This window comes from Cervus canadensis, chromosome 7 (genome assembly GCF_019320065.1).
Source record: "Cervus canadensis isolate Bull #8, Minnesota chromosome 7, ASM1932006v1, whole genome shotgun sequence".
Lineage (NCBI taxonomy): Eukaryota > Metazoa > Chordata > Mammalia > Artiodactyla > Cervidae > Cervus > Cervus canadensis.
The window spans coordinates 87,740,519-87,812,607 of NC_057392.1; the positions used below are offsets into that span (position 1 = coordinate 87,740,519).

Consider the following 72,089-nt stretch of genomic DNA (forward strand, 5'->3'; position numbering starts at 1 on the left):
ACTGTAGCCTACCAGGTTCCTTCATCCATGGGATTTCCCAGCAAGAATACTGGAGGGGGTTGCCATTTCCTTCTCCAGGAGGATCTTCCCAACCCAGGGACTGAACCCCGGTCTCCCGCATTGTAGGCAGACGCTTTACCGTCTGAGCCACCAGGGAAGCCACAATGTTTAGGGAAGAATTAAATATGATGCTTAGTACAATGTCTTTCACATTGTATAAATGCCAAATATAGCATTGAGGAGGAGGACAGTGGTGACAACCATCCAGTGGTGACAAACCATCATGTGTTTATGAGGGCCAGGAAAAGAGAAGAGAAAAGAGGGAAAGAGATTTTGATTCAACATAGAGATGACATTTTAAAAGACTAAGTTGTCTAGATGGAGAGGTGAACTGTAGGAAGGGTAAATTTCCCATCATCAGAAGGAAGGATTAGATGCTCATTTGGTGGCAAGCTGAAAATGAAGTTTCAAGCATGAGATATAAGTTGACATTCTAGATCTATGACTTTATTATAGCTCTATATTCTGTGAGAGATCAAATTGCCAACATCCATTGGATCATTGAAAAAGCAAGAGAGTTCCAGAAAAACATCTACTTCTGCTTTTTTGACTATGCCAAAGCCTGACTGTGTGGATCACAACAAACTGTGGAAAATTCTGAAAGAGATGGGAATACCAGACCACCTGACCTGCCTCTTGAGAAATCTGTGTGCAGGTCAGGAAGCAACAGTTATAACTGGACATGGAACAACAGACTGGTTCCAAACAGGAAAAGGACTATATCAAGGCTGTATACTGTCACCCTGCTTATTTAACTTATATGCAGAGTACATCATGAGAAACTCTGGGCTGGAAAAAGCACAAGCTGGAATCAAGATTGCTGGGAGAAATATCAAAAACCTCAAATACGCAGATGGCACCACCCTTATGGCAGAAAGCAAAGGACTAAAGAGCTTCTTGATGAAAATGAAAGAGGAGAGTGAAAAAGTTGGCTTAAAGCTCAACATTCAGAAAACTAAGATCGTGGCATCTGGTCCCATCACTTCGTGGCAAATAGATGGGGAAACAATGGAAACAGTGAGAGACTATTTTTTTGGGCTCCAAAATCACTGCAGGTGGTGACTGCAGTCATGAAATTAAGAGATGCTTGCTCCTTGGTAGAAAAGCTATGACCATCCTAAACAGCGTATTAAAAAGCAGAGACATTCTTTGCTGACAAAGGTCCATCACAGTCATTGCTATGGTCTTTCCAGTAGTCATGTATGGATGTGAGAGTTGGGCCATAAAGAAAGCTGAGCGCTGAAGAATTGATGCTTTTGAACTGTGGTGTTAAGAGAAGACTCTTTGAGAGTCCCATGGACAGCAAGGAAATCCAACCAGTCCATCCTAAAGGAAATCATTCTTGAATAATCATTGGAAGGACTGATGCTGAAGTTGAAACTCCAATACTTTGGCCACCTTATGTGAAGAATTGACTCATTGGAAAAGACCCTGATGCTGGGAAAGATTGAGAACAGGAGGAAAAGGGGACGACAGAGGATGAGATGGTTAGATGGCATTACCAACTCAATGGACATGAGTTTGAGCAAGTTCCGGGAGTTGGTGATGGACAGGGAAGCCTGGTATGCTGCAGTCCGTGGGGTCACAAAGAGTTGGACACGACTGAGTGACTGAAATGAACTGAGACTCTGTTTGCTCTATGATTATATCGGTTCCAAAGGAATAGGACATGTAGTGAGCATAATTTGGGGGGAGAGGGGGAAACAGGCAACTTTCTTATCAGATTAATAGAAAATCAAATGATCCCCAACTGGATAATGACGATTTTGTTGTCAAATGCAGACTGGAAACTATTACAATTGACCCTTGAACAATGCATGGGTTAAGGGCACCGGAACTGCCCAGTGGTAAATCCTAGGGTAACTTACAGTTGGCTTTCTATATCCATGGTTGCTCTGTATCCAAGGCTCCAAATTTACAGATTCAAGCAACTATGAATCATGTAGCACTGCAGTGTTTACTCTTGAAAAAATCCATATATAAGTGGATCTGTGTGTGTGTGTGTTGTGTGTGTGTGTGTGTGTGAAAGTCGCTCAGTTGTGTCGACTCTTTGTAACCCCATGGACTGTGGCAAGAATTCTGGAGTGGGTAGCCTATCCTTTATCCAGGGGATCTTCCCAACCCAGGGATCAAACCCAGGTCTCCCACATTGCAGGCAGATTCTTTACCATCTGAGCCACAAGGAAAGCCCCATAAGTGGATCTACACAGTTCAAGCCCAGTGTTGTTCACGGGTCAACTGTGTACTCAAACACATCCTTATGCCACTTCTGCCCACACATTGAGTTTAACTAATAGCAGCCTCATTTCCTTCACTGTAATGTCAAAACTTTAGGAAAAATAAAAAGAATTTTATCTTCAAAAAATGTTGGGACCCCAGATTTGTGGAAATAACAGTTTGTATTTTCCTAAAAATAAAACCCTAGATTTTGAAAACAGGCTCTTTGGTGGGTGATTAGTAGCATTACCAAAGATTTATTCAATTAAGAAAATCATTACTTAGAGAAATCTTTTAAGTGGCAACTCTCCAAAAGCATTTCGCTTTACTCTAAATGTGTAAAGTCCACATAGGATGAAATGCTTATTAATGTAGCCATTTCTGAAGACTGTGTTCTTTTCGTTGTTTTTAGAGTATGGTCATGAGTGATGGAGCCCTCCCCAGTTGTTCTTGTGATGGTTCATATTTAACTCTCGAGATGACTGACTAGGACTACAGCTGTAAATTCTAGCTCGAAGCCTAAATGACAGTCACAGTCCTGGACTCACTCTCACAAGCTCAAACAAAGAACTCAGGGACTCTAAACATTGGGATAAGATTTAACATGACATTATTCTTCTGAGGAAAGTATTTCAGATAAATCTTCCTAGTCTCTAGATGACAGAGAGTATAGGCTGCTTTGTGCAATAATCCCTCAGAGGAGAAACTTTGAAGGAGTCCTATTTTTCTTATGGCATATGGAATCTGAACATGTGAATTGTTCTTACATACAATCAGCTCTAAATTCTCCAGGGTAAGAGTTCTTTCTGGTCTTAAACATACTAAAGAGACCTGTTCTGGATCTGATTCTCTCCCAGGCTAGCCGACTTAGATATAAAGTGGATTTATAGTTCACTCGCATACATTGTATGGAGGACAACACTCCTCTGTTCTGAATAAGAAATAAAATCACCAGGATAGCTAGGGTCTTCTAGGGTTATCTCAATCACACCCTATATCTTGAGTCGTAATTATGAGAAATGCATCAAAGCAACTCCTCATTTGTGTATGGATGAAGAGGAGGAACAGGTCTCTTTATCCTTGAAGAGTAAATAAGGGGTATAGAGCAACATGTAAGCAGTCTGGCATTCTTGGATTTCACAGTCATGGTTCTACCTAGTCTTTTGTGATATTATTAGACCCTGGCTGGCAGTGTTTTATACTTCTCCTGAGGCATAAATGTCACTTGAACATGCAGCAAAGCCAGAAAGTTTGGATTAGCTAATGAGCAAATTGTTTGCTGTTGTTTAGTCATTAAGCCATGTCTTACTCTTTGCAACATCATAGACTATAGTCCACCAGTCTCCTCTCTCTATCCATGGGATTTCCCAGGCAAGAATCCTGGAATGAGTTGTCATTTTCTTCTCCAGGGCATCTTTCCGACCCAGAGATTGAACCCACGTCTTCTGCGTTGGCAGGCAGATTGTTTACCACTGAGCCAACAGTGAGCAAATGGATAAGTCCAACTGACTACTCAACATCCACATCTCAAGGCACCTTTGTCTTCTTCCTTCTGGGACGTATTTACAATAACTGGAATAAAGTTATTTTATAATAAACCTTTGTTACTTAGGAAATCTGGTCATGAAGTAGGAAAGGAGACAGTTGAACTTGAAACTGTGTATAATGCATGCTCACTGTAATGGAAGCATGATTGGATCACATTTTGAATTTTGTCCAAACTTTTTTCAGGCTTCCCTTTTGGCTTAGCTATAAAGAATCTACCTGCCATTTTTTTTTTTCATACCTATGAATTTAGGGGATTCCCAGGCCCACATTTTCAGAAATATCTTTCATGGAAGCAAGGAGTTAACTGTATTTATAAGAAAGATGTGAAACATATCAAGGCACATGGAAAGGCATTTGCAGATAAGAAATAAAATTTAATTTCTGCCTTCCAGGAAAAGGCTTCAAGGCAATGTCTCCTTTTTCCAATGTTTGATCTCTTATAAGATTTATTTGGAGGACATAAAAATTATCAAAAAATATTTTGTAGGATCATCTTAAATGTTGCCCTTGTTGTTGTTCAGTCACCAAGTCATGTCTGACTCTTTGCAACCCCATGGACTGTAGCACACCAGGCTTCCCTATCCCTCACCAACTCCAGGAGTTTGCCTAAGTTCATGTCCATTGAGTCAGTGATGCCATCCAACCATCTCATCCTCTGTCGTCCTCTTCTCCTCCTGCCTTCAGTCTTTCCCAGTGTCAATGTCTTTTCTAATGAATCGGTTCTTCACGTCAGGTGGCCAAAGTATATTGGAGCTTCAGCTTCAGCATCGGTCCTTCAAAAAAGTACCTTACAGAGAGAAAATATCTAAAACAATCCCCCATTTCAGTCAATAAGACTCAGTTAAATTTAGCAATATAAATTCATCCTGAAAATTCATTTCTAACAAAAATTTTAGTATAAAATACAGATATCATTTGACAAATAATTATTTTACCACTTCATAATATAGAAAATAAGATAAATTTTTCCTATGAAAGTACCTTCTGATTTGTTGTGAAATCCTTTGGTGGTTCCTCATTGCCTTCAAGATAAAGTCCGTATTCCTTCTCTTGATTCATAAGCCCCTTTATTGCCTACCAATGGAGCCTCACCTTGAACCACACACCCCAACTTATATTTCTCCAAGCACCAGTCACACTGAACTATTTGCACTTTGGACCTTTTGGGCCTTTGTTTATGATGGCTTCTCTGTCTGAAACTCTCTCCTCAGTCTTTTGACCTTCACAACTTGTTTCAGAAACATGTCTTCTAAAAGGCCCAAGAACCTCCCCAGTCTGCACTCACTGTCCATCAAACCCTTTCCCAAGGACTCCATGCTTCTGTGTATCATAGCAGTTTTGATACTACATCCTAATTGTCTACTTGTCAGTTTTTATCATTCATTCATTCAAGCATTGCACAAATACTGAATGAATATTAACCACGTGACAGTCACTCTTTGAGGCACTGAGGACAATGAACAGAAAAACTACCAGCTATCATGGAACTTGGCTTCTAGTGGGGACACAAAAAACAATAACACATAAACATACAATAAAATGCCAGGCAATCTTAAACGCTATGAAAAAATTAAAAACTCAACAGGGTAAGGTAAACAGGGAATAAGTTAGTTCTGGTGAGGACAGTGGTTGCTTTTACAAACAAAGTGGTTTATTTTTAGAAAGATTGTCCTGAGAGACCCTTTAATGAGATGGCAGGGTTTTGTTTTTTTTTTTAATTGTTTATTTTCTACATAGATTTGAAGTAAGCAAGAAAGCAAGCAATACTGGTGTTTAAATGAAGCTGTGTGCTAGGCAGAGGCAGAGGAAATTATACATGCAAAAGGTGTGAAACAAAAATATTCCTGGCACATTTGAGGGAATGGCAAGGAGGGCAGAATGGCTGTCGTACATACACTCTGTGAAGGAGAGGAGTAGAAGATGGCATTAGAGAAGTGTCCCATGGTCAAGCAGAACAATGGTTCTCAAGAAGGCTGCACATTAGAGGCAACTGGTGAACTTAAAAAAATGTAGGACAGCCCAGTCTCATCCCAAGAGAGTCTGAAATTAATAGCTTGGAGTAGAGCCCAGGCATTGATATTTGTTGTTGTTTGTTTCTCTATCATTCTTTTCAAGGTTTAATAAACTTTTCATTTTAGAATAGTTAGGGGGTAGATTTAAGGTCCACTTTTTAGAGGGAGTGGGCACAGATATTTTTAAATAGATCCTGTGATAATTCTCATGTGTAATTTATTTTGGGTATTTTAGGCCAGTGTAGGATTTTGACCAGCATTCTGACTAAGACGGGAAGGCATTGAAGAAGTGTGAACCACTGAGTAATATGATCTGACTTGTGATTTCAAAGAATTTCTCTAGCTTTATAGGGGACTATGAGGGAAAGGACAGGAGCAGTGAGATCAGTTGAGAGATTCTTACAGTAATTCAGGTGAAGAATCTGTGGATTTTGGGACCAGGGCTGGCTATGTGCTACCTGTATGGAAAAGGATCATGATTTCTTTATATCTTCAGGGTCTAGCACATGTAACAGATGCCCAATCAATATTGCCTGAGTGATTGTGAAACAGATGGTTTATGTACTGCTCTTTGGGAGACAGCACAGCTCAAAGGGTAAGAAGATAAGAAATCTGGGAAGGTTCTAGGCCATAACATGGCCTGGATCATTTACAACTGATTAAACAACTGAAAACTTACATTCATTATCTACAAAATGGGAATAACAGTCCTTCACGGGGTAGTTAGTGGACTAATAAAAAGAGTCAGATATAAGGAGTAAGTTTATACTGCTGGTAATCTGCCATAATTACTCAAAGCTTACGTACACCTTGTCATACAACAGTGATAAAGAGTGTGAGACCTGGGGTCCTAGAGACTTGGTTCTCATCCCAGCCTTAGTACTTATTGCTTTGGCCAAAGGATATCACCTCTGTAAGTCTCATTTCTTCCCCTTAGAAATGAAGACAATAGTTCCCATCTCATAACATTGCTGTGAACATCAAAAAATACCATATAAAAATACTTTGATTCCTAGCATATAATAAACTCTCAACATTCAAACTACTACTATTGCTATATCATCACTAGAGTATGTTCTCAGAACATTTTCTCATTTAATACCAGTGTGCTGGATACGCTCTGTTTGCCTGCCCAGATCCATTCTCCACTCTGCTCTGGGCCTGGGCAGCTGACCTTTATGGGCCATGTGAGGATAGTGCCCAGTTGAAAGGCAATCAGAGGACATCATAGGGTAAAAGGAGAATGATGGTAGAATATCAGTCCCCCTCAAAAACCTCCCCCTGCTATCGAGTTGATGTTGGCTGTGTTTCCTTGTGATAACCCTCAGCTCCGGGCCAGAAGGCCTCTCTCTCTACATTCTCCGCTTCCATTAATCATTGTCTTTTCTGCCCTTGAAGGCCATGAGGTGGCACCTAGCCAGGGCACTGTCCCTTTTTCTATATATGTACTCACCCTCTAGTAAATAGTCCCTTTATTGGAATCTTCAATTATTTAATTTGGGTGTATATCAGTTTCCTGTTGAAATCCTGACTAATACATCTGGAAATATGTGTCATTCCCATTTTGAAGGTGATGACACTGAACCTTTAAAATATAATACTAAAGATAGTGAGAAGAGATTTCAAATTAAACAGCCATGAGTTCAAATACTGTGGGAATTTGAGCAAATTTCTTGAACTCCTTTTTGCTGTGTAAATTATGGAAAATTACTTTTACCTGCGTGAGTTTGGACAAGTTATCTAAACTCTCCAAGGCTTAGTGTTTCCTACTACCACATAGGATTTCTGTATTGTAAATAATACTGCTTTTAAAATAATTATCAGAGTATCAACCAGAGTGGTTAATTCTTTAAAAACGTTAGTTTTATGTCCCAAGAAGTCCCTACAAGTCATAATCTTTGGCAACTCCTCTGTCCATGGCATTTTCCAGGCAAGAATACTGGAGTGGGTTGCCATTGCCTCCTCCAGGGGATTTTTCTGACCCAGGGATCGAACCCATGTCTCCTGCATTGGGAGGTAGATTCCTTACCTCTAGCATCACTTGTTGTTGTTCAGTCACTCAGACATGTCCAACTCTTTGGAACCCCATGGACTGCAGCACACCAGGTTTCCGTGTCCTTCACCATCTTCTAGAGCTTGCTCAAATTCATGTCCATTGAGTTGGCGAGGCCATCCAACCATCTCATCCTCTGCCGTCCCCTCCTCCTCCTGCCTTCAATCTTTCCCAGCATCACGGTCTTTTCTAATAAGTCAGCTCTCCACATCAGGTGGCCAAAGTATTGGAATTTCAGCTTTAGCATCCATCCTTCCAATGGATATTCAGGATTGATTTCCTTTTGGTTTGATTTCCATGCAGTCCAAGGGAGTCTCAAGAGTTTGCTCCAACACCACAGTTCAAAAGCATCAATTCTTTGGGTCCAACTCTCACATCCATACATGACTACTGGGAAAACCACAGCTTTGACTAGACAGACCTTTGTTGGCAAAGTAATATCTCTGCTTTTTAATATGCTATCTATGTTTGTCATAGCTCTTCTACTAAGGAGCAAGCGTCTTTTAATTTCATGACTGCAAGTACCATCTGCAGTGATTTTGAAGCTTTACTTGGGAAAACCATAAAATTTTTGATATAGTTTGGTAATTTCTGATTCAATATCAGTGGTTTTTTGAAGGCTAATTTTTCTCTTTGTATTATCTTGTAAGTACAGCTGTGGATGTAAAAAGTGTCTTGGCCTAGTGTAGAAAGTTTTCATCAAAATGACATTTACTAATGATAGCAATCATCAATAGCAAATCTCCCTTTTAGATATTAGCTTTTTCCTATTGGTGTATTTGATAGTTGCTTATCTTACACAGTGGGACAGATTTAATTCAAAGCTATTTCTGAAAGCTTTTCAGGAGATAGCAAACAACTTTTTTCAACAGCATTTGGCTTAGAATAACTGTTTCCACATTGGGGATTTTCAGTGATTATCAGAAATCATTTACAATCCGATTGGCAATGCAAGTGGCATTGAATGGCTTTATTGAATCTGGCGTTTTGTCCAACTAGTATGTTGACTGGAATATGTCAGCTCTAGGCATATTACCATTTTGTAACACAATGTAACTGTCACTTGGAAATTTCATTATAGAGTGGTGCTCTAGGCTTGATCCTACCAGGAAAAATATAAATTGCTTATTAAAGAAAATTAGACTCTCAGACTGCCAATTCAAAAAAAGAAGTCTTTTTATTTTAAAGAATTCATTCCCATGGATTTTAGAGGTGAAAAATAGGGCAGAAAGCAAGCTAATTGGCTATCCATGTGCACCAAATACTCTTCATAATTTATTTAAACATCCCAACATTTAAACATCTTGCAAAGCAGGAATTACCTCCAGTTCACTGAGGTTCAGACGGGTGTCTGACCATGAATAATCCATCTTGGAAGTGATGGATGTAGGTCTCAAGTGTAGGCTTTTCTGATTTCCACACTCAATCCACCCCATCTAATGACCTATGTTATAAGTGCAGAAATTTTTAGAAAATGGCTCTTTAAAAATGACTAAAAATCTCATTTTTCTTGATATTTAGGTAATTTTCTCAACTACTAACTAATCTCAAAGCTTCCTCTCCCGTTCTATTGCTCTATTCTCAAGTTAAGACCTCTTAACTGGATTGCTATAATATCATTTTAACTTATCTTCCTGAGTATTGTTTTGTCCACAGCAGTACATTATTTATATTAATATTTTAAGCACAGAGACCTGATTATCAATTCCTATTGATACCTTTCTATGACTCCTACCTGCAGTTCAGGAGACCTGGGTTCAATCCCTGGGCTGGAAAGATCCCCTGGAAGAGGGTATGGCAATCCACTCCAGTATTCTTGCCTGGAAAATCCTATGACAGAGGAGCCTGGTGGGCTACAGTCCATGGGGTCACAAAGAGTCAGACACGACTCTAAGCAACTAACACTTTCTTTCTTTTTTTTTTTTTTTTTTGCAACTAACACTTTCATAGCTCCTTATCACCAATGAGATAAAGTCAGGATTCCTCAGTTCCATGTTTGGCATTCCTGACTACGTATTCAGCAATCAGGGTAACTTCTCATACCCTTAGTTCCCAGAATATGGAATTTTCCTAAATCTACCACACTTTTCCATGCCTCCCAGCCTGGACATGTTTCCCTCAATACTCACCCCCAGCTTACCCAGAGAACGTTTATTTATCTTTCAAGAGCTTGGTAAAAATTCCCCTTTCAATGAAGTCTTCCCTGTCCTTTCCGAATGATTTTATGCCCATATTATTATTTCTCTTTGTAAGAACAACACTGTACTGAAGGCTTTTTGTTATGATTTGTTGTTTCCTTTTTGCCATTTTGTTTCCTCCTAGCAAATTTTGAGCTCTTTGCAAGCAGGGACTATGTCTAGATGTTCAATAATTATTTGTGAATTAACAAATCTGTTGAAACCTTTAGAGTTAGTTTCATGCTCTCAAGCAAATACCTTTCAAAATAGCAACTTCAGGGACCTAATTCGTTATATTGATGCTTCTGACAGAGTTCCAACAGACTTGACTTGAGATCTTCTAAATGGGCCCTGGGTATGCCTAGAAAGTGATAACTGCTCACACTATAAAAAGTTGGGAAGAGGGCTCAAGAAGAAAGAGAAAGAAAATATAAGAAGCAGAGAGCAAAAAAAGAAATTGCCCAGAGAAGAACCTGGATGTCACAGAGTTGAAAGAGCTGCATAAAAAGTACAATCTATAGAGTCAATGCAATCTCTATCAAGCTACCAATGGTATTTTTCAGGGAACTAGAGCAAATAATTTCACAATTTGTATGGGAATACAAAAAAACCTTAAGCAGCCAAAGCAATCTTGAGAAAGAAGAATGGAACTAGAGGAATCAACCTGCCTGACTTCAGACTCTACTACAAAGCCACAGTCATCAAGGCAGTATGGTACTGGCACAAAGACAGAAATCTAGATCAATGGAACAGAATAGAAAGCCCAGAGATAAATCCACGAACCTATGGACACCTTATCTTTGACAAAGGAGGCAAGAATACACAATGGAAAAAAGACAACCTCTTTAACAACTGGTGCTGGGAAAACTGGTCAACCACTTGTAAAAGAATGAAACTAGAACACTTTCTAACACCATACACAAAAATAAACTCAAATGGATTAAAGATCTAAATGTAAGACCAGAAACTATAAAACTCCTAGAGGAAAACATAGGCAAAACATTAGCTGACATAAATCACAGGAGAAGCCTCTATGACCCACCTCGCAGAGAAATGGAAATAAAAGCAAAAATAAACAAACGGGGCCTAATTAAACTTAAAAGCTTTTGCACAACAAAGGAAACCATAAACAAGGTGAAAAGACAGCTCTCAGAATGTGAGGAAAATAATAGCAAATGAAGCAACTGACAAAGAATTAATCTCAAAAATATACAAGCAGCTCCTGCAGCTCAATTCCAGAAAAATAAACAGCCCAATCAAAAAATGGGCCAAAGAATTAAACAGACATTTCTCCAAAAAAGATGGCTAATAAACACATGAAAAGAGGCTCAACATCACTCATTATCAGAGAAATGCAAATCAAAACCACAATGAGGTTTGATTTGACCACGCACCAGTCAGAATGGCTGCTATCCAAAAGTCTACAAGCAATAAATGCTGGAGAGGGTGTGGAGAAAAGGGAACCCTCTTACACTGTTGGTGGGAATGCAAACTAGTATAGCCACTATGGAGAACAGTGTGGAGATTCCTTAAAAAACTGGAACTAGAACTGCCATATGACCCAGCAATCCCACTGCTGGGCATACACACCGAGGAAACCAGATCTGAAAGAGACACGTGCACCCCAATGTTCATTGCAGCACTATTTACAATAGCCAGGACATGGAAGCAACCTAGATGCCCATCAGCAGATGAATGGATAAGGAAGCTGTGGTACATATACACTATGGAATATTACTCAGCCATTAAAAAGACTGCATTTGAATCCATTCTAATGAAGTGGATGAAACTGGAGCCTAATATACAGAGTGAAGTAAGTTAGGAAGAAAAAACACCAATACGGTATATTGACACATATATATGGGATTTAGAAAGATGGTAACGATGACCCTATATGCGAGACAGCAAAAGAGACACAGATGTAAAGAATAGACTTTTGGACTCTGTGGGAGAAGGTGAGGGTGGGATGATTTGAGAGAACAGCATTGAAACATGTATACTATCATATAAGAAATAGATCGCCAGTCCAGGTTTGATGCATGAGACAGGGTGCTCAGGGCTTGTGCACTGGGATGACCCTGAGGGATGGGATGCAGAGGGAGGTGGGAGGGGGGTTCAAGATGGGGAACACATGTACACCCCTGCCTGATTCATGTCAGTGTATGGCAAAAACCACCACAATATTGTAAAGTAATTAGCCTGCAATTAAAGTAAATAAATTATTATTATTTTTTTAAGTACAGATGTAGCTTCAGAGTAACTCAGATGGGTTGTGGCTTCCTGAGCATGGAGTAGTCAAGGAAGGGTTATGAAATAAGAAAGGGGGACAGTAGGCTGGGCTCCTCTGTCCTTGGGATTCTCCAGGCAGGAATACTGGAATGGGTTGCTATTTCCTCCTCCAGGGGATCTTCCTGACCCAGGGATGGAACCTGTGTCTAAGTCTCCTACATTGGCAAGCAAATTCTTTACCACTGAGCCACCTGGCAAGCCCCCATGGCATTTGGGACCCACACATGTCAAGTCTGACCTCATCTTAACTTGATTCCATTTGCAAAGTCTATCTCCAAAAAGGTCACAGTCAGGGGTATCTTGAGCTAGGACCTCAATCTCTCTTTTTTTGTGGGAAACAATTCAACCTGCAAGCTCCTTAAGTGATTCTAATGCACAGCCCAGTTTTAAAAACAATGGTTCTGAAACTTGAGCATACAACAGAATCACCTTGGGGCTCGAAAAATGAAAGGCTGCTGAATCCAAACTCAGATTCTGATTCTTGGGCCTAAGAATTTGCATTTTTTCACAAGTTTGAAAACCAGTGGTGTAGGGGAACAGAAAGTAAAATGAATGTACACTTTGACCCTTAAACAAAGCAGATTTGAACTGGGTCCACTTTATGACATTTTTTCAATAGTAAGTATTACCGTCCTATACAGCTTGTGGTTGGTTAAATCCACAGAATCACAGATGCAGAGGAATCTCATGAACAAAGGGCCGAGAATAAGTTATACACACAGATTTTTGACTGTGCAGAGGGTTGACACCTGCAACCCCTTTGCTGTTCAAGAATCAACTTTCTTTCTTTCCTACCATTGGAGGAACAATGTAGCTATCATCTGGGAGCTGAGGAGAAATGCAGAACTTTGAGCCCAGCCCAGATTTCTGAATCTAAGACTGTATTTTAACAAGATTCCCAAGTAATTTGCACATCCATTGAATTTTTAGACACATTATTGTATACTATTCAAAATAAAATTGATCTTAAATCACTGGTTGAGTTAGTTAGTAAAGGGATGGCTGGATAAAGAAATAAATGTGTGCTAAGCTGCTTCAGTCGTGTCTGACTCTTCGAGACCCTATGGGCTGCAGCTCCCAGGCTTCTCTTCCACGGGATTCTCTAGGCAAGAATACTGGAATGGGTGGTCATACCCTTTTCCAGGGGATCTTCCTGACCCAGAGTCAAATCCGCAGCTCTTATGTCTCCTGCATTGGCAGGCGGGTTCTTTAACATTAGGGCAACCTATGAATGAATAATAAAAAAGATTCCCTAACTGCCTTTCTCCCAGGAGACAGAAAAGTGGTCCTTCTAAGTCCATTGATCAAGTTGCCTTAGCAACTGTGAAGACAGTGGCTCATCATCACAGTGGCTCCAAGGCAATCTTGTCTGTTGGTTCTTCAGCAATGGAGTGTTCTTGCTTACTTGGCCTTTCTCAGGCTTCAACCAAGAAATTCCATACTTTCATTTCCCTGCTTCTTCCCAGATGACCTCATCTTAACATTTTGTGGCTTCTCTATCAGCAGTTTGTCATTTGTGCCAAAATCTGAAACAGGAGGCTGGCTGGAATACGCAGAAGTAGAGCACAGTGTAGATTTAGTGATGAACTGGCTTTGGGCCAGAAGGGTAGCAGGTAAGTTTCAGAGTTTCAGCTGAAGAAGAAAGAAAAGCTTTTAGAAAGCTTAGAGCCAAGTCAAAACATGCCTTATATGATTTTTTTTTTGGCAGATATACTGTAAAATAAGAGTAGACCAAATTCCCCAGGTAATAGTAATTGACCTATAAATGTCATTATTGATAGATTGTGTTTCTGGAAACATTGTTCTAGAGCTAAAGTACTCATGTGAATCTCAAAAAGGAATTTAGAGACAAGCTTTGAAAGTCTTTCTTTTTCTCTCTCCACTACTGATTTCCATTTTCCTCTTGGAGAGCTGCACTTTTTTTTTCCCCTCTTAAACAAGTCACACACCCAAGCTGTCACAAACAGTTGTCTTTTAGAAGGCCAATGTTTTCTTGGGGAAAAAAGTTGTTTTTCAAAGGCCATCACCTTTTATTCCTTCATGGAGCCATTTCACATCTACAATGAATCGTTTAGTAGAAAGATTGACAGAGTTCGCATTAAAGTTTGCTTTTTTTAACTTGACAGTTTGAGGAAGAGTTGATATTTCATTTTAATAAAGTGGGTATTGTCTGGAGAGGCACAGTCTGATTTCAGGAAGCAATGCTATACATGTGGCACCTCCTGTCACATGGCTTACGGAGTATTCCTTTAATGTTTTGTTGCCTCCTTCTCTTATGTAAAACAATCTGTCTCCCAGATGTCTGTTGGAAAGAAAGAGGACACACATCTCATAACCAAGAAAAAAATCTCTCATGTCTTTAGCCACATGATATAGGTACATTTCTGTAATCACCGCTTAATTTAACTTAATTTCTTTTTGGTATGAACTTATGAAAATCAGTTTCCACATTCTAAATGTTCAGTTAAAGCATATAAGTTTGTTTTCTTTTTTTTTTCTTTTCTTGTCTGAAATTAACCAGTTATACACATTAGCAGCTCTGGAATAAAGAACACATTAACAACTCTAGATATTTCTTTATCTGTCCACAATGAGAAATGTTGCCTAGCTAAATCCAGGATGAAAAAATTCTCCTTCTCTCTGTCATATATTCTGCTAGTAAATTGCTGAATCACTGTGTGTGGCAGCCGAGTTCAGCTCTTGGGCATGCCTCTTAGAGAACTGCCAGGGGCACCCAAGGTCCCTCTGCTATTTCTAGATGACAGGAATAGCAAAGCAGCCAGATGCCATACTCTCAACAGCTATGTGAGTATGTGTGTGGATGAGAGAGAAATTATTTTCTTCCTCTTTATTAAAGCTGGTAGAGACTGTATCCCCGCATATTTATGCAAGTCACAGTTTGTACAGTTTGAGCATAAGGTAAGGGTCTTAAGAAATCTTGTAATATGACCCTAAATGGTAGTGTGATAAAATCTAGGCAGCCCTGGATAGAAGTCTGGGGAGTTGGGTCCTGTCTCACTGAGGTACATAAACTATAAATCACTTTCTAAGACTACGGTGAGTAAAAATTTCATACTTAAAATTTTCCTTCTCTCACTTTAAAATTAAACCACAATTTGCAGGCTAACTCTACTTTTAAAAATTCTTGTTGGGAGTGTAGTACACCATTCTGGTAATAATGCTTTATTGATTTCTAGTTCTGCTACCATTTTTGTCTTCCTCAAATTGAAACAAGTCTCTTTAATCCATCTTTGAAAAAGTCTTCTGTAACCCCTTAATTATTATCCTTTAGAGCGAGACATAATAACATAGTAAAGAGCTGATGAACACTCAATAAAACTAGATTATTTTATAGGTCAAGAGTATTAGCTCTATAAGAGAAGAAACCAACTTAAATGCTGGAAAAGGCCTGCCTGGATTTGACTGAATATTTTACTAGTAATGTGATACTGAGCAAGTTACGTAAATTCTTGGAGTATTAGTTTCTTCTTCCCTAATAGACCCTACACTACAGGGTCATTGTAAGAATGAAATGTTGTAAAACATGTAAAGTTTTTAGCATGGTGCTTGATATGTAGTAAATGTTTGTGACTTACACTGAAATACTATCCAGTGAAATGTTTCTTAAAATGCTTGCTAGCTGGGTCCTAGAATCTCTGGATTACGCAGAAATTTATTTTTTGTATTTTATTTGTTATGATGGATTCTATTAACACCTATTTGAATTTACAGTATTGGGCTCTATTTTAGTTACTGTTTATTACTGACTGATTCTTTCAAATAATGTGTTACAATCCTTAAGCCTTTTTAGTTTCACTGATATGTCATCAACCTTCCCCAATCCTCCAATTCTTTGTCAGAAGATATGACTGCTTTTTTTTTTAACACAAAATTATCTTTAAAAATGTTTTTAAGATTTATTTATATATATATATTTTTTGGCTATACTGAGTCTTCATTGCTCCACATGGGCTTTCTCTAGTTGCAGAGAGCGTGGGCTACTCTTCGTTGCGGTGTGTGGGCATCTCACTGCAGTGGCTTCTCCTTGCAGAGCAGAGACTGGAGGGCGCGTGGGCTTCAGCAGCTAACACAGGCTTCAGTAGTGGCAACATTTGGGCTCAGCAGTTGTGACTCCTGGGCTCTAGAGCACAGGCTTGACAGTTGTGGTCCATGGGCTTAGTTGCTCTATAGCATGCGGGATCTTCAGGCAGCAGGGATCCAACCCATGTCCCCTGCATTGTCAGGCAGACTCCCAACTACTAGACCACCAGGGAGGCCCATGACTGCTTTTGAAAAAACAAATTCCAAAAGAAGGTCTATTTCCAACAATCAACCCCTCTAGCTGAGTAAATAGAATTTAGATGTGGAAAATTCATTTTTTAAAAAAAGAAGATAAGAGAACATTGTAAGAAAACTTTCACAGTAGGAAGATAAGGCAATTTTCTGAATTATTTAGGGAGAAAATCTACTTTTTATTAAGTTATATGAAGATGTCATGTTTAAATACCCTTCATCTGAAGGCTTTGAATATCCAGTTTACTTACTGAAGTAAAAAAGAAAAAATTCTTTGATGTTGGGAAAATTTTGCAAATGCTAGAGCAATTGAAAGACATGTTCTCATTATTTTCTATTTTCTTCTGCTGTCTCTATAGCGTATGTCTCAATACGCTATGGTTAATTATCTAGAATATCTCTTAAAATCTCCAAAGGCCATTGTAGATAATGGGCTGATTATGTATTGTGAAAGTTCATAGGTTTTTTTTTTTTATCTTTGGAAAGAATTATTGTTTCCTTTAATCCAAACTGCAGTTTATACTCTGAAAACACAGTCTTGCTATTTATATACTCTAAGATGGGCTTCTCTGGTGGCTCAGACATAAAGAATCTGCCTTCAGTGCAGGAGAGACCCAGGGTCGATCCCTGGATTGGGAATATTCCCCTGGAGAAGGGAATGGCTACCCACTCCAGTATTCTTGCCTGGAGAATTCCATGGACAGAGGAGCCTGGTGGGCTACAGTCCATGGGGTCACAAAGAGTTGGACACGACTGAATGACCAACACTTTCACTTTCATACTCTGAGATGAATAAAAGTTTATTATTGTCATGATAATGGTAACTGTTAAGCTATTAAACTCAACAATAACACACGTGGAGAATTAATAAGGTTTTTAACTGGGGTTTCAAAGCATTTGTTGAAATAAGAAGAAACAACTTTTCATATCTGGAATTTAAATGGAAAATTCCTGATTCAAGTTATATCTATCATGATTTTCAAGATAGTATGATGACTGCAGAGAAAAATTGAAGATGACTACAACAGGAAACTGGCTAAGTATTGATTAAACCAAGATGACCACTCATGATGTAATGCCTCTAAGTAAAACTTATTAGAAACAGTAAAATGGAGGAAAAAAAGAAACAGTAAAATAGAAGACTGATGGAAAACAGACAAATGAATTTATCATTAGAAGTATAACTGTCAAAGGGACTAGATATTTGTTTTGTCTGGGTAGTTTTTCTCTTTTCTAATACAAGGATTTAATGCTATAAATGTCCTTCTCAGCTCTGATTTAGCTGCATTCCATGAATTTTGGTACGTTGTATACTCGTTTTCATTCACTTCTATGAGTTTTTAAGTTTCCTTTGAGATTTCTTTCCTGACCCATGGATTGTTGAGAACCGTGTTGTTTAATTTCCAAGTGTTTGTTAAGAGGGCAGATCTCATGTCAAGTGTTCTTAACACACACACACACACACACACAGCCAAAGGGACACAGGAGAATTTGGGAGGTGTTGGATATGTCCTTTACCTTGATTGTGGTGATGGTGTCAGGGGTCTTTGTCTATGTGAAATTTATCAAACTGTGCACATTAAATTGGTATAATTCTTTGTATATGAATTATACTTTAATAAAGCTATTAAAATGATTTCATTTGAGTCTAATCTACTCCATTCTGTAATGATTTTACTAATTAGTTTCATTTTGATGTTGTTTTACATAGTCTTATTTGCTCATCAGTGATACTGGCATATCACTGAGATATGATATGAGAAAAATGAGAAAAATTTAAAATAAGAAAAAATTTAAAAGAGCACAACTATTTCTAGGTATTAAACTGACAGATTAATATTAAAGACAAGAGCATTTGCTTCAGATTACTTATAGGAATAATAGATGTAAGTGATTAGATTTGTTGTTATGCCAAAAAGCAGGAAAGATTATTGTTCCAATAATATAGCTCTGCCAACTTTAACTTGTTCACCCTTCAAAGTTGTTTAATTATTAAGACCATTATTGATTACAGAAACAACTTGACCAAATAATTTATTCAGTAAATATCAGTTCAACAAATATTGACAGATACCCTGCCACTCAATAGACTCTAATCTGCTGTAAGAAAAATAGTCCTTTTTCTGGAATGAATCTTACTATCTGCATTGTTTTTCTGAATCTCATTTGTTCCATTAATAGAGTACTGGTCCATTTAGCCTCGGTCAAGCCTAAATAGACTGTGAGACCTCAGCTTCTTTCCTGGTAGAAAACTGAAGTCTAGTGTCATGGTGGCAGGTATGTAGTCAGGAAGCCTCCCTGACAGCTGGAAGTGCCGTGTGTAATAAACACAGTCCAGCCTTCCCTCTTGAGATCAGTGAATTAGGGAAGCTGGAGGGTGTAGCATGACAATTACCCAGCCACACCAGCGTTTATGCGTTGTTATTTCATTTCCATGCCCCTCAGCCTCTTAAACTTTACCTAAAGCAATTATTATTTAATCTGAATTATTACTTATCAATTGACAAGATTAATTTTTCAGAGGCAGCATCCATACCTGTATTATATTTATGAGAAAGTTCTAAGGGTGGCTTTAAAATACCACACATATCTTAACACTGGGGAACCTTGTTCAATTGAAATACAGTCACCTTTAATGTATTTAAAATCAGTCCAGATTTTTACATCTATTTGACACAGAAATTTTATAGTTACTATATAATAGATCATTATGCAGTATTTACCCCTGGAGCAGGGCATGGCAACCCACTCCAATATTCTTGCCTGGAGAACCCCATGGACAGAGGATCCTGGCGGGTTATGGTTCATAGGGTTGCAAAAAGTTGGACAAGACTGAAGTGACTTAGCATATCACAGCACAGGATCCATATTTCAAAAAATGGAACTGATTGAAGGTGGAAGAATTACTTATCAGTCAAGATGCAGATGTTATAGGTTTAATAAGTCCCTCAGACTATCTGAAGCTGGAGAATTCTGGAACCCTAACAAACTATTTCATTTTGTTCTCTGTGGCTCATAAACCAAGACTGGCATCTCTTTGGGCAGGTTTTGGAATACTATGCAATCGGAGCCTCATAAGGACAACACACAACTTCATACTACGGCAGCCCTGGCACCCAAGGGTGGCCCTTGACTGCCAGTGTCCAAGCTGATTTTTTAGGTCCAGCGTTCTAAGGAAAAACTTGGTCCAATTAATTGCATCTATATTTCTCATTTCTTTCTTTCTCACTGCCCTTAAACTCAACCAGTCCTGCTGTTGGAGCTTGATTCCAACCACAATAGGGAACCCAAGATTTACTTCCTACTAGGTCTATCCACAAGAAGCTAAGGACTTGAGGTAAGCCATTATTGAGCTTAGACCTTAGTGCATAATGAATGAATGGGCTAGAAACTGACAGTGTTGTGGTGTAGACTGTGGACATTGATCTTCGATAAGCATTCATCTACATAGATTATTTTTCTTTCTATGCGCCTCTAAGATTCTTTAAGTAGGTCAGCCACTCTCCTGTTGGGAGATAGTGCCAAGAAGTGGGAGGATTTCAGCTGTTCATAAACTTTTGATGAGCCAAAACCTAGAAAACTCAGAGACTTACAGGAACCAGCCAGATAATTACTGCTGCTCTGGTAGTGACTCTGGTGAACTCCAAACCACATTGCATCAGTCTAAAAAGAGTGGCTCCTCCTAGGGTTTCCAACAGGCTTTGTAGATTAAGGGAATTTTCAAATGTGGGATTCTCAGGACTAAACCTGGAAATCCCTGGGCCACTGGCATGAGTTGGCAACCTTAGCTTCTACTCAACATAGCCAGTTGTTACTATATTTGAACTTCCTTCTTTCTAATTTTCCTTTCTTCATTATATAAAATCTTCTAATGTTGGGAATTAACTCAAATCTGAACAATAACCTATGGATAAAAACAATGCCTAAACTTGGTCCAGGAACCTCCCAGTTTGTAATCTCTGTTTAAGAGATGAGAGTGTGGACTGAGAGAGGGAGAGTTAAGTAGATGACCTTGGTTTGCTTTTAGTCTGTATTTTAAACCAGAGTCAAAAATTAATCATTGTGGCTCATGTATCCATAATATCTTGCTAACCCTGGGGCTTCCCTGGTGGCTCAGACGGTAAAGAATATGCCTGCCAATGCAGGAGACCTGGGTTTGATCCATGGGTCAGGAAGATCCCCTGGAGAAGGAAATGGTCACATACTAAGATCCCCTGGAGAAGGAAATGGCCACACACTCTAGTATTCTTGCCTGGAGAATTTCATGGACAGAGGAACCTAGCGGGCTACAGTCCATGGGGTCACAAAGAGTCGGAAATGACTGAGCAACTACAAATGTTCCACGTAAGCCTTAAGGCTGAAACTTAAACTAGTTATAAATTGTGTTATTTTAATAGTTTTTTTTTTTTTTTAATTCTTGTATATGTATATACCCTCTTTGGGAATCCACCAGAGGTATCTGTGAGAAAACAGGATTCAGAGACTCTGTTTATGGCCAAGACTATCATCACAACTAATATTCTAATTATCAAAACGCTCTGCATGTTCTTCTGTCCTTTTACCACTGACCCTGTCACTTTTTTCTTTTTGCCATTTTTAATTTGCTTATTTCATCAAAAACAAACACCTTTACATCCTCAGCTTTTTCTTTTTCACAGATCATCCCCTCCCCCCGCTAGACATAAATAAATTAATAAATATAAAAATACTTAGAGCAGTGCCTAGAATGTAATGTGTCAATAAACATTTTAATCACAATCACAACAATTATTAACTGAAACCTGACTCTGCTCAGAGGACACACTATTTTGCAGTTCTCTCAAAGGGAAGCTTCCTGTTGTCTATGATGCCTCAGCTGTCCTCACGGGGACAAAATGGTTGTCTTCTCCCAGCTACCCACTGTTGTTGATATGTCATTATTTTTCTTTCTTCCCGTGAACACTCCTTGTGTTTTCGGATTCTTACCATTGACCCAAACGCTGTTTTCCTCATCGCTGTAGCTTAATCACAACCCTATTGTCACTGAGGCTTGGTGATGCCTCTGCGTTTTCCTCCATCTTGAATCCTGTCAGAATCCCAACAGACTTCACGCCCCTGTGAACGAGCCGTCCATTATGGCTTCCTGCTTTCTGTGCTTCCAGTTTCACCGTGGGCCTTTTCAGAGTCATCAAGAGGAGCTCTGAAGTCCTAAGTGTCAATATTACCCTCTCAGACGACATCCTCCTTTAAAAAGCTCTTTTACAAAAGGCACCTGAGCCTTTGTCTTTCTCAGCATCATCCTTCATAGAAGAAACAATAACTGCCATGTGGAAATAGCCTTAACTTCCCTATGTTGAACCTTGACAGTTAGGCATCTGTCCTTCTACTACCTGACTCACAGGAAAAGGACCATGGCACCATCGTGACCAAGCTAAACGTGCCACTTGTGTTTTTCATCTAATCCACACTGTCTAGAACATTTCCAGATCACTTCTTTCCATCTTTTCATTATGTGTTAGTTCTGGATCCTTACTGCTTGCCTGTCAATCCATTTAAGTCTCTTAAGTCTCTTGCATCTTAAAAAAATACCCCAAACCCAACATAAATGCCTCTCTATATCCTCCCACTATTACCCCACCTCTCTCATTCATTCACACCCTAAGTTTTCAAATGCTCTTGTCCAGCATCTTTACTTCCCACACCCTTTTAAGCATTTCACACCTGGGCATTTTCCAGTCACTCTAATGAATAACTTCTGTTTAGCTTACTTAACACATTTTATTTTCTAACACACTTGCTACTAAGGAGTATTTGACTAACCTTCATTCACTTTTTCCTCCATTGCTTTATGTAGAGAATTTCGTATGTGTGCATGAGTTTTTGTCATTTGGGGGCCATTTTTTAGCCTCCTTCATTGTATCCTCCATGATTTTTCTCAGTTTTATACTTACTCCTCATACTAACCAATATCCTTGTTATTCTCATTCATAACCACAGCACAGACCACCACCGATTTGATAACTGTCAAATCTATACCTGTGTCTCTGAGCTCTCTTCTGATTTCTTGATTCATAATACGCAGTTCTCTGTAGGGCTTCCCAGGTGGCACCAGTGGTTAAAAAAAAAAAAAAAAATCCACCTGCTAATGCAGGAGAAACGAAAGACATTTGATCTCTGGGTCGGGAAGATCCCCTGGAGGGGGAAAGGGTAACCTACTCCAATAGTTTTGCCTGGAGAATCCCATGGACAGAGGAGCCTAGCAGGATGCAGTCCATGAAGCTGCAAATAGTCACACATGACTGAGCACACAGGTGGGAGTGTGGGAAATCTGTCCCTCGGTGCCCTAGAATCCTGCAAGACGACACATACCAAACTGACCTGGTGTTTCCCAGACTCTCATCATAGTCCTTATCATTGTTACCAGAATTGATTATTTTTTTCTAGTATTACCCTGAGAATCCTTTCGAATCTGCCTCCTCCAATTTCCCTACATTTAATTAGTACTATGTTACTGTGATCGAGGAGTCTTACGCTCTATAGGAATGGCCTGCACGGGCCCAGCCAAGCTCATTCATTGGTTGGGAGCAGCCCACGGGAAGCACGACCTTGTCATGAATAAAGTGGTGGACCCGGTGTGATGGCCACTGGGGCCACTGGTCCATTATACTCTACACACTGCAGGAGATCTGAGAAATACATTTTCATGGCTGCCACTTTCCAAATCTTCTCCGTTCAACCTCCCAATTATCTACGTACTTCTTTCTGACCCATCCCTCTGAACATGGCCTCCTCATCTTTTTGGGGGGTTGGAACACCACCTCTTCTCTCTGCCATCATTCTTGCCTGGTTTTCTCTCTAGTTCTTTCTCCAAGGTGCTGACAAAATGCTCCTCTGCACATTCAAATCCAACTTGGTAACTCCCAGCAACCAGACTATAATATTCCAGTGGACACTCAGGGATAAAAAAAAAAAAAAAGCCAAGCTTCTTAGCACGGGAACAAGGATGTACCAAAATTTCTACTGGGCTGGTCCAACTGCATCTGTCAATGTGACTTCTCCAGAAATTCATGGTGCAATCCACTGGCTGAGTTTGTAGTCCCTCCAATGCATTTTCCTCAATTCCATGCCTCACACCTTTACACACACAGTTTCATTTGCCTTAAGTGTCAACTCTTCACTCTCCTGCCTCTGCCTGCCTCATGGGCTCGTTATTTACGGCACATGGCTCAGTATATTCTTCTAAACCCACAGTTCTTGTCTTGGCTGTGCAGCAGCTGGGGAGCTTTCAAAGTAAAACAAAACTGAGGCATAAGTACCTAAGAGTCTTATTTAGTTAGCCTGGCTTCTTTTTCTCAGCACAGCATGTTTGAGATTCATCCATGTTGTATGTATTAGTAGGCTGCTTAAGTAATTACTGAACTGGTGGTAACTGAAAAGACATGATTTTTTTGAATAATTAGTGAACACATATGCTGTTGACTTAGAGTCGTTTCTAGAGTTCTTTTGCCAATGACCTTACATTGAAAGCAATTTGAAAATTAAGTATTTAAATGGATCATTTGAAATAAAAGTTTGGCAACTGTTTAGTGATAAAGCTGCTGCTGCTAAGTCGCTTCAGTTGTGTCCGACTCTGTGCGACCCCATAGACGGCAGCCCACCAGGCTCCCCCGTCCCTGGGATTCTCCAGGCAAGAGTACTGGAGTGGGGTGTCATTGCCTTCTCCGAGATAAAGCTGGTTGTTTGAATTCAACTAATTTTTTTTTTAAGCCAATTGTTTCTCTGAATTATTTTTTTTTCAAAACATTTTAGAAATTTCTGTGAAAAGGTCATGTACATAAGACAACTAATGACTACTGATTCTATTTCCTTCACAAAGGGAAAAAGAAAAAAAAACATATATTCGTGAAAGTTGACTCTTAGGAGTGTCTGAATTCTTGTTCTGAATAAGAAAGTTCTGAGGCAGGAGATTTGGCTTTGCCTCCCGGGGGCCTGCTTTCAACCAGATTTGGGCTCTAGAACCAAGAAAAAGATGGCAGACAAGGTGCCCCACCAGCAGAATGTAGGCAGCCTGCTTCACTGAAGTGTAGGTTGCAAGGGCCTAAGCAGAGAGTCAGGACCCAGGTATGTTTGTGAGGAAAGGAGAGCCACATAAGCCATGTCAGAGGAGGAGAAACGAGAGCCCCTGGGGCCATGGCTACAGGCTCTTCATAGGCAACTGTGTTTTGACTGAGTGGGTTGTGAGTTGGGAATAGCCTCAAACTGGTTCAGCTATTCCTGTGGAAAAATTTTTTAAAAACTGACATGGTAGCGACAACCAAAAACATAACTAAATGTCACTTTCTTGAGTTGAATGCAAGGACTACTCATATCTGAAACGTTTAGTAGACTATCAGAGAAAATTTTGAACCACAAGGGGAAATAGTCTTAAAAGCAGCCACACAGAAAATGCAAGTTACCTACAAAAGAAAGAAACTATCCTGCTTTGGTTTCCTCTTGGTAACAATGAAGGGCAACAGGGGCAGAGCCGCATCCACGTCATCGTGAAGGAAGAGGCTGTACCCAGCACAGTTCTTGCTGATGTACAGTACCTACATTTTCAAATGTCGATTTGAAAGACCTTCAAAAGATTTTGAAATATTTTCAAATTAGTCACACACTAAGATTTTCAAATATGCAAAGATTCCAGAAACATTTCACTCACTTATACTAATGCAAAGAAAATTACTTGAAGATGTGTGTAGTCAACTGAAAGATGTCTAAAATGTAAAACTTTCTGAGAAAGTTATGCTATAAAAGATTGATGATAAGCATCAGTGTCAGTTAAATATAGAAGTAGGCCAACAAATCTATAATATACCACACAAGAAAAAATAATTTGTATAGGTCACACCCTTTCTACAATGCAAAAAACCAAGCCATAACAAAAAAACTTTGCATAAAGAGCCTCCCCTGCAATGTGTCAAATGCCTTATAAAAATTACATCCTGTCACCCAATAATCCTTTCCCTGAGCTAGCCTAAGAAACCATCTGAGATACAATGTATACACAAGGATGTTCCTCACATCATTACTTATTATAGTAAAAATCTGAAATGCAATATTCAACTGTCATTGAATGGGTACCCAATTACATGTGCATTTAAAATAAGTGGAGAAAAAATTATAAGGCAGAGTATGGCGTGATTTAGGCAGGCATTTGATCACAAAGGATATTGACAGTGGATATTTCCAGGCTTGCAAACTGCTGAGCTAGCTTACATGCTTCCCTGGGCAAGGCCATCCCTCTTTCATACCTAAACTCTCTACTCTGGAAAGGAGTATGCAACAATCATTTCTCGTTTTCCTGATGGTTAATTGAAACCCTACTTGTAAAATTCTCCCCCAAAATGAACTCAGATTTGTTCCAGGGCTCACTATTTTCCACCAAATTATATACATCCAATCCATCTAGAAAGAAATCCAAAGAAATTGTTATGAGCTCTTTGATCCCAAAGTCTTCACAGAGAGTTTCAGAAACAAGGGATGGAAGAGTACTGGCACACAAATATTTATTTATGTCCAAAAAGCATTTATTGAAATTATTTGAATGTATCTGATGAAGAGAATGCAGTGTCAGTAAATTTTGAGAAGTTCCAGGACTGATGTGGAAAACTAAATGATTGTTCAGCAAATGTTCACTCACTGCCTAGTGCTCCCACCTCTTTGGGAGGAATGTCTTCTCTGTGCTGTGGATAATGGGTTTGGCCGTGTGACGTGTTTTGGCTGATTGGATGTAGGTGAGATGACTGGCAGAGATTTGAAATGTGCTTGTGAGATTGGATGTAGCCTTTTGACTTTTGCCACAAAAATAAAATGTTTGGGTAGCCAGCCCAGGAGAAATGAGAGATCCATAAAGTAGGTTTGGATCTATCCTACAGTTTGGCACCCAGCACAGTGAACCCATTCCAGACCAACAAAATTCTAACAACTTGAAGATATGTGAGCAGAAAATACATGCTTGTTGCTCTGGGTCACTGAGTTTGGAGACTTAGAGCTTTCTTACACAGCATATGCTGGCAGCAGCAAGCTGATAAAATTCTGTCTGTAAACTTGGAGACAAATCAGTGAACTAAACAGTATGTTGTGAAAAATGTTAGTACTTGTCAAAGATGAATGTAAAATATGAAAGACTAATGTTCTTAGGGAAAAGAATACAGAAGTAATAGTTAAGTATATTCAGAAGCTAAGCTCATGAGAGAAGGAGAATAGAGGAAATTAAAAAAAGAGAGGTTATTCAGAATCTTAGAACCATCAGCAGCTGAGGACTAAAACACTTGGACCAAAACCTTCTAAAAGTTGAAAGGAAGTGGGGTAATACACACGGTCTATATTTTGACCCAGTTATTTTATTTATTTGGGCCTCTGCTTTATCTTCTAGAAAAGAAGAGAATAGCAGTGGGTAAGCTGTTTCAGCATTAAAGCTTGATAAGCCTTTGAGATCATTTTAAATCTCTTTAGTAAAATAAGCTTAAAAAAGTATGCATCAGAGATTTTAAGGAAATTAAATTTTCATTATTTTGGTAAACCTGACTTTTTATAGTTATTCCTTATTCAGGTTATTAAATAGGACACTCATAATTCAACAAGAAATCAATTCAATAAGTAAATAAAATTCCAGCTTAATGTAAAAACTGATTTGAACAGGTTGCAGTTTTTGAGTTAGCTATCTTTAATGCAATTACATCCATTTTCTTTTAAATTACTTCTCTGCTAAATGTTATTTCAATATTTTAAGATACCTTTTACATATTTCTAATTTCCCATATTAAGGAAACAATTTCTCTTTCAACATCCTCTAAGTGAAAATACACTCTATAAGACATTTTCATTTTGAAAAATCATAAAAGCAGCTGAGAAACAAATTTCTATCAGTTTTTATCCAAATGATCACTCAGTCACAAATTTTTATTAGTTTTGTGCTGGTACACAAGTTAGGGGGTTTCCCTTATGGCTCAGCTGGTGAAGAATCTGCCTGCAATGCGGGAGATCTGGGTTCCATCCCTGGGTTGGGAAGATCCCCTGGAGAAGGGAAAGGCTACTCACTCCCGTATTCTGGCCTGGAGAATTCCATGGACTGTATAGTCATGGGTTTGCAAAGAGTTGGACATGACTGACCAACTTTCATTTTCACACAAGTAAGGGTTTAAGGATAATAAAGATTCTAACAGATCTGGAAGGTCACCTAGTTGATAAGACTGAAACTATCTAATCTCCTGAAGAGTAGTATAAATATAAGCTTGAGAAATTTATGACACAACATAAATCATATAAATATGACAAAAGTGCCTCACATTCTAATACCCATTTGCTTTCAAATGCTACCTGATAGATGGATAGGGCTTTCTCCATATGCAATTGCCTTTTGTGAAGAATAAGTGTGAGAAGTGCAAAGCCTATGTAAGACAGGTCTATGAACTACTAATTGGACTTTACAAAAGTACTGATAAACATCAAAGTTTATTACAGTCTACTGAGGTTAAAATTTAATTAACAATGATAAATAATTTTAAGAATTTAAGTATTGCCCAAACCCCAAACTAAAATTCTTGTTTGATGTTTAAGTGTATTTTTCATTGCAGAGAGTATCAGAAAGAACATTGAACTCATCCAGTGATGCTTATCCATAACTTCAATCATATTCATAGCCTCACACTATTTCTGTTTTGCTGACCTATGCATAAGAAATATGACTTTAATTTTTATTTCTATAAGCATAATTTTCATTTTTTAAAACCTTTGGCTAATCCCATTTACTCTTTATATTTAAAGAAGTTCATCAGTTACAAACTATTTGGTGGTTGTTGTATTTCACAATTTATTTATGTACTGTTCCAAGATGGAAAACCAGGAATAACTTTTAACCATAAATTAAGGGAAAAAGTATTTAACACAGTTTCATGATTCAGAATCACTTGGTATTTTAAAGAGTAAAATGTTGACTTCAGTGTGGGCAATACAAATGAGATCTATGCATTTACATAATAGAAATTAAAATTGTAAAATAAAATTTAGAAGGAAAAACAAAACTCATGGCTAGGCAAAGAACTCTATTTCACCAAAAATCTTTCAAAAAGTAAGTTTTATATGAGTGAACAGCAGAGAGTTGTTAGCAGTTACATAGGAAAACTAAATAAAAAACATGAAATATGTTCTCTGCTCAAGTCTTAGGGAGCTAAATTTGTAGCTCTAATGTCAGAGCATTGTGATCCATGGGAATTTAAAATGATATACCATGTTTTAGCAATGTTCACAAAATTATTTTTAAAGAAAACTAAAATTTTTATTTGTTTTATTCTCAACCCTCCAGGGGATATTTGACTTCGTAGAAAATTATCTGAAAGTAAGCATGGGAGAGGAAAAGCAGCAAGATGGTTGCTCTTCTTAAGGGTGTATTGATTGCTTAGTATTTGGGGAAGAGAGGGAGGAAGAATAGAAAATGTATACAAGTAACTACAATAAAAAACTAGTAAAATGTGCCATCAGAATAAAAAATAATTCTATCCATGTTAAAAAGGGAGGAGGAGTGGAGAGGAGAAAGAGGATAGATAAATTCACTGATTAAATATTTATTGATAGTCTCCCATATACCAGGTGTTGTGCAAGGTTCTTAACCAACTGTAAAGATAAAGAAATATAATTTCTGCTCCTCAGGGCTCAAAATCCAGAAGGAACAATATGATAGGAAATGTGCCCACAGCAGTCTGTGAGTTCAAGAATGGCAGGGACTGTATTTTGTTTGTTGTGGCATCCTAAGCGGTGAGTGAATGCTGAATAGATACTTAATTCACATTTCTAAAGAATCAGTCATCTGCACATAGACAACTTAAAGCTAAGCATGACATTTTTTTTTTCCTATTTGATCCTTACAACTCTGAGGAAGCAACTGTCAAGTGATGAAAATGAGGGTTCACCATAGATAATATACATGCTGTTCTTTTGAAACATCCCACCCTCACCTTCTCCCACAGAGTTCAAAAGTCTGTTCTGTACTTCTGTGTCTCTTTTTCTGTTTTGCATATAGGGTTATCGTTACCATCTTTCTAAATTCCGTATATATGTGTTAGTATGCTGTAATGTTCTTTATCTTTCTGGCTTACTTCACTCTGTATAATGGGCTCCAGTTTCATCCATCTCATTAGAACTGATTCAAATGAATTCTTTTTAACGGCTGAGTAATATTCCATGGTGTATATGTACCACAGCTTCCTTATCCATTCATCTGCTGATGGGCATCTAGGTTGCTTCCATGTCCTGGCTATTATAAACAGTGCTGTGATGAACATTGGGGTGCACGTGTCTCTTTCAGATCTGGTTCCTCAGTGTGTATGCCCAGAAGTGGGATTGCTGGGTCATATGGCAGTTCTATTTCCAGTTTTTTAAGAAATCTCCACACTGTTTTCCATAGTGGCTGTACTAGTTTGCATTCCCACCAACACTGTAAGAGGGTTCCCTTTTCTCCACACCCTCTCCAGCATTTATTGCTTGTAGACTTTTGGATAGCAGCCATCCTGACTGGCGTGTAATTGAGGTTTTGATTTGCATTTCTCTAATAATGAGTGATGTTGAGCATCTTTTCATGTGTTTGCTAGCCATCTGTATGTCTTCTTTGGAGAAATGTCTGTTTAGTTCTTTGGGCCATTTTTTGATTGGGTCATTTCTTTTTCTGGAATTGAAGCTCAATTCCAGGCAGATTCTTTACCGACTGAGCTACAAGGGAAGATATTCTGGACAGAAGGGACTATGAAAACAGGGAAAGCAGCAAGGAAAGAACGTTCAGGTCTGTTCAGAGAAGATCAGGGTGTTGAACTTGATGATAGCATAAAGTCCTTGTTACTATGTAGGACATGATAAGTATGTGCCAGATATATTTTTGATGATGTTAAATGCCAAGAAGTAGAATTTATGTGAACATGGAATGCATTGAGAAACATGGAGGATTTTTCACTAAGGAATTGTTATTGGATGGCCTTCCCAGGTGGTGCTAGTGGTAAAGAACATGCCTACCAATGCAGGAGGCATAAGAGATGGTGGTTTGATCCTTCCCCTGGAGGAGGGCATGGCAACCCACTCCAGTATTCTTGCCTGGAGAATCCCATGGACAGAGGAGTCTGGAGGGCTACAGTCCATGGGCTTGCAAAGAATCGGACACGACTGATGTGACAGCATGCATGCACATTCTGTTCTGGAGGTGGTTCATAGGACTAATGAAACAGTAAGAGCTGATGGTTGGAAAGCTGGCCATGAGGTTGTTGAGCTTAGGAAAGGAAAAGCTGAAAAGGATGTGAGAAATTTAAGTTAGAACCTCTATGACTTGATATCCTGAGGAGAAAATGAAAAAGAAGGTTGAATAACGAGGAGAGTGGTGTCACAACTGGGAGAATGGTGTCAGAATGGGAGAATATTGTCAGAAATGCAGAAGTCAGGAGGATGGGATTTGTTTCAAAGGGAAAAAAAATAAGTGTAGTTTTGAATATGTTGAATTTAAGGTTCTTTTGAGACATTTATTTGGAAATTTCCGTGAAGCACTGGAGATATATTCCAAATCCTTTATTTTCACAGAAAACTCAATGGCTGGTCTGTGAAGATGAGGTAGATGGGGAGACAAGGAAGTCATCACCTGCAGGAGGACCAATATCCAAAATGTGAGGAGTGAAGTCCAAAAAGGTGCCAAAGTCAAGAATAGCAGATATGAAAGTTGAAGTAAAAAGCCAAGAGTTGGGGATATGACTGATGTAGTCTAATTTGTCTCTTACAGTTTTGGAATATTGTGCACTTTCTTAGCCCTATTGGTTTAACATCATTTCCCAGAGAGACTACTACTAGGAAAGTTCCTAAAAGTTTTAATTTCACATTGTTTGCTAACATCTTAGATGTTTATGACAGTATGACAGTGACTTTGCTGTGTATGACATGTTATCAGAAACTTGTGTGGGATCCTTCTAAATTTTTTCTATGGACTTTCATACATGATACAAATTGTTGTATTTCACTGAAGCAGAAAGCCTTGTAAGAGTTGTAAACTATCAATCCTGTTGTTTCAAATATCACAGAGAATCATGAGGATTTCTTTCACCTTAATGTTAATAGATTCCAAGATCCCTGGGGTGATTCTCTTTCACAAGAATTTTTCTATTCAGTATTTAGATTCTGTTAGTGTAATTGGTGGTAGAAGGAAAGAACCAGCTATATCATTTAAAAGGGAAAACAGAACACAGATGGTAAGATAAAGTCCAACTTCATGAATAGAGACAGGAAGAGATAAAGATCTTTCTATCTTTCAAAAGATAATTAAGTCTTTGTCACAAATGAAGACAAGGTACTTTTGACAACCAAGATTTCAGGGAAAAAATAATTTAACATAAAAGGATGGGTACTAACCCAGAATTTTGAAGTTTTACACAGTGGATTCCTGAACATAAGGCAAGTGTTCTACCAGACCTCACTCTGTATGACTGAATATATAAATGCTGATTTTGTTCAGTGAGTTAGTTGTTTAAAAAGGTTAAATACTTGTAATTTGTACACTTCCCAAGGCTGTAATTACTAAAAAGCCATTGAAAGTCCTTCAGTTGGGGAATTTTTAATGAGTTAACACTTAATCCTCCTTGAGATATCTTGAGTTCAAAAGGAAGGATGCAGGTGCAAAAAACCACAAGAGAGGTGAACTGAATAACCTCCAGTAGAATCAGGATTGAAATGCAGACCTCCCAAATCTCAGTGGCAGTGTACATTAGTCAGAAAAGCAAAATGGACTTGACAGCAAAGGGAAGAGAATTAATATGAAGAGGAAACTGTGATGGTGTTGAGAAGTTAGTCATTAGCTATAGCAATTAATTGCAATTACCATTACTTACAAAAGCATAAGATATTTTACCCAAGCAACTATTATTCAGTAAAAGATAATTATTTCTCATGATTATGGTTGTGTGACAGGTTGTGTGCCATAGATCAGCTAAGACAAAGTGAGAGTAATTGTCTCATCAACTGTATTTCAAAACAGATACCTTCTGCATCAAGACTAATGTTGACAGCATCTATCCAATCCCAAACACCCAAAGGAAAGGTGAATGCATTTTACTCTTATCCCCATATGCTGTATACACAACGTCAACAATATAGGTGCCTGAAAAGACTGTTTTTCATTTAAATAATGGAGAAACTAGAATTCTACCATTAATATTTTCATCTGAATTTGGATTTTTCACTTCTAGCCTCAATTCTAGCAATACAGTTAAGACATGAAACAAAAACTCACAGAATTTCTCTAATGTGAACTGTATTTTTCCAGTAGCACAACATGTATTTGAAAGCTTTTCTTGACTGCACATAGTTACCTTTGAAAATGCCATAAAAGCAAAGATGAACAGAACAATAGCAAGGTGGAGTTCAGTCAGTTCAGTTCAGTCACTCAGTCGTGCCCAACTCTTTGCGACCCCATGAATCACAGCATGCCAGGCCTCTCTGTCCATCACCAACTTCCGGAGTTTACTCAAACTCATGCCCATCGAGTCGGTGATGCCATCCAGCCATCTCATCCTCTGTCATCCCCTTCTCCTCCTGCCCCCAATCCCTCCCAGCATCAGGGTCTTTTCCAATGAGTCAACTCTCTGCATGAGGTGGCCAAAGTATTGGAGTTTCAGCCTCAGCATCAGTCCTTCCAGTGAACACCCAGGACTGATCTCCTTCAGGATGGACTAGTTGGATCTCCTTGCAGTCCAAGGGACTCTCAAGAGTCTTCTCCAACACTACAGTTCAAAAGCATCAATTTTTCGGTGCTCAGCTTTCTTCACAGTCCAACTCTCACATCCATACATGACACCTGGAAAAACCATAGCCTTGACCAGACGGACATTTGTTGGCAAAGTAATGTCTCTGCTTTTTAATATGCTATCTAGGTTGGTCATAACTTTCCTTCCAAGGAGTAAGCGTCTTTTAATTTCATGGCTGCAATCACCATCTGCAGTGATTTTGGAGCCCAAAAAAATAAAGTCTGACACTGTTTCTACTGTCCCCCCATCTATTTCCCATGAAGTGATGGGACCAGATGCTATGATCTTAGTTTTCTGAATGTTAAGCTTTAAGCCAACTTTTTCACTCTCCTCTTTCACTTTCATCAAGAGGCTTTTCAGTTCCTCTTCACTCTCTACCATAAGGGTGGTGTCATCTGCATATCTGAGGTTATTCATATTTCTCCCGGCAATCTTGATTCCAGCTTGTGCTTCTGGGCCGTGTCATTTATAAATTCTGGGCCGCAGCTTGAGTCTGGGCCGTGTCATTTATAAATTATTTCATTTTGCACAAACTATTTAAACATTGTCAGCCTCAGTTTCCTCCTCTGTCAAACTCAGATAGGAGTAATTATGTCTTATGATTTTTGAGAGTTAAATTAGATGACACAGAATAATACACAGTACATTTCTTGGCATAAATAGTTTGATAAATGTGAGCTGCTAATGGTGGTGGTGGTGATGATGATGATGGTAATGATGGCTCCACTTAAACATTTGTTTTGCTCCACTTAAATTTTGGTCTTTAATCACTGATAGGCTTCCTTATTCTAACGTTTCTTTCCTACTTCTGTAAGTATTCTTTCTCCTTTATAGGACTTTTCTTTATGTACCTCTTTCTTTAAGGGTTATGATTGGTTACTAAGATCTTTACACAGAAATTGAGATATGGGTAAACATACAGTAGTCGCTCAACAACTTGTTCCAACTTTTGTAGTGTTTTACACACCTTTAAACCTATCAAATATGTAGAACCCATATAGGAATTTGAGGAAGAGACAAACTATTTCTGAGGCATAGTTTCCTCTGAGGTTAAAGTCTCTTAGAATTCGGAATTTGTGACACAGGAGAATTTCTGGCCAGGGGTCTCTTATGACACAGACCTATAGATCCATCTGGGAGGGGTGAGGTAAGTAGTCTTCATGAGTAGACAGAAGGTAACTGCAATTTATTGGATGCTATGCACCTGGATAGCTCAGCAGGTAAAGAATCTGTGGGCAATACAGGAGACACAAGAGACGCGGGTTCTGTATCTGGGTTGGGAAGATCCCCTGAAGGAGGGCATGGCAACCCGCTCTGGTATTTTATCCTGAAAAATCCCATGGACAGAGAAGCCTGGTAAGCTACAGTCCATAGGGTAGCAAAGAGCCAGACCGGCCTCAGCACTAACGCTCTATGTGCCCCTTTTAAGTAAATATTCCTCGAAGATCTACCTGGTTGCTATTTAGCTTCTCACGATACTTCTCCCATGCATGCATGCATGCTCAGTGTCCAACTCTTTGCAACCCAATGGACCAGAGCCCTCCTCTGTTCATGGAATTCTCCAGGCACAAAAACGATATCTAAAATTCTTTACATCTTTAGATATATATGTTTTTTCAGATGGTTCAAAGGCCCTCTCTCTGGCCCTGACTTATCTCCAAGTCTCCAGTCTGACAGGCAAACTTCAGGGAGATGTCCCACCATTACTCCAACCAGTGAAGCGCTGGTAAACTGGCTCCCAGAAACATTATTTATGGACTTGTCTTTCATGCACTGGAGAAGGAAATGGCAAGCCACTCCAGTGCTCTTGCCTGGAGAATCCCAGGGACGGGGGAGGCTGGTGGGCTGCCGTCTATGGGGTCGCACAGAGTCGGACAGACTGAAGCGACTTAGCAGCAGCGGCAGCAGCTGGTGGCCCAGCAGTGAAGAACCCACCTGACAATGCAGGGCACACAGGTTTGATTCCTGGTCTGTGAACACCCCACAGGCCTCGGGGTAACGAAGCCTGTGTGCCACGACGACGGAGCCTGTGCACCAGAGTTCCCGCTCTGCAGCGAGAGAAGCCATCGCAATGAGAAGCCCACACAAGTGCAGCTAGAGAGTAGGCCCCGCTCACCAAAACTAGAGGAAGCACACACACAGCAGCGAAGACCCAGTGCTGCCAAAAGTAAATAAATACATAAAAGATTTGAAAAGCTATTTGTAAGCATTTGTCAGTTTCTATCCCTGCTAGCTCAAACGGTAAAGCGTCTGCCTACAATGCGGGAGATCCGGGTTCGATCCTTGGGTCGGGAAGATCCCCTGGAGAAGGAAACAGCAACCCACTCCAGTATTCATGCCTGGAAAATCCCATGGACCGAGGAGCCAGGTGGGCTACAGTCCATGGGGTCGCAAAGAGTTGGACACAACTGAGCGACTTCAGTTCACTTCATAGCGTAAATACTTTCAACACGGCCTGTTTCCTAGCTACCATCTTAACATCAGTGAACGCAGACTTGGAAGGAGATGTGCACACTTGCTCCAACACAGACCGGACTTTCCCTAACTTGTAATGCCCCAAACCAAATTCATCATCTTTGCTCCAATCCTAGTTAATAGCACTTCGCTCACCAGCATATCCAGACTAGAAAAGTAAGAGTCAGCCTCAGTGGAATAGGAGGTATTCCGCAGCTGTCTCCTGCCTACCCCTCTGCCTTTGCTGGTGCTGCTGCCTCAGACTTCACTGTCTCTGTGTTCACAGCAGAAAAGCTTCTTCAAGTCTGAGCTCAAACATGGAATCTGTTGATAAGCCTTCCTTACTTGACGCTCCAGTTGGAAGTAGTCCCTTTTTCCTCTGTAATCATGCTAAGTATTTTTTCTTTAAATAGAAACATCTAAAGTTGGTACATTAAAAGCAAACCCAGATTTCTCTACGTGAGTAAAGAAAGAAGAGCTCCACCTGTAGGGTGTGAAGATGGGTCTGAAGTTCTGAGCTCTGGTCTGCAGTCATTCACCTTCCTCCCAGGAGGATTTCATATGGGTCTTCTTTCCTTAATTCTGTCATCACACTCCAGTCAAGATTGGAACTTTAAAACAAAGCATTCACACCAACTCAAGAGGGGCAGGAAGGAAACAAAGGACTTTGCGTGGATCAGGTCAGTGGCCCACTCCAGCATGAAGGTCTGAGTTTGTAAATAAAGCTGATCTTTCAAAAGCATTTATTTGTTTATTAATGCTAATTATAGTCTTCACCAAATATAAACTTCTATCTGCTAGGATGGTGTTTTACTCATCTCTAAACCACTCATACAGACTGGCACTATATTATGTATAATACATAACTCAAAATTTGTGAACACAATTCATGAATGCATGACATTAGAACTTTGATTTCAAAGTTTCAAATCTTGAGAAGATTGTGACAGGTAACAGAATATAAATATGCCACTATCCTGTGAGCATCCATAAGAGAACTTTTGTGATCCCGTTTGACCTTAAATGGAATATAATAATTTTATTTTTACTTATTTCTATGCTTCTTCTGAAGAAAATATAGCTAGAACTACACTATTCAAAATGCACAATAATCCATTAAAGGGAGATAACTTTTAGCCTTTCTTTCTCCTTCAGAAACATTAAGAGCTGTGACTTTGTTTTCCAGTCCTTAATTTGCAGGCAATTGCTTCTAAAGAATCCAACTTCAAACTGACATGAGGATTGCAGAATAACGTTGTCCTTTGAACTTCATTTCAAAAGATCTGAAAACTTAGATGGTTTATTTTTCTTAACTGAAGAGCCTTTAACTTCTGGGACAAAAGAGAAAGAGGAGTTGTAGCAAGGACTGTGATTAAACCTTAACCTGAAAGACGAACTGGCCAGACATGGATGCATGTGCTGGTTTAGCTCGTTCAGACTTGCTGCTCCTTGCGTAAACATTCTCATCAGACCCACCCATCCCTGTCTAGTAGAGATCAGTGAATCATGCTGAATCCAGATCTTTACCTTTTCAAGGTCTATCTATTGCTTTTGCCTCCAATCACCTTTTCTTTGCCTCCTGCCTGTTTGCTTGATGTCACTGTTTACCAGGCATCTGGAAAAGGAAATAGGTTTAGAAGGAGATTTGGAATGGAGTGATATTTGGAAATAATTAGGCAAGAATTCAGAAGACCTGGTTTCGTTCTAGTTCTAGCTGATTTTGAGTAGCTATTGACCTTGAATAAACCCCATTATGTTTCTGGATAGAATTTATAAAAATTATTGAACTGGGATAAATAGTATTAATGAATTTGTAATATTATCATATGTTTAGGTGCTATCTTTGCCTTTTTAAAAAATAGACTTTTAGTGATATATACAATGCACTAATAAGCACAGAAGTAGATATAGCACTGTAATGAGAAATTAATAGGATCAAAACAGTTGATATGGGAAGAGAGGAAAACAGGGAAGAAAATATAGACCTAGGTACAGTGATGGGTAGCCTTGACCTCCAGATTTGTTATATAAAATTAATTTTGCACAAAGGAATTGGTTTTAAGGGGCAGAATGTACTGACAATTTATGGTTTTACTTAGTTATAGACATGGGTTGCTATTTTACACTGATAATGTCTGCTCCTGTTTTTTACTTTTAGTCTGTATCTTTTGCTTTATAATTAAAAAATGAAAGCATACCTTAAAGAAAATAATTAATAAAATTAATTAATTAATTAATAATTGATAAAATAATTATACTTATTAACCAGAATCATTGAGTCACAGTTTTAGAATTCTAGTGTTTTTGTTATTTGTACATAATGTATATATTAATCTGTATTCTTCCAGAAGAAGATCCTCCAACAATTACTTGAGGGCAAATAGTTTATGTGAGCTGAGCAGGGGACACTAGAAAGGCAGTTGGATAGGGAGAGAAGGGGAAGCAGCTGAGAAAGAGTATGTTAGCCAACCCACATCTATGGTGGGTAACTGGAGTTCGTCCCTTGGAAAGACTCTGGGACATAGTATGAAAACAAACAAATACCAGGTCTTGATAATCCCGTCTGAAGTTCAAGAGGGCTGGCTTTAGGGCTGCTGGTGTGCATACATGCTAAGTTGCTTCAGTCACATCCGACTCTTTGTGACCCCATGGACTGTAGCCTGTCAGGCTCCTCCATCCATGGGGTTCTCCAGGCAAGAATACTGGAGTGAGCTGCCATGCCCTCCTCCAGGGGATCTTTCCTGGGATTGAACCTGCATCTCCTGCATCTCTTAAACTGCCAGAGAATTCTTTACTGCTGAGCCACCGGGGAAGCCCTAGGGCCACTGTGGGGGGTGTTTGTGTGTGTTAATCCCTCAGCACCTGTAGGTCATTTTCCATGTATAGAGGGCACAGCAGCCTTCCATGGGCTGGAGGATGGCCCTTGAGCACAGAAATGTGGGTAGTGGCAGCAGGGGGTCAACTGGAACACACAGAAGAGTTAGAGAGATTTGGGTGTAGTGCCAACAATGTCTACTTCAGTGTATCACTGAATTTTTTAAGTAAATAAATTTTTTAATAAAGATGAAACATGTTTACCTTGAGCAAGTTAGAAAAGTTAAAATGATATATGTTAAAATCATTCTAAATTTGACCATCTTATAGTAGTCATCAATATGTTTAGGTGAACACCATTCCCATTAAATAAGTGTATGTGTGTTTCCATGTGTCTGTGTAGACATGTGTATGCATATGTGTAGAGAGACAAATTTTGTGAATTCTTCATTTCAGGAAGAAATTTTTATGTCGACTGAAAGAAAAACACACAATAGAAAAGCTGCAAGTTAAGTGTCATTGGGACCTTATTGAAGACTATAACCCAAGAGTCAGCCACTCAGATAGCTCTGAGGAATGGCTCCAAAGAAGTAAGGGACGGGCCAGGATGTATATCAATTTTCTACTGGGGGAAAAACACACACACACACACACACACACACACACACACACTATATGTACTCTAATCACAAAGAATAGACATTTCAAGTTAATGATTTTAGTGCAGATCTAAGTATGGGAAGATGCAAGAATCTGAGGTCATTGAAATTTTCCTTAGATATGCATCTTAACGATCTAGGGGCCGGTATATCCAAAGCACAGGAGGCTTTCTGTTTTTCTTCATTGCAAATTCCTCTCAGGGTGCACTTGTCCCTAGGCGACAGCAGTATCTCCTGGCTTTGATTCTTGTAGAACTGAAATGGCAAGAGCATTCTTTTCTTTACAGATATATCTGCTTTTCTTTGGTCAGATTCCTTATTTAAGGAGTGCTGTATATGCTCATGTTGGATTTTCTTTGTCTTCAATATCTATTAGCCATTCTGTGGTTGTTTAAATTTTTGCCTCTTTCATATGCATTTATTAAAATTATCTTAAACTCTTCTTCTAGTCAGTATTTTGATATTTAGTGAAGTTTACTTTTTACTTTGCTTTCTTTAATTTAGCTATTTTTGTGATTATATTTTAGCCTTCTTTTATTTTCTTAAATCTACACTTCCCTTTTTCATTTATTTTTATTGTTCTGACATCTTATCTTTGAGTTTCTGAATTCATATTCTTACTAAGTTATTCTCTAAGTTAAGATTATTGTGATGAATTTTCTTGTGCTTTGAAGTATGTTTTCTTTCACCTTCAGGATCCTTATCTTCCTTGGAAAGTCACATTTCTTTCTTGCTTGCTTTTCTCCTCTTCTCTGCGTATTTTGTTTTGCTGTGGTATGTTTGCATTTTTGCCATGGAACTTTCTTTCACATTGTTCAAAATTGAATGGTTCTATTCAGACTTTTTTTGTGATATTATGTGAGTATACACATGATTCTTCCTGGTACAGTTGAACCAAGTTTCTTTTGCCCTTCTAGCTACTGTTAAGAGATATTTTGCTTTCTGTTCATTTAAGAACCCAGCTGAAGTGCTATGCTGTCTATAATACCATGGCTCTGGTCTCTTCTGAGATGTTGTTAATTATCGTACTGTGTTCTGTGTGTTATTTGTGCTTGTGTTCAGTCATGTCCAACTCTTTGCGATCCCATTGACTATAGCCCACCAGGCTCTGTCCATGGAAATTTCCAGGCAAGAATAACTGGTGTGGGTTGCCATTTTCTCCTCTAGGGTATCTTCTGGACCCGGGGATCAAATCCGCAACTCTTGCATCTCCTGCATTGGCAGCGGATTCTTTTATCACTGTGCCACCTGGGAAACTGTATAGAAGGATTAAAACCATCTAGTTTGGTAAGTCACATACTTTAGGGGGATTATACCTGGATTTCACACTATTTTCTCAATTCAGTGTATTTGTTTCACTTTTCTAGGATAGTCATAATTCAGCTTCTTAGCTTCAGGACAAAAAGAAAAACTTAATCTATTAGTTTACTCTCCCTTATATTAAAAAAAAATGCTTAGCTACTTATATTTTTCAAACTACATCTTTAGGTGGAAGAATACCAAAGAACTGAATGGGATAATTTACTTACAGTGAGATTATACATATATGGTTACACGCCAACCATGATGGTGCCTGTAATTGGGTGAGTCAGTTTGTGGTTTATTTTAACCTTCGTGACAAGGTGAAAGAGTTTGCTACACTCTCATTTTAAATAAATGCTTGTTTCTATTCTGGAATTGTTTTTAATCAGTCAATATTCAGGCCTGTTTTATTGCAATATAGATTATTTACAATATTATGTTAGTTTCAGGTGTGCAACACAGTGATGCAATATTTTTATAGATTATACACCATTTAAAGTTATTACAAAATAATGACTATGTTTTCCTGTATTATGCAATGTATCTTTGTTGCTTATTTATTGTATGCTTGGTAGTTTGCACCTCCTGACCCCTTACCCCTCTTTTGTTCCTCTCCCCTTCCCTCCGCTCAGTGGTAAACACTAGTTTGTTCTCTATATCTGTAATTCTGTTTCCATTGTTATATTCATTTGTTTCATATTTTAAACTCTATATGTAAGTAGTAACATAGGGTTTTTGTCTTTGTTTGACTTATTTCACTTAGTATGATACCACCTAGGTCCATTCCTGTTCCAGATGACAGAAATGTTGCTCTTCTTTTATAACTGAGTAGTATTCCATTGTATGTATACACTATATCTTCTTTACCCATTTATACATTGATGGACACTTAAGTTGTTTCCAAATCTTCATTATTATAATTAATGCTGCTATAAATATTGCATGTATCTTTTTGAATTACTATTTTCAGATTTATTCTAGAATGATATTAATACATTATATAATTACAGATTTAAAAAATTCTTACGATACACAGAAAGAATTCTTACATTGGAGAAGTTAAACTATCTGAGCATTATGATAATTTCCAGTAGATTCATTTTATAATTCTAAATAGTATATTGTGATATGAAATATGTAACTTAGAAATAAGACAATCAAAGGTGACCTGTAAGAATACTATCAAATTCAACAGACATATAAGTAAACCAAAAGTATCTATTTTCAGTCAAAATCCATAGCAGATGGAAAAAATAACTGAATAATATTTAACATAACATTTAACAAAAAGACAAGGCAGTGATAGATAATGAGCACCTTTACTCAAGGACTAGAAACAATGGGAGAGTGTTACCACCCCTAAATTGGAAGGGGCAGGAGAAGGGAGGCTTACCGACCAGGTGTTAGAAGTGCAAAGGGGCTGCCCCTTACCTGGAGGAAGACATTCACAACTAAAACCTTGGAAACAGTGTTGCCACGGACTCTGATCCTTTTCTCTTTCCAACCTCAAATCTCCTATCAATGCTCGTTATTGACCAAACCCACAGAACGCTGAAGGCAGGAGTCCAGGTGTAGAAGAGAGGACAGGTTAATCTCCAGGACTTAGTAAGGCAGGAAAGGGTGGAGGATGGATCTGGAGGGACAAATGGAGGCCAGCCAGCAGAGCATCTTACCTTAACATTGTCTTTAAACATCATTTAAGTAACAGGAATGAGCTCTTTAGTTATAGAAGTAAAGAGCATACTTTTCTGTATTTACATAAACTTACAAAGCCACTCATGTATAATTTGTAAAATGGAATCACTTCATGCATGTTCTTTGTATGTAGGCACTCACATTCAGAGTTGTTTCTACTACTTGAATTAGCTCACACTTCTTGAGTGGTATATGCAAGGGACTTTTCCAGTGGTGTTAAGTGAATTTACTCATTTACTCTTCAGTAGTGGCAGTATCGGAGAAGGCGACGGCACCCCACTCCAGTACTCTTGCCTAGAAAATCCCATGGACGGAGGAGCCTGGTAGGCTGCAGTCCATGGGGTCGTGAAGAGTCGGACACGATTGAGCGACTTCACTTTCACTTTTCACTTTCATGCATTGGAGGAGGAAATGGCAACCCACTCCAGTGTTCTTGCCTGGAGAATCCCAGGGACGGGGGAGCCTGGTGGGCTGCCGTCTAGGGGGTCGCACAGAGTCGGACACGACTGAAGTGACTTAGCAGCAGCAGTGGGCACTACCGTCCCCACTTTGCAGGTGAGGAAACAGAAGCTCAGTGCAGTTGCCTCAGGTTAGTGACAAGAAGTGGGACTCTAAGCTGGGATGCTAACTGTGGCACCTGGCACCAGCGCATTTCCCCCCAACTACCATCCCTAAAGGAAGTCCGTGCTATTAGCCCATGGGCTAGTCAATTGCCTAATTCTGAGTCTCATGAGTTTTTGTGTCACTTTCATTACACTTGAGTAATAACTACCGAATTGGCAAAGTAACTTAATCTGAAAGAAATGACCCACTTCCCAAATTTCGCACACAAAGTCTAAGAATCAGATTCCAGGATGTTCTGGGTCTGAAAGGAACTTAGCCAATCCTTCCTTTAGTTGTGACCAGACCAGTCCCCTCTCTAACCTCATTAGCATCTTGCTGATTCACTTACTGGAACAGATGTAACTCCTGTTTCGTAAGCTTAAAAATCATCCTCCTGAAATACTGCATAGCTTCTGAACAGTGGCCGTATGAAGATATTTTGCATCAGATATGATTCAAATAGCAATGTGTGGCAACTCTGTCAAAGGGAAAGAAATCTAAATAAGTTTCTTCTTGTGAAACAGAATAAAGAAATGGAGATTTTTGTAAAAGAAGTAATGAGTTCAGTAGCTTCTGAAAGTGAAACTGGGAATTAAATGCAATCACATAGAAGTCCTCTCTTTAAAATGAAAGTCAATTTGGGAAATATCTTAGGTAACCCAACCTCCATAACAAAATATCATAGACTACATGGCTTAAACAACAGAAATGGGAAACAGAAATATTCTCACCGTTCTGGAGGCTAGAAGGTCAAGATCAGGCTGCATGGTTGGGATCTGAAGAGAGTTCTCTTCCCGGTTAGCAGATGGCTGTCTTCTCACTATGTGTTCACATGGCCCTTCCTCAATGTGCGTCTGGTTTTGAAAACAAAGACAGCTCTTCCTCTTCTCATCAGATCAACAATTCCATTCAGTTAGAACTCCTTCCTTTCACTACTTCCTAGAAGCCCTATATCCAAATATTGGCACCTGGAGTTTAGGACTTCAATTTAGGAGGACACATTCAGTCCATAGTAGGCAACTACTTTTCTCCTGACTAGATTAGCAAAATAAAATTATTCTAAACGTTACTCAAGAATAATTTTATCACAGCACATTTATATTTAAAATAGGAATAACCCACGAAAGTTTATTAAAAAATAAACCAGCAATTACTGCTTTATGAATTGCTAAATGCAGGCCATAACATGGAATTCTATTAGCATTCTTAGCTTACTTCAAATTAAACTGATATATAAAATTTCTAAAATAGATTGGGCTTGAAATTGTAAAGATAATCAGTTTCCCTAAATGTGACCTCCTTCCACCGTCATTGTAAATGCAGATGACTATGGTGATTGGAGTGGGTGGGGGAGGTGAAGATTATATTGGGTCCCCTCCTTTGGAGCTTCTGTTTGTTTAGGGCAGTGAATCAAGGTGGCTGTTAATTGGGGAAAAATGATATGTCAGTGCATTTGTGTCAAAAAGACACAAATACAATCAACCCACAATTCCCACCATCCCTCAAATGAGTTATTTCATTTGTTCACCTATAAGAGGCTTGGTATTGTTCTTGTATTACCTCTTTCCACTCTGAGTTTCTTTAGATATGGCGCTTAACTGCATTTCTTAGGAATACTAATACCTGGGATTAGTTGGGTATAGCGGTTTAGGGGCATAACTGCTCTGGGTCCTATGCAATTCCAAAGACAGCCATACTATTAATACCTGAGAAGCCTGGATAGTGAAGATATGTGTGAGCATGGATAGTTGAGACACATTTTTACATGACAAACTATGCCTTTCAACTTATATGACTTATATAACTTTATGCAACCTCCTAGACTTCAATATATTTATTTATGATATAGGTCTAATAATAGTATATTACACATAGTGTTGTGAGATTTATTATATTATAAATATTATATATGATGTATATTTGTATCCACATATGTGTGTATGTGTCTATCTAGAGGGAAAGATCCTTTCAGTTGGGACCACTTGATAAATGTTAGTTGTTCTTACTACTTTTGATTTGGGGTTATAATTTCTATTTGAATCTTTTTAGGTAGATACTTTTATCACTGGTCCAATTTAACTCAATTTCTATGTCTTTTTAAAGGGCAAAAGCAAGAATAATTTTGAAATTATAAAAGAAATTATAAAATTAATTTATAAAATTGGATTGGGGTGGTAAATTAGCCAAGGTTGCAATATATGTCTTATCTGGCTCTGATTCCTTCAATGAGTAAAAATGACCTTTTGTGAACATAAGACTGCCTCTGAAAGAAAATCACATGTTTTCAATTCAATACTGAAAATAAACTTATAATACTAAAACAAATCATCTTATTTTCTGTTTAACAGTATACTTTATCACCAAGATGTTTCTTTTTTAAAATGGAGCGAGAATATGCTTCCTGACCATGAATACTAGTAAAACCCCAATGACGCTCTCTGCTGTCATCATCATCGAATGATCATATAAAATGCTTTACAATGTCCCTTGGATTATTTATTTAAACAATGTGATATATACAGCAATAATATGCATGATCCATTCTGAAGGATTGCCATTGACTGTCAAAGTAAATTCAAAATTATGATTTTAAAATAATCAAAAACTGACAGAAAAGTTGGAGGTAACTGTACAAGAAACTTTTTATTTTCCTGAACTGTTTAGAACAAGTTGCCAACCTGGTGTCCCATTATTCCAGAATACTGTGATGTGTATTTCTTACAAACAAGGACCTTTGCTGTACAACTGTAATAAGACCATTGAAGTCAAGAAAATTACCACAAAAACATCACTAACATTTAATCCTCAGAGTTCATTTAATTTCACCAATTGTCCCAACAATGGTCTTTATAGCAATAGGATCTAGGTTTGAATCACAGGATACAGTCAGTTGTCAGGTCTTTTTAGTCTCCTTTTCCTGGAACAAACTCCTGTCTTTCTTCGACCATCATGACCTTGAAATTTAAAGGCCGGCTATTTTATAGAATGTTGTTCTGTCTTTTAGAATGTTTGGGTTTGTCTGATGTTTCCTCATGATTAGGTTCAAGTTGTATATCTTTGGCAGAAATATCACACGTGAAATGCTGTGTTCTTTGTGTTGTAATCTATCAGAGAGCACGCAATTTTGATCAGTTTCATTACTAAAGAAGTTCACTTTAGCCACTAAATTAAGGTAGAGTCTGCAAAACTTCTCTGCTATAGTTTTCCTTGTAGTAACCAATAAGTATTTTGTGGGCTGGTACTTTGAAACTGGGTTGCTATTTTATTCCGTACCGAACCTTCAATTTATTCACTTATTTGTATTCGAATGGATTCACAGTTTTCTGTATCATTCAGTGGGTTATAGTTGTTCTTTGCTGTTTCTATTTATTTTGGCATCCATACTGATCCTCATTGGGCCATGCAGGGACAACTAGTCCTATGGACACCCTCCTCACTTTCCTTAAACTTTTACACCCCACACCTGACTGCCTTCCTACACCGATGCTCTCTCAATCTACTGGGGTTCTTGTACCCTGATCTTGACCACTGCATCTCCCCCAGACTGGCACAAATGCCTACCTCACTCTGTTCCACCTAACGGCTTTCGAACTAAATTGTTCAGGAAGGAGAGATGAGGGGAGTAGAGGAAAAGAGAGGGGAAATGAGCCAAAGTTACAGCTTGACAATAAATTATGTAGCCTTAAAATGCGGCAACTTAAATTTTTTTCTCTGATATTTCATATGAGAAAGCCATCAAGTCACTCTCAGGCAATTCAAATCTATCTGAGCTTGTGTGTGTGTGTGTGTGTGTATGTGTGTGTGTGTGTGTGTGTGTGTGTGCATGCACACACACACACGTGCACACACTCAGTTGTGTCTGACCCTGTGAGCCCTTGGACAGTAGTTCTCCAGTTCTTCTGTCCATGGAGTTCTCTGGCAAGAATACTGGAGTGGGTTACCATTTCCTACTCGAGGAGATCTTCCCAACCCAGGGATTGAACCCACATCTCTTGCATTTCCTGCATTGGCAGGTGGATTCTTTACCACTGCGCCACCTGGGAAGTCCCTATTTGAGCTTACTGGTGAGAAATTTATTTAAATTTTCCTTTAAATAAATCTTAATGCTTGTCTATGTCTGCCTCCTGAGTCTGCATTAAAGAACACTGAGGGAGGATCTGGTCCTTTGAAGGAGAGAAGACTAATGATGGATTTCTGAAAGGCTTCTTTCAGAAGCTTCATAAATATGCAATTGAAAGTGTCTGTTCACTAAAGAAAATAATAGAGTATGGAATATATCAAAGATCTTTTTGATTATGGGTGAAAAAGCATTCCCTTTTAAGGATATAGAACTGTTATGGTGAAACTGACTTGGGACCTGTACCTTTTCTGCCATTCAAATGTAAACTTTAACCCCAATCTGACCTCAGTCATGTGTATACTGTTGAAGAAACCTGTCTGCATGCTTTGAGAAAATGTCCAGACAGGAAAAAGCCCAGTAGAGTGAACTCGGCTTTCTAAAGGCTCCACCTGCCCAAATGATCTATAGGGCTATCCGGTACGCAAAACCTGCACCGCCTAGGGATATCTCTTCTTCTGTTGTTTCATATTAATTCTCCTGCACGTACACATTTTATATGTTTCTGTTTTGCTTCATCAGGTTGGCTGCAAACAATCTGATTATACAAATGATACATTTAATGATTTTTTTCCTGGATATCATCCAAAATAGCAGTAGATATGTAACTGTTTGTAGAATGAATCAATGAATCAATGTGTGTGCTTGCAGTACTTAGTGGCTCAGTCATGTCTGACTCTTCGTGACCCCATGGACCGTAGCCCACCAGCCTCCTCTGTCCATGGGATTCTCCAGGCAAGAATACTAGAGTGGGTAGCCATTCCCTTCTCCAGGAGATCTTCCTCACCCAGGGATAAAACTCTGGTCTCCTGCATTGCAGGCCGATTCTTTACCATCTGAGCCACCAAGGAAGCCCGAATCAATGGTCCAATTAATCAGTTAATTGACTCAAGTGCGTGGCATTAACCATAGCTTAAAAACATTTTTTCCATCCTAAGAGTCCTTAGGTTTGGGTTTTCAAGAGAGAAAATAAGTTTTTTTGCTATTAATGATCCCATTTTTATTGCTATAGATTCTGCAACTTAAAAAAAATAAAGCTTTCTTTCCCCCAATATACTGGAAACTGACATTTGGGAAGTGACAATATATGTCATTTCTGTGCAAATGTCACTTCCATATATTTTTGCAATATTGTTTAAGAAAATCATCATGATGTTCTTAGGCCATTCATCTCTCTAGTTGTACATATAATCAGAAATTGCTACAGAAGATGAGAGATTTCCCCATATTTGTAGAAAAAGTCAAGGAATTATTTTAAAATGGAGTCTTCCTATGCTGACCCTAAGAAAATGCTTCAACATCAGATATTTGGTACTGTTAATGAATTAAGGCAAATACATGGTTTCACCAATCATAGCGTTTGTTTTTTTTTTTTTTTTAACTTGCCTTAGATCTATACCAGTTATCTTTAACAAGGAGCTCCACAAATCTTAAGTGCATTGTTATCACTAAGGCAACAAACAGAACACATCTCCAGAATGTAAGTACACTTTTCAGTCAGTAAATACCATTTGGAGACAATGCTATACTTCTCCTCCTGGTCACTAGTGCTTTACGCAAATTTGAAAGGTGTTAATGATAAACAGTTATATGGCTTATCTATTAGATGATATTCGCCTGAGGAAGGCAAGTATTTTACATAAAAACATAGAAAATAAAACAACGAATATTTTGCCCTTTTCCCTTCTAAATGTACTTTTTTTCTCACAGTGTGTTCTAAAAACAGTGACTGTACCAGATGATGACTTGAGGATTTAATATATAAAACAGAATATACACCCCCATCAATCACTTCCCTGCTCAGACCCTCTAATCCTCTTACTAGTGTCTGCGGGGCCAGGCGTGATGTGGCCCTCCCCCCAATTGCTTTCTGAGCTCATCTCTTACTCCTTATGCCTCTGCTTCTTTACCTGTTCCAGCTCCTGGGAGAGCCAGACTAGTTTCTGCTTTTGTGCCTTTTTCTTGTGCTCTTTGCTCTGCTTGGAACTGCTGGTAACCCAAAGTACCACTCTAGGTGTGAAGAGAGGTGGTTTTTTTGTTTGTTTGTTTGTTTGTATCAGCTTCCTCCATCTCAAATAAAAATGCACTATAAGTAAACAGTATTTTTTCTATGCAAATGTCACTTCCCAAAAAGGTCCTCTCAAACTTCTTCCAACCAGATGGCCGCTTCAGTAGATGAACTCTGGGATCCATGTCTAAAAGTTCTTCCCCTGTTTCTCCTCACGGCTGACTCTGCATCATTCAAGGCTCGGGTCAAATGCCAGCCCTTCAGAAAGACATAACACCCTCACCCCAGTCACTCTTTCCTTACTGTGCTCTCTACTAGTTTTACATTCTTCACAGCACGCGGTACCTTTCAGAGATCAGTTTATCTTAGTGTCTACTCATCGTTTCTGTTTTGGGAGTGGATTGTAAACACAGGGAGAGCAGGAGTTGTGTCTTTATTCCTCCTACTATATCCCCAGTTTTCAGTGGTGCTTGATACACAGCGCACTCAAAATCTGTGTGTTGAGTGTAAACAGACACAGTGAACAGACTTACGGCCATGGGGAGAGGGGAGGAGAGGGGGAGATGTATGGGAAGAGTAACGTGGAAACTCACATTCCCATGTGTAAAATAGAGAGCCAACGGGAATTTGCTCTATGGCTCAGGACACTCAAACAGGGGGTCTGTATCAACCTAGAGGGGCGGGAAGAGGAGGGAGATGGGAGGGAGGTTCAAAAGAGAGGGCATATATGTATACCTATGGCTGACTCACGTTGAGGTTTCACAGAAAACAGCAAAATTCTGTAAGGCAATTATCCTTCAATAAAAAAATAAATTTAAAAAAGTCTTATCTGTTGAATGTAGAAAAAAGTGATTTCTTTCCTTGACAAAGTTGGAGACTTGACCCAATTCTAAACCAGATGACTCTACAGTCATATTTAGCAATCCTATAACAATTTCAACTGCCCTCTCACCAGTATTTCTTCAGAATATTTAAATCTTGCTCTGTTTATAACAAGACACTTTTAAATAAAAGCAAATGAATAGGCTGGTAAACACAAAATGATATTTATTGGAGCACCACTTCTGGACCCAAGTAATCAAAAGAGAAAGTCAGTCAATTCCCATTCCTTTTCTCGGGCTTGATGAATGGCTCCACCCTTTGCCCCATTCACCCAAGCTAGAAATTTGAGAGTCATAAGTGTTTACAATCCACTCCCAAAACAGAAACTATGAGTAGACACTAAGACACTAAGTATAAGTCTATACTGCTGCCTCTCCCTCATGAAATACATTTGTGTTCAGAGAATTTGATAGATTTTTTTTCTAAGTGGTATTAAATATATTGCAAAAAAAGTTTAAATTTATGCTTTTATTTGTTATAGATTTGGAAACTCTGAAGTTGTTTCAGTTTATAATTTGTACTGAAGAACATATTCTTCTATTAATGACAATATAGTATTTTAAGAATCATTGTCTAATATTTGTAAAATAAACAGTTGAAAGAGAAAATTACTTGAGGGTACTTTTATTTACCATGGCAGACTTAATTTTATGTAATATTGGCAGAAATAATAGTAGCTATATGGAGCTAAATGCATTCTGGGAAATTAACATTGTTCAAGTGGTGTAGTTAGGCGGTTTCATAGTATTATCACTTGCATACAATTAGGACCAACTCTAGTTTCACTCCAGCTTTTTTTTTCCCCAAAAAAAGCGATTTTGAAATTTCTAGATATTTGTGGTATTAAATATTATCATTATTTTTATTGACTTGCTCTTTTAGCAGACCAAAAGTGATACTTGAACACCTCTGATGTGAAATATATAGCAGACAATGAACTAGTTGAAATATTTTACAAAGGTATAGGAAATGAGTTTTAAAAATCCATTATTGTTATTTCTATTTTATTTTAGTTTACAAGGACAGTTTGCTTTTTAAATTGATAAATAACTGATAAAGTGAAAATTTTCTTATTATAGAGAAAAACTTCAATATAAGAACACAAAAAGATTAATACTACTTTTAGCAGTTGATTTTAAAACTGAGGAGATGTGAAAAGAAATACTACAATCTACAAGTTAAGATGTGCTGTGCCATATAATGGAATTTGACAAGGCTGAAAAGATTTCAAGTCCTAATGAGTACTGTATGAATGCTAGCAGAAATACCATGGGGAGTGACTGCGCTTGCCAGAATTGGATTTGGAGGCAGTAGGAATAATATATCCTGGCAACCAGGGTCTGCTTGTTCTTCTAGAGTTTGAGATTTGAACAACAGCAGCAGATATAAACAAAGACTCACAACACACGAAGGAATCAATACATTTTGCTGCTTGACCTTTCAGAGTTCTCTTGATCCATCCCTGAGAACACAGTGTTTCTTAATATGTACTTCTTGACCCTCTGCCCTCTGGCTTAAATACCTCCCTCCCCTCTAACCATCTCTTTATTGCTAAGCCCATTTCTCTGGTCTCCCTCCACTCATTCTCTTTTCTCACTTACCCCTGCTTATCACTACTTCCGGGTTTCTTCAATGTTGTGTTTCCTCCTTCCCCTCTTTGCGTCCCTGGATATTCTGTCCTGGCTCCTTGAGCTGAGTCTTTTTAGATCGACACCAAGTCTCTCAAGTTTCCGTCTCCCTGCAGCTGATTCCATCGACCATCTCAGGTATCCTCTGCCCAACTGCACTTCCTAGGTTCCCAGCCTCAGACCCCTCTTCATTGAGCACTGCCTTAGTGCCAGGCAGTTGTATAGAGTTTCAAATAAATAATCTCATTCATATCTCATAACAACCCAATGAGTTAGGCACCACTCACCCTATTTTTGGATGAGAAAACTGAGGCTCAGAATGGTTAAGTATCTTGCCCATTTTCTCATGCTTAATAATTGTCTGTGCCGGGATTTGAACCCAATTGAGTCTCACTCTTTTATTTTTTTTTTTTTTTTTGGCTGAGCTGGATCTTAGTTGAGGCACTCAGGATCTTTTTTTTTTTTAGTTGCAGCATGCAGGATCTAGTTCCCTGAGAGGGATTGAATCCTGGATGCTGCATTGGAAGTGTAGAGTCTTAACCACTGGACCACAGGGAAGTCCCAAGTCTCACCGTTAAACACCATAGAATATTAGCTTACAACTTTGTTAAGCATTCCTATTACGAGACTTGCCCTGACCTGATGCTGTGATTTCCTTTATTCTCACTTCACTCAAAACGCACAGTTTACATCTTGTACTGGTGTCTGGTACAACCCTACATCTGAGTTTCCGCCTTGTAACTCCACTTCCTCTTTGTCTGGCCAAGGGAGGCCAGGGAAACCTGGGCAAGAGAAATACATGTAAAGTCTAGTCTTTCTTTGGTCATCAGACTTTGGAAGGGGCAGAGTCCTGTCTTGTGATGACATTTCAAGGCTGGAGACCCAGGAATGAAGTGAAAGGTATTGCCTCACAAATCAGCCTAGTAAAGTGGGCAGACTCTCTGCCCGATGCAAAGCTGACTGGGAAACTGGGGAGAGGTCGGTGTTAGACTCTCGAAAGGGACAGCTTCAGTCTCCACACAGATGTCCCCACAGAGCTTCGTGACAGAGTACGGCAGCCTGGATTCTGTTATAACCTGCCCTTCTCCATGACCTTCTCTAACTCTCTCTGATCTAGTCTGTTGGTGTCTCATGAGCCAGACATCTCCTCTGGTGTAACTTCTTAGTTCAGACCTTACTCACACTCCTGCTAGCTGCCCCGCTCCAGTTACCTCATCTATCACTCCCGGCACATGCTTGACCTCACCATTCCAGTCCACCCCGGGCTGGCTGTCGTCACAGGCTGTTGTTGTTAAGTCGCTAAGTCACGTCTGACTCTTTGTGACCTCCCCCCCTCCCCGCCCCCACCATGAACTGTAGCCTGCCAGACTCCTCTGTCCATGGAATTCTCCAGGCAAAAATAATGGAGTGGGTTGCCATTTCCTTCTTCAGGGGATCTTCCCGACCTAGGAATCGAACCTGTGTGTCCTGCATTAGCAGGCAGATTCTTTACCACCGAACCACCAGGGAAGCCCCATCCTCACAGGCACCATGAGTTAAAATCCACCCATCCCACAGATAATGTGCCTACAGTTGTGACCATCAGCCTCGCTGGGCCTTGCTCTGGAGCTGCATGCCCTGCTCTCCCCACATCTTCCTCGACCATGGGCAACTATTTTAGCCTTCAGCCTCCCAGTTCACCCTCCACCCTAAGATTAACAGGCCAAGCTGTTAGAAGAGAGATCTCTCTTCACTAGCCCCTGAAACGTGTATATTTGCTTAGATCTTACCTTTCAACTCCTCATTTGCACAGAACTCCTTAGCAATGCATTCTTTCTCATGCTTTTCTCATGATGTTCTCATCACTTCCAAATCTATCTAGCTTTGAGTATCTGTTTTAAAAGCCTCTTCCTATTCTGAGCCTTGCCCCTCTGAAAAAAACATTTCTGGATATGTTCCTGTCTTGTTATAGCTTCTAATGATAATAATAATAATAAAAAAAAACTCACAGTATCAGCTCTAATTTCTCAATTGCACTCATTATTTCTCTTTCTTTAAAATGAACTTTGTATTGACAAAGGTGGATACCTGTAACAATTACCTCAGTCATGATATAAAACACCACATTCATCAGTCCTAAAATTCCTTTCTGGAGCTTTGCCATCATTCCCCTATGCCCCACAGTTCTGGCCCAAGGCAATTCATTTTGCCTGTTCCAGAACCTCATGTAAATAATCTAGAATGATCTATTGTGCCTGGCTTTTTTCTTAGCACAGCATTTTTGAGATTCATCCATACTATATGCATCACTAGATTGCTCCATTTTGTTTCTAAATAGCATTCCATTGTAGGGCTCTATCGCAGTTTATTTTGCTATTCATCTGTTGAGGGATGTTTGAGCTATTTTCATTCTCTTTTTATTTAACTTTTTATTTGATAATTAAAGAGTCACATACAGTTGTTAAGAAATAATACAGAGATCCCATGTACCTTTTACCCATTTTCCCCTAATGGTAACATTTCTATCACTGCAAGAATCCCTCTTGTTACCATTCTATACTTACATCCACTTCCTAACCTCGCCTACTCTCTCTTTAACCCCTGGAAACTACTCATCTGTTCCCCAATTCTATGATTTTCTCATCTCAAGAATTATATAAATGGATGAGCATTTGACCTTTCGAGGGTTTTTATTTTTTCCCACTCAGTCTATTTTTTGGAGATTCACCCAGGTCATTGGCTATATAGTCTTTTTCCCCTCTTCTTGCTGAGTAGTATTCCATGAGATAGTTTGTACCACAATTTATTTGATTAATAATCACCCACTGACAGATACCTGGGTTGTTTTCAATTTTTGTCTCTTATGAATAAAATTTGTATAACATTTTTGTACAGGTTTCATTGTGAATACAGTTTTTCATTTTTCTGGAAAAAATGTCCAGTGGACAATTTCTGGGTCATATGGTAGTTGCATGTATACTTTTTTAAAGAAATTGCCCAACTATTTCTCAGAGTGGTTGTATCATTTTACATTTCCACCATCAATGTATGAGTGATCCGTTTCACCATATCCTTACTAGTATTTGGTTTTGTCCCTATTTTTTACTTCACCCATTTTGATAGGTATGTACTGATATCTCACTGTAGTTTTAATCTGCTGATGATGTTCAACATACATTTCTATATCCTTATATATTTGCCCACTTTCTGCTTGGATTATTTGTGTTTTTACTGTTGAATTTTGGGAGTTCTTTATATATTCCATTCCTTGTTCTTTGTCAGATATGAGGCGTGCAAACATTTTCCAAGAATGTCTTTTATCTTCTTAACAGGATCTTTTACAGAGCAAACATTTTAAGTTTGGTAAAATCCAATTTATCAATTTTTCCTTCATGGATTATGCTTTTGATGTCATCTAGAACTCTTTTTCTAGACCTTTAAGGTTTTCTCCTGTGAGTTTTCTAAGTTTCATAGTTACAGGTTTTGTATTTAAGTTTATGCTCTATTTTGACTTAATTTTTCTATCAGGAATGAGGTTTACAAGGATGGCTTCTCCTTTCCTTCATTCATTTGTTCCTTCTTTTATCCCTCCTTCTTTTTTCCTCTCTTCTTTCTTTCATCTTGTTCATGGATGTCCAACTGTTTTGGCACTATTTGTTGAAAATATTATTTTTCTTCCATTTAATTGTTTTTGTATCTTAGCTAAAAAGCAACTGGATATTTTTCTCTGGCTCTATGTCAAGGATCTCTGTTTTGGTCCATTAATCTGTTTATTCCTCTGCCAATACCAAACAGATTACTTTAACTATGTAAGTTTTGAAATCAGGAAGTTTTCATTTCTCCTGCTTTATTCTTCTTTCTCATAATTGTCTTAGCTATTCTAGATCTTTTGCTTTGCTATATAAATTTTAAGATAATCTTGTCTATAACTACAAAATGTCTCGCTGGAGTTTCAATAAAATTGTGTTAAATCTATATATCAGTTTGAGGAGTATTGAAGAGGAGTATGCATTTTCATTTATTTAGCTTGTTGTATTTTTCAACATTGTATAGTTTTAGCATACAAGTCCTGTAGATGTTTTGTTAGATTTCATTTTTTTATTATTTTTTATTGAAGGACAATTGCTTTACAGAATTTTGTTGTTTTCTGTTAAACCTCAACATGAATCAGCCATAGGTACACATATATCCCCTCCCTTTTGAACCTCCCTCCCATCTCCCCCCCATCCCACCCCTCTAGGTTGGTACAGAGCCCCTGTTTGAGTTTCCTGAGCCAGACAGCAAATTCCCGTCGGCTCTCTATTTTACACACGGGAATGTGAGTTTCCATGTTACTCTTTCTATACATCTCACCCTCTCCTCTCCTCTCCCCATGTCCATAAGTCTATTCTCTATGTCTGTTTCTCCACTGCTGTCCTGCAAATAAATTCTTCAGTACCATTTTTCTTGATTCCGTATATATGCATTAGAATACGATATTTATCTTTGTCTGCCTCACTTCACTCTATATAATAGGTTCTAGGTTCACCCACCTCATTACAACTGATTCAAATATGTTCCTTTAATGGCTGAGTAATATTCCATTGTGTATATGTACCACAACTTCTTTATCCATTCATCTGTTGGACGTCTAGGTTGCTTCCATGTTCTAGCCATTGTAAATAGTGCTGCAATGAACAATGGGATACACATGTCTTTTTCAATTTTGGTTCTCTCAGGGTATATGCCTAGGAGTGGGATTGCTGGGTCATATTCTCAATGGTGAAAAACTGAAAGCATTCCCCCTACTATCAGGAACAAGACAAGGGTGTCCACTTTCCCCAGTATTATTCAGCATAGTTCTGGAAGTCCTAGCTACGGCAATCAGAGAAGAAAAAGAAATAAAAGGAATCCAGATTGAAAAAGAAGTAAAGCTCTCACTGTTTGCAAATGACATGAGACTGTACATAGAAAACCCTAAAGATACTAAAACTACTAAAGCTAATCACTGAATTTAGCAAAGTTGTAGGATACAAAATCAATACACAGAAATCATTGCATTTCTTTATACTAATAATGAAAAATCAGAAAGAGAAATTAAGGAATCAATTCCATTCACCATTGTAACAAAAAGAATTAAAAATTTAGGAATAAAATTACCTAAGGAGACAAAAGAACTGTACACAGAAAATTATAAGACACTAATGAAAGAAATCAAAGCCAACATAAACAGATGTAGAGATATTCCATATTCCTGGGTAGGAAGAATCAATATTGTGAAAATGACTATACTACCAAATACAGTCTACAGATTCAATGTGATCCCTATCATTTCATTTTTTTTAAAGTCAGATTTATTGGGGTGTGTCATTTTTTAAAAATTAATTTTTTTTCCCTGTGCTGCTCAGCTTTCTTTGCTGTGCAAGGGGCTTTCTCTAGCTGTCACAAATGGGGGCTGCTTTTCATTGTGGTGTGCAGGCTTCTCATTGCAGTGGCTTTTCTCTTTTTGGGTCGCACAGGCTCTAGGCTCAGACTTCAGTCCTTGCAGCACATGGACTCAGTAGTTGTGGCACATGGGCTTAGTTGCCCCATGGCATGCGGAATCCTCCTGGACGAGGATCGAACCCATGTCCCCTGCACTGGCAGGCAGGTTCTCAACCACTGGACTACCAGGAAAGACCGAATTTCATTTTTCAGCTACTATAAATGTTTATTGTTAACATACAGAAGTACGATTGATATTTGTACGTTTGTTTTACTCTGTGACCTTGCTAAATTCACTTACATCATTTTAGGACTTTTATTTTGGAGATCCCTAGGGCTTTTCTACAGAGGCAGTCATATCATATGCAAATAATTAACTTCCTTTCCAATCTGTGTATCTTTATATTTGCTTTTCTCACCTTACTACACTGACTAGACCTTCAGGTCCTGTGTTGAATAAGAGTGGTAAAGGCAGAACTCTGTGTTGTTCCTAGTCTTTGGAGAAAATCATTCAGTCTTTTACCTTAAATATAATGTTAGTTGTGTAGTTATAGTGTTTGTTTGTTTGGGTTGTTTTTTTTTTTTAAGATGCTCTTTATCAAACTGAGAAAATTCCTTTTTTCCTGTTTCTCTGAGAATTTTTTGTCATGAATATATTGTCATATATTGTCCATTGGTTTTTTCCATCAATGGTATGATCATGTGATCTTCTTTTTCTGTTTTTTTTTTTTTTGGAGGAGGGAGGGGAGGGGAGTAAGAAGTGGATTTATTCAGAAAGGAACACACTTCATAGATAGAGTGTGGGCTGTCTTGGAAGGTAAGAGGCAATGATCTTTCTTCTTTAGTCTATTAATCTAATGATTATATAGCTGGATTTTTAAATATTAAATCAGTCTTGCATCACTGGTCCCATCTGGTGATGAAAATTCTTTTTATATATTCTTATATTATATTTGCTAATATTTTGTTAAAACCTTTTGTGACTAAATTCATCAGGGATATTAGTCTATACTTTATTTTTATCTTTAATTTTTGGTACTCTCTGTCTCACTTTGGTTATCAGGGTAATACTAGACCCATATAATAAATTGGTAAGTGTTCCTTCTTCTGTTTTCTGGAGGAAATTGTGTAGAATTGGTGTAAATTTTCTTTGAACATGTGGTTGAATTCTCCAACAAAGTCTAGTAAGCCTGGAGATTTCTTTTTTTTTTTTTCATTTATTTTTATTAGTTGGAGGCTAACTTTTTTCCAGAGGGAGGTTAAGTTACAAATTCACTTATTAATCATTTCAAGATGGCTCAAATTATCTATTTCACATTGGGTGAATTGGATAAATTTGTATTTTTGGAGGAAATTGATCTAATGTCAATTTTTTTTCTAATGTCAGTTTTTTGGTTTTTTTTTTCCTTTTTGGCTCTGCTTATTCTAGATTCTTGACATGGGAGCACAGATTATTGATTTGAAGTTTTTACCTTTTCTAATTAAATATTTAGTGCTATATATTCCCCTCTTATTAATGCTTTCATTGGATCATCAAAAAAGCAAGGAAGTTCTAGAAAAACATCTACTTCTGCTTTATTGACTATGCCAAAGCCTTTGACGGTGTGGATCACAACACATTGTGGAAAATTTTTAAACATATGGGAATACCAGACTACCCAACCTGCTTCCTGAAAAGTCTGTATGCAGGTCAAGAAGCGACAGAACTGGACATGGAACAACAGACTGGTTCCAAACTGGGAAAGGAGTACATCAAGGCTGTATATTGTCACCCTGCTTATTTAACTTCTAAGCAGAGTACATCATGCAAAATGCCAGGCTGGATGAAGCACAAGCTGGAATCAAGATTGCCGGGAGAAGTATCAGTAACCTCAGATATACAAATGACACCACCCTTATGGCAGAGAGTAAAGAGGAACTGAAAAGCCTCTTGATGAAAGTGAAAGAGGAGAGTGAAAAGTTGGCTTAAAACTCAACATTCAGAAAACTAAGATCATGGCATCTGGTCCCATCACTTCATGGCAAATAGATGGGGAAACAATGGAGACTGAGAGACTTTATTTTTTGGGCTCCAAAATCACTGCAGCTGGTGACTTCAGCTAAGAAATGAAAAGACACTTGCTCCTTGGAAGAAAAGTTATGACCAACCTAGACAGCATATTAAAAAGCAGAGACATTACTTTGCCAACAAAGGTCCATCTAGTCAAGGCTATGGTTTTTCCAGTAGTCATATATGGATGTGAGAGTTGGACTATAAAGAAAGCTGAGTGCTGAAGAATTGATGCTTTTGAACTGTGGTGTTGGAGAAAACTCTTAAGAGTTCCTTGGACAGCAAGGAGATCCAATCAATCAATACTAAAGGAAATCAGTCCTGAATATTCATTGGAAGGACTGGTGCTGAAGCTGAAACTCCAATACTTTGGCCACCTGATTCAAGAGTCAGACAAAACTGAGTGACTGAACTGAACTGATGCAAAGAACTGACTCATTTGAAAAGACCTTGATGCTGGGAAAGGTTGAAGGCAGGAGAAGAAGAGAATGACAGAGGATGAGATGGTTGGATGTCATCACCGACTCAGTGAACATGAGTTTGAGCATGTTAGGTGATGGACAGGGAAGGCTGATGTGCTATAGTCTAAGGTGTCATGAGTTGGACACGACTGAGCAACTGAACTGAACTGATTACTCCTTTCGCACCAGTTTTGCCTTGTTTCCCATCTTTGGTAGGGAAACATTGTCTTTCACCATTGAATATGATGTTAGCTGTAATTTTTTAAAGGTATGTGTTATTGTGTTCCATAAATTTTAATATTTTATATTTTAATTTTAATTCAGTTCAGTATATTTTTAAAAACTTTCCCTGAGATTTCTTCTTAATTCATGGGTTTTTTTGTGGATTATATATGTGCATTTTGTAGTTTCTAAGTGCTTGGATCTGTTATCTTTAATTTATTTCTAGTTTGCATCCATTGTGGTCAGAAAACACATTTTATATGATGTCAGTTCCTTTAAATTTTTTGAGATTTGTCTGTGGCTCAGGATATGAGTGCTTCCAAACAGTGTATTTTCTGCTATTGTTGAGTGGAGTGTTCTATACATGTTGAGTCCTCTTGTTGATCACATTGTTGAGTTCTATATCCTTACTGATATTTGGTCTAACAGTTTTATTACTTGTTGGAAGAGGAATCTTGAAGTCTCCAACCATGTTTTTGGATTTGTCTATTGCTCCTTCCAGTTCTACCAGTTTTTGCTTCACACATTTTGTATCTTTTTTGGTGCATATGATACAAATATATATATATGTGTGTGTGTATATTTTAAAGATTGCTATGTCTTCTTAGTGAACTGACCCTTTTATCATCATAAAACACCTCTTGCTGTTCCTGCTAATTTTGTTTTCCTTGAAGCATAATTTATCCTTAATTAACATAGCTAGTGGGGAAGGAAATGGCAACCCACACCAGTATTCTTGCCTAGAGAATCCCGTGGACAGCGGAACCTGATGGGCTGCTATCCACGGGGTCGCATAGAGTTGGACACGACTGAAGCGACTTAGCTTGCATGCATGCGTTGGAGAAGGAAATGGCAGCCCGCTCCAGTGTTCTTGCCTGGAGAATCCCAGGGACGGGGGAGCCTGGCGGGCTGCCGTCTGTGGGGTCACACAGAGTCGGACACGACTGAGGCAACTTAGCAGCAGCAGCAGCAATATTTTCTTTACTGTTTCTTTAGTCCTATGTTTCTTTAGTGTTTATATAACTGCACTCTTTTACTTTCAATCTGCTATACTGCTATGTTTGAAGTTAGTTTCTTATAGAAAGAATAAAGTCGAGTCATGTTTTAAAATCCAGTCAGTCAATCTGCATTTTACTTGCTATACTTAGACCCATTCACATTTATTGATATGTTAAGTGTTTAAATCATTTTTTGTTTGCCGTTTATTGTTTTTTTTTGTTGTTTGTTTCTGTTTTCTTTTTTCTGCCTTTCCATGGGTTATTTGAAAATTTTTAGAATTCCATTTTATCTATATTGTTTTCAAGTGCATCATTTTATATAACTACTTTTTATTTGTAGCTTTAGCTATTACATGGATATAAGTTTTCCTGTTTACTGTTGACATTTTACCAGTTCGAGTTAAGTGAAGAAACCTTAACTCCTCTTTATGTCTTTTTGTGTGTGGGGGGGGGGGTGCTCAGTCGCTCAGTCAGGTCCTACTAGACTGTAGCCCAGCAGGCTCCTCTGTCCATGGAATTCTCCAGGCAAGAATACTGGAGTGGGTAGCCATTCCCTTCTCCGGGGGATCTTCCTGACCTGGGCCAGGTCCCCAAACCTGGGTCTCTTGCATTGAAGGTGGATTCTTTACCATCTGAGCACCAGGGAGGTGCTTATGTCTCTTTACTGTCCCTCATTTAAAATTATCTTAAATATTTTCTATGCATATATTTAGAGCCAAATCAAATAGTATTACAATATTGCTTCAATCATCAAACAATTTATAAAACTGGAAAGGAGGAAAAATATATTTTTACATTGAAATACGGCTGATTTACAATGTTGTGTTAGCTTCCGGTGGAGAGCAAAGTGATTCAGCTATACACACACACACACACACACACACACATTATTGTTTTACATTCTTTTCCATTATAGGTTATTACTAGGCTATTCAGTTGTTGGTTATATATTTTACATATAGTAGTGTGTACTTTAATCTCAAATTTCTAATTTATTCCTCAGCCCCATCCCCTCTGGTAACTCTAAATGTGGGTCTGTTTCTGTTCTGTTTTGTAAACGGGGCTTCCCAGGTAGCTCAGTGGTAAAGAATTCGCCTGCCAATGCAGGAGATGAGGTTCAATTCCAGAATCAGGAAGATCCCCTGGAGGAGAGAATGGCAACCCACTCTAGTATCCTTCCCTGGAAAATTCCATGGACAGAGGAGCCTGGTGGGCTTCAGTCCAGAGGGTCGCAAAGAGTTGGACATGACTGAGAAACGAGCACTTCAAGGAGAAGGGCAGAGGAACGGAATTTCCGCCAGACTAGCAGAAGAGGGACCTATAAAAACAAAGTTGTAGAACAGAAAAATGAATGGAGTGATAGTGCTTGCACCAGGGACTTCAAGTCTTATGTTCTATTTTCACGCTTTCCTAAATACTCTTCCGCTTCACTTTCCAACATCCTACTTCCATCAGAATCACTGCCATCGTTCCTGGTTCTCCAGGTGGAACCTCAGGGATTTTTGACTTTTCTTTTCTCCTCTCCATTTTATCCACGTACCATTATTTCTTCATATGAAATAGTTTGGGCTTCCACCTCCTTTATTTACCACACCGCCATTGTCTGAGTGTCTTGCTTATAGCAACAGTGTCTCTAGTTCCCCTTGCAGAATTCCCTATGTCCTTCCTTTGACTTAAAACTAGTCACGACTTTCTGTTGCCTTCCATAATGAACACAAACCTCTTTGCTTATTCCTTCACAGGGTGCTTTTATTCTTCCTACTTAACCTTAATTTTTCTCATCCCCTGAACCACAGTGAATCTGTTGTCTCCCTTTCTTCCACCTAAGTCCATCCTCTTTCTAATTTGCTGCCTTTGTTCATTTTTCCATTACACCCCAATACATAGAAAGCCTGGCATACTTTCCCTTCTTCATCCTGAATATTAAATTCCATTCTACCTTTAAATCCAACTTTATAATGATTACCTCCATGAATACGCTTACTCAGTCTACTATAGTTAAACTGAAATTCTCTTCTTTGTGAAATTCTTTTATACTCACATCTTCTTGATACAATTTAACTCTTAACTATTCTCCATATAAGATTTTTTTTTTTTGGTACCAATGTAAGTGCCTTCTAAATGCCTGGTACTGTTTTGGAAGCATGGGTTATAATAACAGAAATATTTAGCCATGATTAAGCACTAACTTTAAACAATCCGAATGGGCATCTGGTCGACCATCCAATTCTCTGTATATGTGCATATCACTGAATATCATCCCTGGCTGAGGATCCCTAAATTGATCCCACCCCCCATCCTCTACCCTACCTGAGCCACACCTACCTAAAAACAAAAAAGCGATTCCCATGAGAGATAACACTGCATCGGCAGTCCCATCCCAACTGCTGTCTAACTTAGGCTTATCAGGTTATCTATTGCTGTGTAATAAAATATCCCCAAACTCAAAAATAAACACAATCAATTTTCCTAACAGATTTCGTGGGTCTGATTTTCACACACACCTCAGCAAAGATGGCTTATCTTTGCTTCTTGTTGTCAGAGGCCTCAGCTAAAAAGATCTAACCAGTTGGAGGAACTAGAATGGCTCAATGAATCAGCCTTCTTCATGTTCATGTCTTGTGTCTGGGCTGGTATGATTTGAATGGCTAGAGGCTCCTGGTCTCTTGTTTTCTCTCTCTCTTTCACAAACACACACATCTCTACATCTCTCTCCCTGTGGCCTCTCCAACATGTGGCCCCAAGGTAGTCAGCTTCTTAAACCATAACTCAGGATCAAGAGAGAATGTTCCAGCCAACAAAGCAGAAGGTATGTAGTTTTTTACGACCTAGTTGTAAAAATCAGAGTGCATTACTTCTACCGTATTCTTTTCGTCAAAACAATCGCAGATGCTCTCAGATTCAAGGGGAGGGGCCATAGACCCCAATTCTTAATGGAAAAAATGCCAAGGAATTTGAAGCCATGTTTTAAGACCACGACACAAAGCCAATCTATTTCCCTCTTCCCTGATTCCATCCAACTAAGTATGATCTGTCTAGGCTCTGGGGAAACGTAACTGCTAAAGTGCTTGAAGTATCAGTTATTTCTACCATGGGATCTTTCTACAATTTGCCTTTTTTATCCTCATGATCTAGCATGATCTCCTGGAAACAAGTTTGCTTGTCACAAAACTTTTCTTCTCCATCCATTTAATTACCCTCTTCTCCCACTTCTGTCTTCTCTCGGCCATGCTTCCTAGCCTTTCCTCCTTTTTGGAGAGACAATTCTTTCCAAAAGAAACTTCTGTACCCTCAACCTTCTTTTACCAAAAGTTGTTGACAACTTCCCAGTAAAATATTTTGCTCACTTTTTTCCCCCAGTAGAAGCCATTTCTTCTACCTCACTATCCTAACTGATCAGAAAAGGGATAGACACTCTCCCAGATCCTCACTGCTTCTTAGCATTATTCTCCCACTTAGCCATGTAAGTCTCTCTTTGGAGAATTGTTGTTGTTTGGTTGCTAAGTCCTCTCCGACTCCTTTGCGACTCCATGAACTGTAGCTCGACAGGCTCCTCTGTCCCTGGGATTTCCCAGGCAAGAATACTGGAGTGGGTTGTCATTTCCTTCAGGGAATCTTCCTGACCCAGGGATCAAACCTGCATCTCCAGCATTGGCAGGCAGGTTCTTTAATGCCAACTAATTTTTGCTAGCCATCCCCTTCCTTGGTGCTCTTTTTGGCCACCTAGTTTCAAATCAGTTTCCTCCACAATCCCCAGTCTTCTTGTAACTCAGTGACCCATCCAGTATCCTGGCCTCACAATTCTGGCTCTCCTCTGCAGGGATGGCTTTTACTGCCATTCAACTCCAAAACCACAGCCACTGCTTCCCTTTGTCCTGGTGACGTCCTCCATCTACTCCAGAATCACCTCACCGACTCTTGTTTCCTCTGGCATTATCACGCAGTCTCTCTCTTTGTACCTTTTTCTATCTCTAATCCCTGATTTCTGCTCAGACTACTCACCTCTTTTCCTCAATGGCATCACCAAAACACTTCTTGGGTGATCAGTCATCATAGCTTTTTTACAGTTTAAAAGTACTCTCAATTAAACACCAATGCTTCTAATCTCTAAATCCAACAGACTGTATATGGCCCTTGCTATAACAAGGGACACAGTGATTTACCTCCTTCCTGAAATCCTCTTCTGAGTCCGATTTCTTCAGGAGCCTGTCGGGGACTTTCTGACACCAGTTCTTCCCGCTCAGTATTCTTTATCACACTGGTGTTGCTTATGGGTCAGTTCACTCCCACACCCCCTTTGCTGGCCCTTTTTTGTTCTCTGATGACACATGCTTCCTGAGTGATTACACCTCCTTCCTTGGTTACAGCTATCATTTGCACATGGGCAATTCCCAAACCTCTATCTCTTGCTACAACACTAGAATGGTCTTTGTAATGACATGTTGTACCTTTACAACTATGTCTTTTAAGTCTCCCCAACTTAGCAAATGTTGAAATCTTCTTTACCACACCTCTCTTCCTACACCACCATTGGGAGACATTACTAAAACATAATTTGCAAGTAAAGAAGTATGTGTTGGTCAAAGAAGTATGGATTGGCCAAAAGTTTGGAGTTTTCCATAAGATATTATGGGCTTCTCTGGTGGCTCAGTGGTAAAGAATCTGCCTGCCAATGCAGGAAACACAGGAGACATGGGTTCAATCCCTGGGTCAGGAAGATTCCCTGGAGGAGGGGCAACCCACTCCAGTATTCTTGCTTGGAAAATCCCATGGACAGAGCAGCTTGGGAGGCTACAGTCCAGGAGGTTAAAAGAATGAAAGAATTCTTTGAAGAATCAAACATGACTGAGAACGCACGCGTGCATAAGATGTTATAGAAAAACTTGAATGAACTTTTTGGCCAATACAATAATAATGGTGGTGACTGATCTTGAAAGAAAATAAGCAAATGTGAAATTTTCAGTCTATGTGCTGCTAAGCTAAATTCACCAGCAGGTGGAATTTCTTCAAAGTACAGAATGGATGCTGATCATCATGACCAGTAGCTCTAGGGATAAGCAAGTCTTTTAGCTCTTCTATCTTACTGAAAATGCCTTTCAAGAATGCCTCTCTTTGTTCTTATTTTAAGCTCTGCAGGCAACTTTCTGATACATAATTAAATTAAACAACAAGGCAGATGCCTGTTACTGTGAGTGGGATATAGCTGCTGTATACTCATAAAGTGACATTCTAGTTGGTAAATGATTCTCTTGTCACTTTGCTTGGTGTGAGTCAGCGCCCCATCATTGGTGAACTCTAGGTGAACTGTTGAGATCAAGTTTCTAGATCTGCAAAACTGAAGACCAGGCTCTGGACTGTGGTGACTGAAAATAGACCATGAACTTGAAGGTGAAGCACTTTAAGGAGGTCAGCAGACCATTTTTGTATATATATTTTTAGCTGTACATACTCGGCTTTGTACATCTTCAACTTACACAGTGGCTAACATGGTACAAAGCACCAAAAAGTTGAATACTTGCTTATTATTTGAACTCAGATATTCAACAGAATGTCCAAAAGAGCAATTAAATATATATATTATATACATATTATGTTTGTACATATATGTAATTTTTCAGATTATTTTCTATTATAGGTTATTACAAGACATTGATGCTTACTCCTTGGAAGGAAAGTTATGACCAACCTAGACAGCATATTAAAAAGCAGAGACATAAAAAAAACAATAAATAAAAAAATAAAAAGCAGAGACATTACTTTGCCAACAAAGGTCCGTTTAGTCAAGGCTATAGCTTTTCCAGTGGTCATGTATGGATGTGAGAGTTGGACTATAAAGAAAGCTGAGCACCAAAGAATTGATGCTTTTGAACTGTGGTGTTGGAGAAGACTCTTGAGAGTCCCTTGGACTGCAAGGAGATCCAACCAGTCCATCCTAAAGGAGATCAGTCCTGGGTGTTCATTGGAAGGACTGATGCTGAAGCTGAAACTCCAATACTCTGGCCACCTATGCAAAGAGCTGACTCATTGGAAAAGACTCTGATGCTGGAAAGACTGAGGGCAGGAGGAGAAGGGGATGATAGAGGATGAGATGGTTGGATGGCATCACCGACTCAATGGACATGGGTTTGGGTGGACTCTGGGAGTTGGTGATGGACAGGGAGGCCTGGCGTGCTGCAGTCCATGGGGTCAAAAAGAGTCGGACACGACTGAGTGACTGAACTGAACTGAACTGAAGACATTGAATATAGTTCCCTGTGCTATACAGGCAGTCCTTGTTGATGATCTATTTTGTATATAGTAAAATGCATACCTGTTAATCCCAAACTCCCAGTGTATCCCTTCTCCCATTATTTTCCTCTTTGCTAACCATAAGTTTGTTTTCCCTGTCTATGAGTCTATTTCTGTTTTGCAAAAAAGTTCATTTGTGTCATTTGATTTTTAGATTTCACATATAAGAGCTATCATATTTGTATTTCTCTGAAAAGAGCAGTTTTAAATGCACTCAATCTCACAGCATGAATTTCTAAGAGACCTACTCTCAATCTCATGATGTAAATTTCTAGAATCACAAAGCCTCCATGGCATGAAATAAAACAGAAATTTTAATATCTCTATTAATAAAAACATAATATAATAATAACAAAATAATATGCAAAGTGGCAAAACCTTAGCAGCCTCAAGAATTATAGACCTACCATTTATTAAGTGTGTATTGTATGGTATGGTAGGCTTTGAATATTTTATTTCACTTAATTCTCCTAAATATCTTAGGAGATGCAAATTATTATAGACATTTTATAGTTGAGAAAAACTCAACCAAGACAGCTGAATTAACTTGCCCAAGATACAGAAGTAGTAAATGGCAGAGGTAGCCAATGGCAGAGGTAGCTTCAAACCTAAGGCATTCTGACTGCAAAGCCAATGTTCTTACACATAGTGGACATTTGCTATTCTGCTGTTAACTGCTCAAAACCGAGGGAACAGCATGAAGAGTTAAGCTGTCAAAGTGTACAGAGTTTTGATTATACTACCTTTAACTGCAAATAACCATCTCTACATGTAGGCTAAATTCTGCTTTAGTCTTCTCTTTGGGAATTTCAAGTGAAATCTAGAGAAAACAACATTTTAAAAAAGAGAATGCATGTAACAAAATGAATAACTAAGATTCTTTGTGTTGATTTAAAATGAGTTTTGAAAAACAATCTCTCATGCCCTACTCCGTAACTCCATGCTACCTTTTTTGTAGAGTAGTTTTTTTAACTTTTTTTTTTAACATTTTTTAACCTTTTTGACCAGGTCCTCGGTAAGAAATTAAATATCCAGTGTGACCCAGGATACAAGTACATGTGTGTGTGTATACACACACACACACACATATATAGCATATGTGAGCATGTGCGTGTGTGTGTCTGAAATTGAAATCACAAAGCCTTACTCACTGACTACAGATTCTGATCTGTTCTATTACGTGAAAAAGTATCTATCATAACCCACTATACTCATTTTTGACCCATCAGTGGGTCAAGATCCACAGTTTGGAGAGCCGTGGGAGGTGGGAAGAATGTGTTAATAGGAGTGAGAAGCCTGAGTTTTTGCAAGTTCCACCTCTAACCATGAAAATTTTACTCTCAGGTGGTGACCGGGTGGGATCATCCCCAAAACCTCCTTCTGTTCTAATCTATCATCAGGCATCTCCACCTTCTCATCCGGCAAGCAGGAAAGGCATTTTCCCCTCAGTGCAGTACTGACTGCTCCACATGCCTCCCACCAACCCCCTCACCCATGTCCATGTCTAAAAGGGACTTCAGTGCTGGCAGCTGCTCAGCCCAGGGGCCTGACTCCATCCACAGCTGTCGTTTGGATCATCAGTCCTAGAAACCAAGCTGGCTGGGGATGTGAGTCCCCACGGTCTACCCCAAAGCCACATAACCTTGCAGGGTTAAAGCAAGCAAGCACAGTATTAATATTTACATGAATTTCTAGTGACATATGTTGTGTCTTAAATGGCCCATCCATCAGACTTCTAAACCACAACAGATCTACTTTGAATTTAGGACATGCTTTTTACATTTAGAAACAGAAACTGGGACCATATTTGGGGGCAAAATTTTAAACCTCCTAAAAAGAAAACATAAACTTTCCAGTTCATCACAGAGAGAAATTAAACACAGTATATTTACTTGAGAGAGAAGGTTCTCTGACTGCGATCCTGAAGTGTTTTTGAAAATTGCAGGGTGCCCAGAGCTTTATGGCAGATTCTTCCTAAATCAGAAAGATAATTATCTGTATAATTTCTATGCATGCACTAAACAAAACACACAAACATATGTACACAGCCACAAAACATTACCAAAGCTGATGTTAATAAGTGAGGATTTCTGAGTGGTGAAGTCTGGATAGTAGACTTCCAATAAGGAGTAGACAGCCAATTAAGGAGTTAAAACTGAGTGACAATATCTTAGGAGTGGCAAAAGATTTTTTTCTATCCACAGGATTTTGTGATAGGGGACTTGTCTCAGCAGACAACCAAAAAATCCAATGAGGGACCAATTGTGTGCTTACCTTCTCCACTAAAGAAAATAAAGCAATGCTTTAAGCGTGTGTCCATTCCACGTACAGCTTTTCACTGCATAGCTACACACACACACACACACACACACACACTTGGAAGAAGCAGGCAGTGTAGATTAATAGATAAACAGAAACCACAAAGGATTATTAGAATGACTACCTCCATGGATTAAAAATTACAGGAGGCATTACATTACATTAGATTACAGCTGACATCTTAAACACAGAACACTAGTATGAGAAATATGATTATGTTCCATATGTTCTTCAAAGAATTAAGTCAAGTTCCTGTTAATAATTACATAATAAATAATGATGATCTCATCAATTATCTTGTACCAGCATTCTTTCTTTAACACTTCACTTCTTACAGTCCAGGCTGCATGTTAAGAGATGCCTATACTAATTCAATACATCCTATAGTATTTGCCAGCCAGTGCAGTGGGCTTCCCCAGGGGCTCACCAGGTAAGAATTCACCTGCAATGCAGGAGCTGCAGGAGACACGGGTTCAATCCCTGGATCGGGAAGATCCCCTGGAGGAGGGCAAGGCAACCCACTCCAGTGTTCTTGCCTGGAGAATCCCATGGACGGAGGAGCCTGGCGGGCTACAGTCCAAAGGGTCGCACAGAGTCAGACACAACTAAAGTGACTTAGTGTGCACACACACAACAGGACAGGTCAAAATTTGAGGAAAGTTGCAAGTATTAATGCTGTAATAACATAGAAGCCATCAGACCACATTTCATAGTTTTATTGAGACTTTTTCGGTTTTAATTGTCTATGGTGGGTATAATTCTAATGACCACGATGATGCCAAAGCTCTGCTGTCATTATCAACAGCAGATACAAAGCTGGCCGCCATGCTGTGGACACACACACACACTCCAAGTTGTACACTCCTGCATGCAAACTTATAGGAAATGCACATTCCTTTTAAAACACAATTATGCACAATTAGTCTGGAATCTGTTAAGCTACCATTGATACAGATAAACCTGAGAAAGCACAAAATGTCAAGTAACACTGTTTCCATACCAGTCATTCAATGGCACTATTCATCACAAAGAAATCTAGTTCAATTACCTATATTAAAATCACAGATATTATAAAAATAAACATTTTTGCAAAAGCACTAACACATACTAGAGTTCAAATTCACAATTTTTTGATATGTAATATATATTCCCCTTCATATTAATTTGTAATGATGTGTACAATACCATGTACAACAGAATTTATTTTAAAACTGTAACAGGATTCAGCAAATAATATATAGATATTATTGTAAAAGTTGGAATTAAAGTTATCAAATGAACAGAGAAAACATTAAAATCACTAGCAATGTTGAACTTGCTGGTAGTGTGTTACTTAGAAACTTCATCTCAAAGAAATTAAGATTATGCTATTTCACCTTAAGAAGAAACATAACATAAAAACTGAAGCAGAATTGAGCAGAGTAATTGATTATACCAGCTGTCTTTTTCTCTCTCCATCTCCCTTAAGTATTTCCTTAAATGCTAATATTGTATCTATAGTGCCCATCTCACCAGAGTTCTAAAACATAAGTGATGTCCTCTGAATTTAGGACAAAACTTTTGCACTTAGAAATGGGAAGCTCTGACTGTATTTGGGGATACAATTCCAAACGTATTGAAAAGACAATATAAACACTTCTATAACAATATATAAAATGTAGCCAGTACAGACCCAGTCTGGCTAAGATATTCTGTATTTACTATTGATCCTAATGAAAGTTTGACACCAAACTGTGTCTATGTAGGAGGAACCCTAAATAAAAAGATAAACGTGCAAAAGCATTTCTAGAGAAAATGAATCACTTGTATCACAAAACAGATTTTCATATTTTAGATTAAAAAAATCTAAAAACTTAAAACATTTCAAGATACTGATATTTGAAAAGCATCATAATATACAGTAACTCATTTTTATGCATCATACATTATGTAAAATACACCAATGTGACATATTAATATTATACATTGCAATAAATATAATTTACATCAGTATGTTGGAACTTTCAAGGAAGTTTTTCAATCTGTACAATGGAAGGACCGTGAGCTTCATCAATAAATACTATTATGATAGTTACAATTTGACCAGCAAAGTTAAAGCTTTACTATATCTCTAACTAGTTACACACCTTTATTTTCACGAGTCCAATTCCAGCTGCTGTAAGCACTGGCATCTCTGATATCCGAGGCAGTATAGCGCACTGCCCTGAGGAGACAGAAAACTTACAGGTCATATCCATTTCACAACCGGTGAACTTTGTACGAGTTCTTTTAGCCAAGGACTGGTATCCAGCAGTCCTGGAAAGTACAGTAGCAGATTTCATGCACCTCTGGCTGCCTGTAGTTCTCTACTACATCCCTTAAGGCCCCAACAGATGGATATCATCCAACCCTTTTAATCCACGGAGAGTGGTCTTGACAGGGTCAAGAAGTCCCACCGCTGGCCAATGGGCAATATCCCCATTTTAACTCCAAATTCTACTCTCATGGTGTATCTCTCCTGGGTCTGTGTGTTTAGCGTTTCAATGCAAACTCACACACTGATGTTCAGTGGGTCAAAGTTGCCACCTGATGAGCCATAAAACACTTTGGCATTCAGTTTTGTAGTGTGAAATTTAGTTAATTGTTACATTCTATAATTTTAGCTTTCCTTTTTATCAAAATGCCAGCAGATTTCTGCCTGTACTGGTAAAATACCCACTCTTTATCATAAG

The 72,089-nt window shown here is 38.7% G+C and overlaps 1 protein-coding gene and 1 long non-coding RNA gene across 7 annotated transcripts in view; both read right to left on the minus strand.

The window, feature by feature from the left end:
• Positions 1–13,538: 13,538 nt before the first annotated feature.
• Positions 13,539–51,629, minus strand: LOC122445022. Its single transcript, XR_006270422.1, has 6 exons — positions 51,572–51,629; positions 43,695–43,817; positions 43,313–43,441; positions 42,097–42,298; positions 14,384–14,658; positions 13,539–13,988 (listed from the first exon to the last, which is right to left on the minus strand). It is a non-coding gene; the product is annotated as an uncharacterized LOC122445022 (long non-coding RNA).
• Positions 51,630–70,079: 18,450 nt separating this feature from the next.
• P2RY1 (purinergic receptor P2Y1) overlaps positions 70,080–72,089 on the minus strand; it is a 6,383-nt gene continuing 4,373 nt past the window's right edge. For all 6 annotated transcript variants that reach the window (XR_006270421.1, XR_006270419.1, XR_006270420.1 and 3 more), the window contains exon 2: positions 70,080–72,089. This exon is cut by the window's right edge. The gene's annotated coding sequence lies outside the window, so the exon portion shown is untranslated.